The following is a 72089-nucleotide window of genomic DNA, read 5'->3' as shown; positions in this document are numbered from 1 at the left end:
TATTGGAACAGTTCATAGATAAGAAGTCTGAATGTTTTATTGTCCTCTGATTGGGGTCTGGCTCTGTGTTGTGTGATGCCCCCAGAATGTCTGAAGAGCAAATTCTTTAATTGATGTATGAACTGTTCCAATATTTATGTTCATCCCTCTCCCATAATGACAATTCTGCTTCACGTCACTTGTCTTATCTATTGCGTTATTTCTGTGCTGTTTTGTGTATAAATATGTGACTCTTCAGATGTTGTATTAGCCTTTGCCTGATGAAGAGACCTGAGTAGTCTCGAAAACTTGCAATGTGTTACCATCTTTTCAGTTAGCCATTAAAAGGTATCAGCCACTGAGGACTCTCAAATCTAAATATTTTTCATGCATTTAATTAGCATTTAGTACCATTGCCCTAAACTGAATGACTTGGGTCAAAGTTTGGGATATCCTTTCATAAGCGTCTAACAATAGTTGGTCAGAATTTGGGCCCATTCCTCCTGATAAAACTGGTGTAACTAAAACTTATCCAGGTTTGCAGGCCGGCTTTCTCGCACCTGCCTTTTCAGCTTTGCCCATAAATTTTCAATAGGATTGAGATTAGGGCTTTATGATGGCCACTCTAAATCATTGACTTTGTTATCCTTAAGCCCCTTTGTTACCATTTTAGCAGTATGCTTCGGGTCATTGTTCATTTGGAAGACCCATTTCCGCCAAAGCTTTAAGTTCCTGGCTGATGTCTTGTGATGTTGCTTCAGTAATACCACATAACCTTTTTTTCATGATGCCATATATTTTGTGAAGTGCACCAGTTCCTCCTGCAGCAAAACAACCCGACAACATGATGCTGCCACCACCGTGTTTCACAGTTGGGATGGTGTTCTTAGGCTTCCATGCTTCTCCTTTTTTTCCTCCAAACATAACTATGGTCATTTTGCCAAAAAAGTTGAATTTTAGTTTCATCAGACCACAGGACATGTCTCCAAAAATTAAGGTCTTTGTTCCTGTGTATTTTTGCTAAAATTAATCTGGATTTTTTAATTTCTTTTGGAGTAATGGTTTCTTCCTGGCAGAGTGGCCTTTCAGCCCATGTTGATACAGCACTCTGTTGAGAGCTCATTTTCGGGGTTGCCTCTGGCTTCTGGTGAGGGTTATGGAGCTGGCTGTGCTGACAGAGGAGTAGTGAGTTCTCTATCTGGACTCCCTCTGTTGGTGAAGGGAGGTAATGAAGCTGATCTAAATGGCAGAGACCGGCCACCTGAGGAAGAGGACTGCGATTGGACATCAGGAGTTTCTGATTGGATTTAAGGCAGCCGACTCCCTAGTTTCTTGCTGGTGATTTTTCCTGACTGTTGCTCCTGGTTTCCAGTTTGGTTCCTGCCTTCCTAAAGCTAAGCTTTCTCTGCTATTGTTCATATGAGTTTTTGTCTGGTTTACTTAGCTTTTGTGTTCAGCCAGCCCTGGCTGGGACTGGGCTGAATCCTCATTTTGTCTCTGATCAGTTGATCTCTTTTGCTCTGTCTTCAGACTATACCTGAGTGCTGATATAGTGATTTGAAGTCTAGCGACTTCAGGGCCTTTTTCTATCAGACGTGTTGGACATTCTTTTTGGCAGGGTTTTTTGCGTGATTGCAGACAGCAGCTTTTCTTTCCTGTCCTTTCTAGTTAGCGAGGGCCCCATCGTTTGCTCAGCCTATCTTTCTACCGGTGTCTGTGTTTTCATCTTGTTTCACCGACAATATATGTTGGGGGCTGTCTATTGCTTTGGGGTCTGCTCTGGGGCAGTTTAGATTTTCCCTTTCTTTCTTTAGGCTTATTTAGTTCTCCGACCATGACGAGGCGTCTCGGACCACCGTAGGCACGCTCCACGGCTACTGCTAGTTGTTGTGGATAGGATCAGGGGTCTGCAATCCGCTAGTTACCAACCTCTCCGGTTTTCTGGGCTTAGCTTGCTTTTTGTTTTTTCCTCCTCGGTGACTCATTCATAACAGCACTCATTTCACTGTGGATATTGACACAATCTTACCAGCTTCCGCCATCATCTTCACAAGGTCTTTTGCTTTTGTTCTTAGGTTGATATGCACTTGTCGGACCAAAGCAGGTTCATCTCTGGGACACAGAAACCATCTCCTTCCGGAGTGTTATGATGGCTGGACATTCCATCTTGTTTGTACTTGCGTATAATTGTTTGTACAGATTAACAAGGCACTTTCAGGTATCTTGAAATTGTACCCAAGGATGAGCCAGACTTGTGCAAGTCCACAATTCTCTTCCTGATATCTTGGCTGATTTCTTGAGACTTTCTCATGATGCTGCACAAAGAAGCAGTGTGTTTCTGGTGTGCATTAAAATACATCCATAGGTGTGTCTCTAATTAACTCAGATGTTGCCAAAAAATCTATCAGAAGCTTTCAAACACATGCCATCATTATATTGGCAGTCCAGAAGAATTGTTTAAAGGCATAGTAATCTTAGTGTATGAGAACTTTTCACTTTTCAGTAAGTAATAAAAATGCCTTTAAACATTCTTTCTCTCTCATTATTCTGGCATTCAGTAAATAATAATTATGCTATTTCTAATTGACCAAAAAAGGAGAAGGGTTAATTCTGATTTCATATCAGATATTGAGAAAAACATGCACATGTGTCTTTTTATACAGTGTATGCAAACTTCTAGCTACAATTGTAAATACACACATGCACACAAATATACAGTTGTGGCCAAAAGTATTGACACCCCTGCAATTCTGTCAGATAATACTCAGTTTCTTCCTGAAAATGATTGCAAACACCAATTCTTTGGTATTATTATCTTCATTTAATTTGTCTTAAATGAAAAAACACAAAAAGAATTGTCCTAAAGCCAAATTGGATATAATTCCACACCAAACATAATAAAGAGGGTGGACAAAAGTATTGGCACTGTTCGAAAAATCATGTGATGCTTCTCTAATTTGTGTAATTAACAGCACCTGTAACTTACCTGTGGCACCTAACAGGTGTTGGCAATAACTAAATCACACTTGCAGCCAGTTGACATGTATTAAAGTTGACTCAACCTCTGTCCTGTGCCCTTGTGTGTACCACATTGAGCATGGAGAAAAGAAAGAAGACCAAAGAACTGTCTGAGGACTTGAGAAACCAAATTGTGAGGAAGCATGAGCAATCTCAAGGCTACAAGTCCATCTCCAAAGACCTGAATGTTCCTGTGTCTACCGTGCGCAGTGTCATCAAGAAGTTTAAAGCCCATGGCACTGTGGCTAACCTCCCTAGATGTGGACGGAAAAGAAAAATTGACAAGAGATTTCAACGCAAGATTGTGCGGATGTTGGATAAAGAACCTCGACTAACATCCAAACAAGTTCAAGCTGCCCTGCAGTCCGAGGGTACAACAGTGTCAACCTGTACTATCCATCGGCGTCTGAAAGAAAAGGGACTGTATGGTAGGAGACCCAGGAAGACCCCACTTCTTACCCCGAGACATAAAAAAGCCAGGCTGGAGTTTGCCAAAACTTACCTGAAAAAGCCTAAAACGTTTTAGAAGAATGTTTTCTGCTCAGATGAGACAAAAGTAGAGCTTTTTGGGCAAAGGCATCAACATAGAGTTTACAGGAGAAAAAAAGAGGCATTCAAAGAAAAGAACACGGTCCCTACAGTCAAACATGGCGGAGGTTCCCTGATGTTTTGGGGTTGCTTTGCTGCCTCTGGCACTGGACTACTTGACCGTGTGCATGGCATTATGAAGTCTGAAGACTACCAACAAATTTTGCAGCATAATGTAGGGCCCAGTGTGAGAAAGCTGGGTCTCCCTCAGAGGTCATGGGTCTTCCAGCAGGACAATGACCCAAAACACACTTCAAAAAGCACTAGAAAATGGTTTGAGAGAAAGCACTGGAGATTTCTAAGGTGGCCAGCAATGAGTCCAGACCTGAATCCCATAGAACACCTGTGGAGAGATCTAAAAATGGCAGTTTGGAGAAGGCACCCTTCAAATATCAGGGACCTGGAGCAGTTTGCCAAAGAAGAATGGTCTAAAATTCCAGCAGAGCATTGTAAGAAACTCATTGATGGTAACGGAAGCGGTTGGTCACAGTTATTTTGGCTAAAGGTTGTGCAACCAAGTATTAGGCTGAGGTGCCAATACTTTTGTCTGGCCCATTTTTGGAGTTTTGTGTGAAATGATCAATGTTTTGCTTTTTGCTTCATTCTCTTTTGTGTTTTTTCATTTAAGACACATTAAATGAAGATAATAATACGAAAGAATTTGTGTTTGCAATCATTTTCCGGAAGAAACTGAGTATTATCCCCTCCAGGGATGGTGATGTCAGGCTTGGAAGCAATGAAGGGTCTCTCTAGCAGGTAACCATAACATGCAACACAGTTCCCACTCCGAGCCAGCAGAGGGAGCTTTGAACCAGAATTGGGGGAGGAGTGCTCTCTGAGGGCCAGCAAGGGAAATTAGTCAGTTCTGTGAGGAGGGCGAAGTGTGTAGACGTGGAGAGAGAAGCTGGGGGACTGAGCAGAGTTGAGAACTCGTTCCAAGCTGGAGCGCATGATCTGGAGCCAGGTCTCCACGGTTGTATGGATACTAATGGTCCTGCAACAGAAACCAGAGGAATAGGAAGCTGTAAATGCTCTATTTCCATCTAAGACTCGGAGGCACAACAGCAACGGGTGAGCCAAGAGAAGAGATAGAAGGCTACAGCTGTCTGCCATACGAGGTAGATCTGAAAGGAAACAAGAAGAAGGAACTTCAGTGTAACACAGTACTGGATGTACCTCAAGTAAGCGCTAGGAAGGAGACTACACAACCTATCTGCATAGAGAGATTCATGAGTTGCTTCCAGGCTAATCAGCTCCATTCCGCTGTGTCCTTGACTTCTTTCTGCAACTTCTCCAGCACTGCTACATCTCCGTGCCAGACGCTGCACCCTCTTCCCCAACACCGATCTACACTGCCCTGGGACTACAGCCCTGCCTGTGGAGGGTTACACCATCATTGCTGCACCACACCATCTGTCCCAGAGGATCTGTCTGCAGCGTCGGCTTAGCATCTTCATTGCCGAATACCACAGGTGGCGTCACGAATCACTCATAAACTTTATTCCACCACTCTCCCTCTTTTTACATGGGTGCCCAGGGCCACGAACCGGGTCACCGCTGCTGTGACATTCCCCTCTGAGAGACCGGCCCAGTACAGAGTACCCCGCAGCCCTGGGAGGGTGACCCATTTTGGCGTCACGAACAGGATTTACGGAGCCCGGTGTCCCCGGGTCCTGTGTGCCAGAGACTGTTTTGTGTGCATTAGACTGTTTGTATCATTGCCACCATTATCCCGCTGCTTGGCGCGCGTGGGAACCCAAAGAGGCGGGCCGTCGTGGGCGCAGCCAGCCGAAGAGCGTGAGCAAGTGAAGTGCCGCGCGGGAAGAGGCCAGCGCGCGAGAGGTGGGAGAAGCAGAGGCCTGCAGCCCCGATCATCCAGCCTGCAAAGCTGCAGCCGGTAAGCCTGCTAACGTTAACTGGGGGGGGAGAGAATGTCGGAGGCACACGCCGATGCAGCGGCGGACGCCCCCGCCAACCCCTCAGCGCCGCAAGATGCAGTGCCCAACGCGGCTGCAGCTCCAATAGCACCCACCGCAGCGGTCCCCATAATGCCGCTGTCTATGCCTTACATACCGGGAGCAGCATGGCTTCCGCAGTATTCAGGGGAGTCACATACCCTAAGTGACTTCAAAGAGAGCCTGCAGTTTTTTTAAGTGTATCCTCTGTCTGAAAGCCAGAAGGTGAACATCCTTATTGGGCAGCTAACAGGTGCAGCACATTGAGAAGTAAAAGCCTGGCAGGACACTGATAAAGAGACTGTTAAAAGGATCCTGGCTAAGCTAAGAAGCACCTTTGACACCCGCACTGCAGCTGAAATCAAGATGAGATTCTTTGGGTGTAAGCAGAAAGCGCAGGACAGTATACGGGACTATGCTCTTAACTTGCAAAAGGCGCTGCGAGCCGTCAAGCAGATTGACCCCGACAATGTGAAAGATGGAGACGGACTGTTAAAGGAGCAATTCATTGAGGGACTCCTATCCAGTACCCACAGAGCACAGCTGCGTATCATAGCCCTACAAAACCCTGACCTAGACTTTGCTGATTTCAAAGACAGGGCTATCCGGGTGCTGCATGAACCAAATGTCAGCCGTCCAGTGCCCCCTAGGCGCCCAGCGATTACATACCACCAGGAAGCAACATCTTTCCCTTCCATCCCTGTGGAGGCTGATGCACAGACTCTGGACAAAGATCCATCTGCAGAACTGCGTCTTCAGGTCCAGGAGTTGACCAAGGGTATGGCTGCACTTGCTAAGACCGTGCAGTCCCTGCAGGTATCCTCCAAGGAGAAGATTCAGCTCGCTTCCAGTCCAGAGGATGTCCCGTGGCTAAAGAAGAAGAGGATCCCGCCACTCCGAGGGAGAACCAACGATCGCTATGACCAGAACAGACGTCCCATCTGTCGTCACTGCCAAGGCAGGCCACATCGCAAGATTCTGTCATTTAAACGAGCAACCCTTGGGGCAGAGGGCCAACCCCCAGGAGTAGGACCACAAGGCCCAAAGAACTGGCGAGCAAAGTATGTTGGAGGGAGACCGTTCCTCCCAGTGGTGATTGACGGTATCCCCATGAACGCTTTGCTGGACACTGGCTCCCAGGTGACAACTGTGCCATATATCCTTTACAAGCGGTATTGGGCTGATTCTAAACTTACTCGCGGCCCAAGTGATGAACTCACAGTAGTTGGCAGTAATGGTCAGTCCTTACCGCAAGTGGGATGTAAAGAAATTACTGTTAAAGTGGGTCAAGTAGAGTTAAATTCTCAAGGTCTGATAGTTGTGGATATTGATCGACGAGAATGTAACCCAATGATGACTCTTGGTACCAATGTGATTGAAAATTGTCTTTCCAAGGTTATTGTCTTGTTGCAACAGGTGGCTGAGACTGCTGGTTCCAGTGAACAAAGAGTCCTGCAGAAGGAGATCAGGGCCCTGATGCAAAGACAGCAGGTAGAACTCTCTGGCGGAGAAATTGGCAGCGTCAGAGTGAGTGATTCTTTCCCAATTGCAATACCCCCCAGATGTGATATGTTGATTTGGTGTCGGGCAGCCATAGGCCTCAGAGGAAAAGATTACCAGGCAATGGTAGAAGCAGTGTACTCTGATAGCAGGCCCACTCTCCTGACAGCCAGAGGGGTAGTTGATGTCCGTAAAGGGAGAGTACCTGTACGCCTCTTGAAATGTGGGGAGGAGGAGGCCACAATACCTCGGTATGCCACAGTTGCTAGGCTGCTTACTGTCAGTAAGAATGCAATGCAGGCAGCAGAGCCCTTGGTCTCATCCAACCATGTGGAGGACAACGGCTCTGTAAAGCAGCTGGAGGAATGGTGCTAGCAACTGCAGGTGGGAACTGATTCCACCCCTTCATACCAAAAGAATGGGGTTTACCGGGTGACTCAGAAGTATGAGCGGGTATTCAGTAAACACCCTCTAGATTTTGGGAAGGCAAAAGGGGTACAGCACCATATCTCCACTGTAGACCATCCACCCATAAAAGAAAGGTATCGGCCTATACCCCCAACACAATATCAGTGTGCCAAAGGTATGTTGCGGGAAATGAAGGAGGCTGGGGTGATCAGAGACAGTTGTAGCCCGTGGGCAGCCCCAATAGTCTTTGTGAAAAAGAAGGATGGTACCATGAGAATGTGTGTTGACTACAGAAAAATTAACAGCATTACACATAAAGATGCCTACCCATTACCCAGAATTTAAGAGTCATTAGCTGCACTTAAAACTGCTAACTATTTTTCCACCTTAGATCTCACTATTGGCAGGTTCCCGTGGCAGAGGCAGACAAGGAGAAAACAGCATTTACCACACCAATGGGTCTCTGTGAGTTCAACTACATGCCATTCGGGCTCTGCACCGATCCAGGGACATTCCAACGGCTAATGGAATGCTGTCTTGGGCACAAGAACTTCGAGACAGTCCTGTTGTACCTTGATGATGTCATTGTTTTCTCCAAGACTTATGAAGACCATCTGAAGCACCTGGCTGAGGTGTTTGAAGCCTTGTCCAACTTTGGCCTGAAGGTGAAGCCTTCCAAATGCCACCTCCTGAAGCCCAAGGTTCAGTACCTAGGTCATGTAGTGAGTGCAGAAGGTGTGGCACCGGATCCTGACAAAGTCACTGTCATCCAGGACTGGCAGAAGCCCAGCAACCTCCATGAAGTACGTCAATTCCTGGGGCTGGTAGGCTACTACCGGAGGTTCATCAGAGGCTTCACTGAGAGAGCCACTCCTATGCAAAATCTTCTGGTGGGTCAGCCCAAGAAGGCCAGATGTAGAGTCCTACATTCGAATGGAATGAGGAGCTGGAGAGGTCCTTCTCTCGACTGAAGATGGTTCTCACAGGAGATGAAGTTCTGACCTACCCAGATTATGACCAACCAGTTGTGTTGTATACTGATGCCAGCAATGTGGAACTGAGAGCAGTACTGTCACAGGTACAGAATGGCAAAGAAAGAGTGATCTCCTACGCCAGCAGAAAGATTCGTCCCACTGAAAGGAACCCTGACAACTACAGTTCCTTCAAACTGGAGTTCCTCGCCATAGTCTGGGCTGTGACTGAACGATTCAAGCATTACCTGCAATATATCCAAATGGTAATCAACTGAGCCATCCTGCATGTATTTACTCCATTCACTGCCAGCAAGCAGCCTGAATGGTACATCTTCCCACCTCTGGTGCCTCTATTTTCTGCTGCAATATATCCAAATGGTACAACTCCGTACTTCTGCTGCTCTACCATTTTGCTGTATATTTTAATGTGCTTGCTAAAGCTTTGGTAAAATACATTTGTTGCACTGTATGTAATACTTACTGCTTTAGATCTGTGACTGGGGCCTCTCTTATCAGGTGGAAGGCTCTATAGCATATTGACACAGCCTGGTCTAGTGCCTTTGATCATCTAACCATCCCCTGGTGTGCTGGCCCCAGCTGCCAAATTATACCCAACCAGCTCCCACAATCCCTCTCTCCTGACCCTGTAGTGTGGGCTATATATGTAGTGGTTCCTAAGGGGAAGCACGCAGTGTGGGGTGCAGACACAGTGTGGGGTGCAGCACGCAAGCATCCCATAAGCAAAGCATCACAGAAGCTAAGCATCAGGAAAATGGCAGTTATACATGGCAGGTAGTCAGGGCAGGAGTCAGGTAACCTACACTTTGCTGTATTTTTAGCCATGTGCTTTATTTTTATCCTCCTGTGTTCCCTTGCCATCCACATTCACCACCCTATCCCCCTCTATCACAACTCATTCACATCAGCCCCTCTATACTTCCCTCTCCCATGTACAGCTCCCATGCACTCCTCACCTTCCTGAGAAACCTCAGCCCATCTTGCCCAAACACATCGCAGAAAAAACCTACTTACAATTCCAACAAATATTTACTCTTTATCTTCCTACTCCTACTGATTTCAGGGGACATCTCCCCCAACCCTGGTCCACCATCCCCCAATCTCAACCCCTACCTTACCTCATATCGAAACCATAATAATCTTATTAATATTACTTGCACTCCCTCATCTCCATCTTTTAATTGTGCCCTCTGGAATCCACGGTCTGCTTGTAACAAGCTTCCTTTCCTACACAACTACTTTCTGAACAACTCTCTTAATCTGTTGGCCCTCACTGAAACCTGGATTCAGGATTCTGACACTGTCTCTCCTGCTGCCATTTCCTATGGTGGCTTACAATTCTCTCACTCCCCAAGACCCACAAACAGACATGTTGGTGGAGTCGGCATACTCCTGTCCCCAAAATGCACTTTCCAGGTCATCCCCCCAGTTCCATCAGTCTAATTCCCTTCTTTTGAGGGCCACACCATCAGGCTCTTCCGCCCCCTCTCCCTCAGAGTAGTGGTCATATACCAGCCCCCAGGCTCACCCACCCACTTCCTTGACCACTTTTCAGCCTGGCTGCCGCACTTCATGTCCTCAGAACTACCAATCTTTATCCTGGGTGACTTCAACATCCCCATTAACAGCCCTACTTCCACATCTGCATCCCAGCTTCTATCACTAACCACCTCTCTAGGCCTCTCACAGCTTTCAACCTCTGAGACACACAAGGACGGTAACACCCTTGATCTGGTCTTCGGCCGGCTTTGTTCAATCTCCTACCTAAATAACTCACCGCTTCCACTCTCTGACCACAACATTCTCTCCTTCACGCTCACAAATCCTCACCCACCCCAGCTCACTCCTACCTACCACACAGTCAGAAATCTACAAGCCATTAACCCTCAGACACTTTCAGACTCCCTACACTCATCACTGTCCCCAATCTCCTCTTTTTCCTGTCCTTATCTGGCTGTTCATCACTCCAATGACACTCTTAGAAGCACCCTTGACCAAGTAGCTCCCCTCACCCTCAGAACCTCCAAGTACAGAGTAAGACAGCCCTGGCTCACATCGCAAACTCAACTTCTCCAGCGATGCTCTAGGAGTGCTGAACACCTATGGAGAAAAACCCGCACACCAGAAGACTTCAACCACTTCAAATTTATGTTAAGAACCTATAACGCTGCCATTCACCTCTCCAAACAGACCTACTTCACCACCCTGATCTCCTTACTAGCCAACAACCCCAAGAAACATTTTGACACTTTTCACTCCCTCCTCAGGCCAAAAGCACAAGCCCCTATCACAGACATTTGTGCTGATGACCTGGCCTCCCACTTTACAGAAAAAATAGATAATATCCATCAGGAAATCAGCTCCCAACCACCAAGTGCTGTGGCTCACATCCCTTCCTGCATCTCCCCTGGCTCACTTTCCACATTTGATCCTATCACAGAAGACGAAGTCTCCAGACTCCTCTATTCTTCTCGTCCGACTACATGCACTACCGACCCCATTCCCTCACATCTCCTCCAGTCTCTCTCTCCAGTCGTCACAACCCACCTAACTACAATCTTTAATCTCTCCCTCTCCTCAGGCATTTTCCCATCCTCCTTCAAACACGCCATCGTTACTCAATTACTACAGAAACCCGCTCTCGACCCATCCTGCACAAACAACTACAGACCAGTCTCCAATCTCCCCTTCATCTCTAAACGTTTGGAGCACCTAGTTTACTCCCGCCTTACCCGTTACCTCTCCACTCACTCCCTTCTAGACCCTTCACAGTCCGGCCCTCCGCCCCCTACATTCGAGTGAAACTGCACTCATCAAAGTGACCAATGGCCTTCTGACAGAAAAATGTAACTGTGACCACTCTCTGCTCCTTCTTCTTGACCTATCTGCAGCTTTCGATACTGTTGACCACCATCTCCTACTCTCTAGGCTCCAGTCACTAGGCATTAAGGACACTGCTCTCTCCTGGTTCTCTTCCTACCTCTCTGACCGCTCCTTCAGTGTTTTGTTCTCTCGCTCCACTTCATCTCCTCTTCCTCTTGCTGTCGGGGTACCTCAGGGCTCAGTCCTTGGCCCCCTCCTCTTCTCTCTCTACACAGCCCCAATTGGACAGACCATCAGCAGATTTGGCTTTCGGTACCATCTTTATGCTGATGACACACAACTATATACGTCTTCCCCCGACCTTACCCCCTCTGTACTACAGAACGCCAGTGACTGTCTGTCCGCAGTCTCCAATATCATGTCCACTCTCTATCTGAAACTCAACCTCTCCAAAACTGAACTTCTTCTGCTCCCGCCGTCTACTAACCTCCCTAAATCTGACATTTCCCTCTCCGTGGGTGGTACCACAATAACACCCCGGCAGCAGGCGCGCTGTCTGGGTGTTATGTTTGACACCAATCTCTCCTTCACATCCCATATACAATCTCTTGCCCGCTCTTGCCGCTTACACCTAAAGAACATCTCTATAATCCGCCCTTTTCTCACCATGGAAACAACAAAAACCCTCACTGTAGCATTGATCCCCTTCCGCCTGGATTACTGCAACGCTCTATTAATTGGCCTCCCTGTCACTTGACTATCCCCTCTCCAGTCCATACTTAATGCAGAGGCCAGGGTCGTCCATCTGGCTAATCGGTGCTCGGACGTGTCCGCTCTTCATCAGTCATTACACTGGCTGCCCATTCATTATAGGATCCAATTCAAAGTACTTGTTCTCACCCACAAAGCTCTCCACGGTGCGGCACCCCCTACATCTCCTCCCTCATTTCTGTCTATCGGCCTAGCCGATCACTGCGCTCTGCAAACGACTTTCGACTAGCCTCTGCACTAATCCGTACCTCCTACTCCCGACTCCAAGACTTCTCCCGTGCTGCTCCTATCCTCTGGAATGCTCTATCCCAAGAAATTAGGACTAACCACAATTTGCATAGTTTTAGGCGCTCCCTCAAAACACATTTGTTCATAGCGGCTTATCACGTTCACTAATCAAAGTAATTCTATGTGTAAATGTGCGTCTGTAGCCCATTCACTATCTCCATCCATCCTTCACTCCCTCAAGATGGCTGGACCTTCATTGTAAATACATCATTGTAAATACACACATGTACTTTGCATCTCCCTCACCTCATTGTAGAATGTAAGCTCTCACGAGCAGGGTCATCTTATTTTGTCTTATCTTGTTTTAATTATTGTATTGTTAACGTTGTTACTTATGACTTGTGTTTTGAAACTGTTAAACTGTAAAGCGCTGCGGAATATGTTGGCGCTATATAAAGATTATTATTATTATTATTATTATTATTACCTAGCTTCAGCCAAGTTTACCATCTTCACGGATAACAACCCGTTGACTCACTTGGAAACTGCCAAACTAGGTGCACTGGAGCAGCGATGGATGGCTTGGCTGTGTAACTATGAATTTACCATCAAGTACCGAGCAGGTCACAAGAATGCCAAGGCTGATGCACTGTCCAGAATGCCTAATCTTCCAGATGCAGGAGAAGACCCTGAGGCACTTGAAGAAATCGAGTTACCTGCTTTCCACCGGCCAATTGCGTCCCAACGTGCTCAAGGAGTGAGAAACAGACGGTCTGTCTTGAAAGAGGCCACCCTAAACCCATTGCCTCATCGTGACTGGGCAGAAACCCAGGATAGCGACCCCGCAGTCGGCCTGGTGAAGAAGCTACTGTCACAAGCTGACTCACGCCCAGAGTCGGATGCTCCTGAAGAAACCCAGCAGTTGTGGAAGGAAAGAGGCCGGCTGTTCATCTATGAAGGAAAGCTGTGTCGGAGGAGTATCAATGCCCGCACTCATGAGCTGGTCTGGCAGGTGGTAGTCCCAAAGAGGGAAGCATCAATGGTCTTGGAAGCTTACCACAATGGAGCTGGACACTTCAGATGGAAGAAGTTGGAGGCCTTGCTCCGAGAGAGATTCTACTGGGCTGGTATGAGGAAAGCCATTGAAAATTGGTGCCAGGAGTGTGGATAATGTAACCTGCGCAGAAAGGACCGCAACAGCCAGCGAGCTCCTTTGCAGACAATAATAACCAAACAACCACTTGAGTTGGTCGCCTTGGACCATGTAAAGCTGGTCCCAAGCCATTCAGGCTACATTTATGCTCTTACCATTGTTGACCACTACTCAAGATTCCTAGTAGTCATGCCTGTCAAGGATCAAACAGCCAGAACAGCAGCCAGAGCCTTCCAACAGCACTTTTGCCAACCACACGGATATCCAGAGCGAGTGCTTACAGATCAAGGTCCAGCTTTTGAGGCGGAAGTGTTCCAGGAATTCTGTAACTTGTACGGTTGCAAGAAGATCAGGACAACACTGTACCATCCACAGAACAATGGCATGTGTGAAAAGATGAATCAAGTGGTGATCGATCTACTGAAGACCTTGCCTTTGGAAGAGAGGAATCTGTGGCCAGAGAAGTTGCCAGATCTGGTAGACCTCTACAATCACATTCCTGTGAATTCTACCAACTGCACTCCAGCCTACCTAATGAGAGCGAGGCCTGGTAAGCTGCCTATTGATTTGGATATGGGAGTCCTTACACCTGAGGTAACATCACTAGATGCTGACTGGGATACAGAATGGCAGCAACAGCATCGAAGAGTACAAGAGTGTGTAGAAAAGAGTCTAGCTCAGGCAAGACAAAAACAGGAGAAGACCTACAATCAACATGCACCTGCAGTTCCCTTGTCACCAGGAGAACTAGTCCTAAAAAGGAAGAGGAGGATGCATAAATTAGATGACCAATGGGAAGCTGAACCCAACACCATCTTACCATCAAACTTCGATAACACCAAGGTGTGCTTTATCAGTGAGGATGGAGGAGAAACCTCAGCAGCAGTATCAAGGGATCATTTGAAATTGTGCCCTGACCAGTTAAAAGAAAGAATGGAAAAGCAAAACAATATCCAACCCATAGAGGAAGAAGAAAAGGTCAGCACTGACTTGGATAATTCCCTGCAAATTGGACTCGAGCAAATAATGCCATAGTGGTGCCAGGTTTGACCTTTCCCCAACTGGCAGTACAAGAAGAAGTGACTCAAAAGAACTCAGAAAATCAGGAAGTTCAGGTAGCAGATGCCACACCAGCAGAGGAGCCAGAGAATCCTAGCCTTGCCAGTGGTGAATCTGTCATACCCATGGTGAGCCTAAGAGTCCGTAGATGGCTACTACCCAGTTTACCCACACCAGAGCTATGTAGGTCTGTCCGTAGAACCCAAGGCATACCACCCCTCAGGTTTTGCATCTAAATAAGTTATGCAAATAATGTAAATGTTAACCTGTACATGTAAATATGTAACGTTTAAGTTTTGTGCCTACAGAGACTCTGTAAGAACCCCTTGTATATAGTTCACCATTTACCCAGGAATAGACCATGGACATTGACACATGGACTAATCGTCACAGGACTATTTTTGGAGCTTTTGGTTTTTGTATTTTTCATTTTTTTAAAATCTTGTACATTTATAAGTGTTAATGTGTTAATATGTTCATATATTTTTTTTATCAGTCCAGGAGTACTGAATTGCACTAGGGGGAATGTGGCACCCCCAGGAGTATGGTTGCCACAGTGGCATTGCCTTCCTCCAGGGAGGGTGATGTCAGGCTTGGATAATGAAGGGTCTCTCTAGCAGTTAACCATAACATGCAACAGTTTCCACTCCGAGCCAGCAGAGGGAGCTCTGAAAAAGAGTTGGTGGAGGAATGCTCTCTGAGGGCCAGGAAGAGAAATTAGTAAGTTCTGTGAGAAGGGCGAAGTGTGTAGACGTGGAGAGAAAAGCTGGGGGACTGAGCAGAGTTGAGAGCTCTGTTGTGAGCTCATTTTCTGGTTCACCTTTGGTGTCTGATGAACTCCCTCTGCTGGTGAAAGGAGGTGGTGAAGCTGATTTGGATGGGAGAGACCTGCCACCTGAACAGATGGATTGTGATTGAACATCAGGAATCTCTGAGTGGATGTAAGGCAGCTGATGCCCTGTAGGGTTGCTGGTGGTTTTCTCCTGCTCTGAGGTCTGGCCTCCAGTTCAGTTCCTGTCTTCTAAAGCTAAGTTTTGCTCTGCTATTGTTCCATGAGATTTTGTCTGATTTACTTAGTTTTGTGTTCAGCCAGCCCCGGCTGGGGCTGTGCTGAATTTCCATTTTTGTCCCTGATCGGTTTAATCTCTTTTGCTCTGTCCTCAGAATATATCGGAGTGCTGATATAGGGATTTTGAAGTCTAGTGAATTCAGGGCCGTTTTTCCTATCAGACGTGTTGGGACATTTTTGGTAGAGTTTTTGCGGATTGCAGCCAGCATCTTTTCTGTCCAGTCCTATCTAATTAGTTGGGCCCCATCATTTACTCTGCCTGTCTTTCTGTCTGTGTTTGTGTTTTCATCTTTTTTCACCGACAATACATGTTGGGGGCTGTCCATTGCTTTGGGGTCTGTTCTGGGGCAGTTAAGATTTCCCCTTTCTTTCTTTAGGCTTATTTAGCTCTCCGGCTGTGACGAGGCGTCTAGGATCATCGTAGGAACGCTCCACGGCTACTGTTAGTTGTTGTGAATAGGATCAGGGGTCTGCAATCCGCTAGTTACCAACCTCTCCGGTTTTCTGACTTAGCTTGCCTTTTTGTTTTTTCCTCCTCTGGTGACTCATTCATAACAGAGCTCATTCCCAGCTGGAGCGCATGATCTGGAGCCTGGTGTCCACGGTTTTAGGGATACTAATGGTCCTGCAACAGAAACCAGAGGAATAGGAAGCTGTAAATGCTCTATTCCCATCTAAGACTCGGAGGCACAACAGCAACAGGTGAGCCAAGAGAAAAGATAGAAGGCTACAGCTGTCTGCCATACGAGGTAGATCTGAGAGGAAGCAAGAAGGAGGAACTTCAGTGTAACACAGTACTGGATGTACCTCAAGTAAGCGCTAGGAAGGAGACTACACAACCTATCTGCATAGAGAGATTCCTGAGTTGCTTCCAGGCTAACCAGCTCCTGTGCCATCTGTAATCTAGACCCTGGACTGCACTTACAAAGTAAAGGTAAAGAAACTACATTCTGCTGTGTCCTTGCCTTCTTTCTGCAACTTCTCCAGCACTGCTACATCTCCGTGCCAGACACTGCACCCTCTTCCCCAACACCGATCTACACTGCCCTGGGACTACAGACCTGCCTGTGGAGGGTTACACCATCATTGCTGCACCACACCATCTGTCCCAGAGGATCTGTCTGCAGCGTCGGCTTAGCATCTTCATTGCCGAATACCGCAGGTGGCGTCACGAATCACTCATAAACTTTATTCCACCACTCTACCCCCTTTTACATGGGCGCCCAGGGCCACGGACCGGGTCACCGCTGCTGTGACATTCCCCTCTGAGAGACCGGCCCAGTACCGAGTACCCCACAGCTCTGGGAGGGCGACCCATATGCAGACAGGTGGTTAGCCTGATCGAGCAGTATGCGGCCACTCAGGACTTCATACGGGACTTACTACAGTTATCACACCAGGCCATGCCAGCCCAGGAAAAACCCGAAAACTAGATCTCAAGTATGTATAACTACCAATAGCATTGAATAAATCAATAGTCGGTTCTATATTGGATACAATATAGACAAAGTAGAAATATACCACAATTAAGAGAGGATTATTAACAATAACAAATTTTATTACACATATAAATTCAGACAAAAACTACACAGGTATCACAATGAGGTAGATGGAACATAGCAGCTAAAAGATATTGGCATAATAAGAAGATAGTAAATATAGTGCCAGACAGAAAAAAGCGTCTCAGGGTCAAAGTCTGCACAGAGCCAGGGAAATAATAATAGAGACCATGAGCCTAATACAGAAATAAACCAACTATCAAGTAAAGAAGCCAGGAAATGCAAGGGCAAAGGATGAAAGAGTTATAACTAGTCCTAATGGGTAGTCAGGAAAATTGCCCTGATAGTATCTTAATGATGCCCTAAAGCAGAACCTGTAGTTAAAGCCCCCGTCACACATAGCGATCTCGCTAGCGAGATCGCTGCTGAGTCACAAGTTTTGTGACGTAACAGCGATCTCACCAGCGAGATCGCTGTGTGTGACAGCGATCAGCGACCGCCCCCCCTGCTGGGATCACTGTAGGAAAGCCCTGGACATTTTTTTGGTCTCTGGTCTCCCGCTGGCCAGCATGCATCGCTGCGTGTGACAGGCGGGAGACCAGCGATCAGCTGGTAACTAAGGTAAACGCAGGGTTTCTAAGCACTGCGCTGTGCTTAGAAACCCTCTGTGTACCTTAGTTACCAGAGCACTGATGCAGGGAGCTTGTAACTAAGGTACACATCGGGTTTCTAAGTGACGCACGTCCCTTAGAAACCAGATGTGTACTTTAGTTACCAGCTCCCTGCATCAGCGCACTGGTAACTAAAGTACACAGCGACGCTGAGCGCTCGGCGTCGCTGGTCCTGATCGCTGGTGAAGCTGTCTGTTTGACAGCTCACCAGTGATCATGTAGCGACTCACTAGCGATCCTGACACGTTGATATCGTTGTCGGGATCGCTGGTGAGTCGCTATGTGTGACGGGACCCTAAGATAAAGTTATGGGGTATTGGATTACAGCTGACTAATGGTTACATTGGTCAGTAACAGGCATATAGTTATAGCATCAGACGCCAAATATGTGAATAAATACCTTGTGACATGATCCTGGATGTGTGCTGGGACGCCCGTGAGACACGTTGAAGCCCGACGCACGTTTCACCATCCTCGGTTTTGTCAGGAGGTGTGGTTAAAATGTGAAGGGCATGGGGTTTAAGTGAAGGGGAGTATGGATCCATCAACGAATCAGAGCGCTTCCTGACGTGATGTCCCGTCCCATGACAGAGCAAGCAGGCGCGGGCCATGCATGATGGGAGGGAGGACGTGCGTCATCGCCCAGCGTCACCATGGTGACATGTCCACGCTCACAGCGCCATGGATCAGGTATAGCGCACGTGCAGAGCGCGTCTGCGTGACAGAATGCAGAGTCTCTGGCAGACTTAGTCCAAGTGGGAATTGGAGATACAAAATAATAAAATTAAAAAATACTTACGTGATTTTGAAGACTACCAACAAAAGCAAGTTTATCGCTGGCGTAAGAAGCAAATTAGACATCAATCTGTCAATCTAGATCACAATCAATTTCCAGTATCTCCACCACATCTGAAGGGGCAAGTGGCTACCATTTTTTAGACAAAAGAAATGGATCAATTACACTGGGGAACAATTTGAAAAAAAATTTCTGTTGAGTTAGGTTTTTGAGCTGATTTATACTAAAATTGGCATGCTGATTCCAAAAATGTAGTCAGTTTTTTTCTATCACGTCAAGTTTTTCCTCCTCAACTTACCTGCCATATAAGCACAATTGCACTGATTTCTGTAATAAGACTTGTTATCTGAGTACAATTCGACTCATATAGAGCTACGTGGCAACTTGTAAGAGTAATCACAAATGAGACAGTGTGGTGAGAGGTGTGTACAGCTCCCAATACGTCATAATTATCAATATCTTTACACAAAAAATGTATCATAGTAGGAATAAATAGGATTTGTGATAGCTTTTCTCTTTACATTGGGCGCTTAGTTGTAATTTATATATCTTTTATGATTTTTTTCTTTGTTAGTTTTCAAAGCTTGTAACTTTCCATCTCAGTGTTTTATTTACTTATGTACATATTTCCTTTGTTTCAGATCATGTCTGCTCCTTCTTCCTCTCGTCGTAAATGCCTAAACAATCCTGACTCCTGCTGTATTTGTGGTGTTTTCACCATTCCAGTTCAAAGGGCAAACATCAGTGCATTTGTCAAACAAGCATATTTTGCATATTTTAAAGTAAAACTCGGTGATCAAGATAAGCCATGGGCCCCTCACATAGTGTGCAAGCAGTATGTCGAGAGTTTACGGATGTGGACCAAAGGAACACGTGAAAAGTTGGCATTTGGTATCCCCATGGTGTGGAGAGAGCAAAAAAGTCATTCCACAGACTGTTACTTCTGTTTAGTGAAAAATCAGGATTTAACAGGAAAAATAAAAGTAAAATAGAATATCCAAATCTACCGTCAGCTATCAGACCAATGCCTCATTCAGCTGAAATTCCAGTGCCAGTTTTCGAACAGCTACCATCTCTAGAAGTTCTGAGTGATGTTGACGAACACAGTGACAGCAATGATGCAGAATTTGAAAGTCACAAGGATTCAGTTCGTAAGGGATTTGATCAGCACGAGTTAAATGATTTAGCACGTGAATTGGGCTTATCAAAAAAAGCTTCAGAATTACTAGCATCAAGGCTGAATGAGAAACAGTTACTTGAACAAGGAGCGAAGGTATCATACTTTCGTACTAGAGAAAGTACATTTTTGCAGTACTTTCGGTGTGACAGCGGTTTTGTGTTTTGCCATAATATTCCTGGTTTACTACAAGAATTAGGGCTTTCAATGTACAATCCAAATGAATGGCGACTGTTTATTGATAGCTCAAAGCGGAGTCTTAAGTGTGTCATTCTACACAATGGCAATTTATTTGGTGCAGTCCCTATTGGGCATTCTGTCTCTCTTCGTGAAGAACATGGAGATGTAAAGAGAGTTATTGAGTTATTGAAATATGACACACACAATTGGATCATCTGTGTTGACCTTAAAATGGTTTGCTTCCTTCTTGGTCAGCAACGTGGGTACACAAAGTATCCCTGCTTTCTCTGTATGTGGGATAGCAGAGCTCGAGAAAAGCATTGGGTTGAGTCGAATTGGCCTCCAAGATCTGATCTTAAACCTGGAGATCCTAACATTCTACATCAGCCACTTGTTGACAGGAAGAATATACTATTCCCACCTCTGCACATAAAACTAGGTCTCATGAAGCAATTTGTAAAAGCATTGCCAACTGACGGCGACTGTTTTAAGTACATCATGTTGGCACTTCCTGGACTGTCCATTGAAAAAATCAAGGCTGGTGTGTTTGATGGTCCACAAATTCGACAGCTCATCAAAGATGAACATTTCACCGGGACTATGTCAGATCTTGAGAAGAATGCTTGGTTATCATTCAAAGACGTCGTCAAGAACTTTCTTGGAAATACACGTGCAAGTAATTACAAAGAAATTATTCAGAAACTATTGGAGAGCTACAAAGCGCTTGGTTGCAACATGAGTATTAAACTACATTTTCTGCATTGCCATCTTGCCAACTTTCCAGAAAATCTTGGTGCTGTTAGCGATGAGCAAGGTGAACGATTTCACCAAGATTTGAAGGTTATGGAAGACCGTTACCAGGGTAGATGGGATGTACATATGATGGCTGACTATTGCTGGAGCATCAAACGTGATTGTCCTCAAGTTAAACACTCCAGAAAAAGCTATAAATGTACATTTTTACCGTAAATACTTGCATATATATATATATATCCTTTGTAAAAAACATGATAGTGTTAAAAAACATATTTGTCATGCCTATTTCTTATATATTTCATTTTTTGTTCATATTTGTACTATTTAAAAAAAAAAAAACTTTTTAGGTACAGTAGTTTACATATTTTTGAGAAGACAAAAATCCTATAGTTCAAAAACTTGAAGTGATAGAGAAAAACTGAGATCATTTCTGGATTCAGCATCCAAAAATTAATTAAGAACAGTTGTCTGACCTAACTCCTAAAAAATTGCGTTCCCCAGTGTTATTGCAGGTGGTCTGACAGGCAACTACCTTCAGCTCCCCCATACACCAGCTATAAAAAAGAAAAAGCATACATACAATATGAGGGACAAGAAAAGCAAGAGATCTTGAAGGTAATTAATGTATCGCAGCACCCTTTATCGCCATCACAGACTGAGGTGCTATCTAGAGGCCTTTCATTTTCACCGGTGGAGGGTTCTATCCGTTTCACACTTATCAAAGATCTTGAGCTTTTTGCTTGCAAATTGATTCTTAAAAAATATTTTTAGTTCAAAGATAGCTCTATAATGCATGTGACTGAATCACAGGCCTTGAGCAATCTTGAATCACTTGCGGTAGAAAGCTCTTCATCTGGAGTTTCCCCGCCTCAGTGCATCACCACCAATGTTCACGAGTTTTCCCCCCTTGTCAGCTTGCCCCCAAGTAGAAATTTTTGTCAAGCTTGTTACGGAAGACCGTGATAGGCTTGACCCACACATCACTCATGACAATCTATCTAACTCTCATAGAAAAGCTATTCAAACACTCAAAAGCATGAAGGATGTAGTTATTAAGCGTGTTGACAAGGGGGGTAATTTAGTCATCTGGCTTGTGGAGATGTATGAGGCGGAGGCATTCAGACAACTCCACAACAAAACATGTTACCAACGTTTGGACTCTCTGTCTCTTTCTAAATTTAAATTGAAACTTACCCATCTTCTAGATAATGGAGTAGAAAACAACGCTATCTCTCAAAAAACGCGAGAAGCACTTTTTTCCTGAATTTCCTGTTGTCCCCACTTTTTATTTATTGCCCAAAGTTCACAAAGACCCCCAATGCCCATCTGGCAGGCCCATTGTCTTGGGCTTTTGAGGTCTTTGTGAACCCACCTGTAGATTTATCGATTTTTATTTGCAGGGATGTGTCGAACCACTCCCGTCATTTGTTAAAGACACCACTGACGTCTTAAAAAGACTTGATGGTTTGACTCTCGAGGAGGATATGCAGCTTGTCACCTGTGACGTGGAGTCCCTCTATATGTTGATCGATCATAGCCACGGGTTGCGAGCTGCACAATTTTTTCTTAATATGACAAATCTTGATTCTGTATTAATTCAATTTATTTTGGATTTACTTAATTTTATTTTAACACACAATTTTTTTGTATTCAAGGACCGCCCCTTCCTACAGCTCCAGGGAACAGCAATGGGGGCGTCTTGTGCGCTCTATTATGCTAATTTGTTCCTGGAGCTGTGGGAGAGGAATACGGTCCTTGATACACCCGGTCACAGCTCTGTCATCTCGTGGCTACAATTTATCGATGACGTATTTTTCATCTGGCAGGGCTCCACGTCACAGCTCAACTCATTCCTCTGCCACTTAAATGATAATACCTCCAATATTAAATTGACCTGGAAGTACAGCTAGGCCTCAATTGATTTTCTGGATCTTGAAGTCTTTAAATCTAATGATGGTTCTATTTGTACGGACATTTTTCGGAAGGCTACTGCGACAAATGCACTTTTGCACTTTACATCTTCCCACCCACCTAAACTTAAAAGCTCAATCCCCATCGGAAAGTTTCTATGGGCACGCCGTATTTGTTCTAATGACTCAATGTTTCATAGACAAGCCAGAGAGCTACACCACAGGTTTAAAAACAAATGATACCCAAATAGAGACATTATCCGGGGCTATTCCCGTGCTCTTAACACCAATAGAATTAGACTTCTGTACCTTAGAAACCTGCATGCTGGCAGCTCCCGGTGCGAGCACGCAGGCTTCTAAGGTACACATTGGGTAACTAAGTGACACGCGCCGCTTAGTAACCCGATATTTACCTTAGAGACCAGCGTCCTCGCTGGTGCTGATCGCTGGTGAAGCTGCCTGTTTGGCAGCTCACCAGCGATCATGTAGCGATCCTGACAAGGTTGTATCGTTGTTGGGATCGCTAGTGCATCTGTATGTGTGACGGGGCCTTTACAGAAACAACTGACCCCCTATTCTTCTATAACATGGCGTAAGTCGCAAACATTAGGAGACATGCTAGTAGGAGCCACTATGTACCCCCCAAAAACACCTTTTTCTCTAATAACTTAAAGGGTCCTCCCTGGGAATGTTTGCCGTGTGGCGAATACTCAGCTTGCCGCCATATCATCAGAAAAAAGGAATTTTCTAACTCGAAAAGTGATAAAAACTACAAAATTGTACATCACATAACATGCAATACAGAGGCATTGGTTTACCACGCCAGTTGTCCTTGTGGCTTGATATATGTGGGTATGACCACGAGACCTTTCAAAGTCCGAGTGCAAGAGCACATCAGGGATATCAAGAATTCGGCTGATTGTTTGGATCCACAATCTTTAAAGACCATCCCCAAGCACTTTTTCGAGGTACATAATTGTAACCCCAGGGGCTTTACTGTCCGGGGTATTGACCATGTTTACATGGGTATACGCGGCGGTAATACTAAACAAAAACTCCTGCAAAAAGAAACGCGATTGATGGTTACACTAGATACCTTAGTCTCTAATGGCCTCGACGAGGCCATTAGTGTCAAGTCCTTTTTATAATTTATGTTTTGTATAAGGGCATGTTTCCTGTTTGTTGTTTGTATATTGTATATTCACATTTATTATTTTATTGTAGGCTCTGTTATATCTCTGTGTTGGCTGACACTGTCTTTTTCCTGGATCCATCAGCTGTGACTTCCACAAATAAATCCATTCATACCTATGGAAAGACCCATGGATTTATATTATTCTTTTCTTTGTGTTTGGTGATCCGTGACAGACTTTATATAATGCATGGATTAATCATTGTGACCTGCCAATTATGTCTTCTATATGTAGTGGGGATTTGTATTATAGTATGCTATATCGAAATATTGGATTTGTGCACTTCTTTTATTTATCGGGCTTTTGATAAGATTATGGCTGCTATAACATCTATGTATGCATTATATTATATCCATAAAATTATCAATACACCCTAATAACTCATATAAAAATATATAGTAGCATCAATACTTTATATAACTACTATGATATATGCTAAAATGCTAATAGTTATCATTAATTAATGAATGTCTTTAAGGTCACGATATCAGGAAATGAGCCATGACCTTGCGTGTGAACGCGCCAAAACATTCCAGGCCTGCATCAAAGCTGGAAGTCCTAGCCAAGCTTGAAGAGGATTCAGAGCTCATTGTGGTGGTAAGAAGGTGAGACGAGGATCGAACAGGTGACAGTGATGAACAAAGGAGCCACAGAGGTGAGCAGTAAGGTGAGTATAAGTGCTTTTTAACCTTTTGATGGCCCTTTACAGCTCTTAACATGGCAGCCAAAGGTCACCATTTTGCCAAATCCATGCAAAATCGAATTACAAAAAAATCTTAGCAGTATTTGATTAGAATTCAATTGCACCTAAATATATTCACTCAACTCTAATACTGACACATCTTGCATGAATGTGTATCAAAAGGATACACTTTTATTACTGTTTATGTTTGAGTTGTGAAAGTCCAAGGAATTCTAGACATGGAACCTACCCTAACATGCATTGGATGACATAAAAATGTGATTTAGTATATGTCGTATGCCCTGAGAATATGCCAATATATTCAGTGAACTTTAGTCGTGATTGTTAAGAATTGTATATATTAATAGTACTTACAACATTGAGGATTAGTATATTTATAGAGGGAGAAAGCTTCAATAGGGTCAGTTTAGTCTTGCAATAGCTCCTGGTTCCTCTCTTGCTCTCTCCCTCTTTTTTGTGTATTTGACACACTAACCTTGGCATTCTGCCAGTGTGACAATCACTGCTTGAACAGTCTCCTGTGTCTGAGATTGCTTCTCAGGTTTCTTTGTTTTATGGTTGGGTGGGGGAGAAAGTTGGCTCATTCTTAACTGAAACAGGATGTCCTGCTGGTGTCTCTGGTTGTGAGAAGCTCCATTTCATCAGATCTGCAAGCCACGCAGGATGGCTTAGTCTAATCCAGTAAGACTGGGCCCTTGTTTTTTTTATATATTGTGAAGACTTTTAGAACTTGTGAGTAATGCTGCCTTTACATTGGTTCAATAATGTAGTGAAAATTATTTAATAAAAAAACATATATAACATATAAATATATCGTAGTGTTTAGGTCATTTAGCAGAATGCAAGTGACTTTAACCATGAGGAATAAATGTATGAAAGCAAAAAATGAGTGGCTGAACCACATTCTGAATACATAAAGTTTTGAAACGGAAAACCCCTTTGTTGGAATAATGCTTATTACTGTATATATTGCAACAACTACTATTTAATAGTGCATGAGCTTCTGTCTCCAACAATATTGCTATTTTGCCAGTATTATTATTATTATTATTATTATTATTATTATTTATTGTTATAGCGCCATTTATTCCATGGCGCTTTACATGTAAGGAGGGGTATACATAATAAAAACAAGTACAATAATGTTAAACAATACAAGTCATAACTGGTACAGGAGAAGAGAGGACCCTGCCCACGAAGGCTCACAATCTACAAGGGATGGGAGAGAATACAGTAGGCGAGGGTAGAGCTGGTCATGCAGCGGTTTGGTCGATCGGTGGTTACAGTAATATATTGTTTTAAAAAAAAAAACTCACTGTGTGCTAAGCTGGAGCTCATTTTTACTTTCACTTTGCAAGCTGACAGACAAGATGCTGAGATTCTAAGCTATAAGAAATACCAGTTGTAAGCTGTGTTATCTTTGTTACTAAAAAAATATATATTCACTGTTGAACAGCTGGACAGTACAGAGATTAATCGGCTGCCAACACACTTTAATCTACTTACATCTGAAAATTATTATTTATTTAATAGGATGCATTTATTGACAAAGTACTATACCCATTTAAATACATATAATAATTTAAATAAATTCAATTTTACTTGCAGGGAGTTGAATGTGCATTTTGCAATTAATTTAGGTGGCATGTCTCAGTATGATCAACCCTCATAAGCCATCTATTTGGTCATGTAAGATGTAAAAAGTTGAATAAAATGACACCTGGATCTCTAGTTCAATGTCTTATTTCCAAGAAACCCATGTTTCTCTTTCTATGAACAGTGGCATGTAAAATGAAAATGGGTTGATGCAAAAGTTTGTATGCACAAGGAGGGAAGGAGGAAAAGTCAGCTCAACAGCATCCAGGTGCACCTTGTGGGGTTGCAGTCAACTCGTAGTCGTCACAGTCTTGGACGCAGTCAATAGATGAAGAGGAAATCTCCAGCAACAAAGCATCCAAAAAATAATGTGTATTATGTTATGGATATAAAATAGCCTTTATTGTACCAACATTAAAAATAAATGAGCTTGTCACCTAGAGAAATGATGAGTAGAGACCAACGCATTTCATCAAAGAGCCTTAATCATAGTCTCTACGATTGCCATTTCTTTAGGTAGCCAGCTCATTTATTTTCAATGTTGGGCATTCCATAGAGATGTGTGTTTCAAACCTTAATTTGTCTGTTAGGGGTATGGCTTGTTCATAATCATTGTTAGGAAAGACCAGGTGATTCAAATTTCCCAGCTTAATAAAAATTCAGCCTCTTCTAACCTTTTGCCAAAAAACAGCAGCCATGAGATCTTCTAAGCAGCTGCTTAGCACCCTGAAAATAAAAATGGTGGAGGTCAACAAAGCAGTAGAAGGCTCTAAGAAGTTAACAAAGCATCTTCAAGCTGCCCTTTGCTCAGTTCAAAATGTAATTAAGAAATGACAGTTAACAGGAACAGTGGAGGTCAAGATAGGATCTGGAAGACCAAGCAAAATTTCATGAGAGCTGCTCATAGGATTGCTAGAGAGGCAAATCAAAACCCATGCTTGACTGCAAAGACCTTCAAAAAGATTTAGCAGACTCTGGAGTTGGGGTACATTCTTCTACTGTTCAGAGACACTTGCACAAATTTGGCCTTCATGAAAGAGTCATCAGAAGAAAATGCTTTGCTGAAGTTAAGATATACTATATCTACCGCATTTCTCTGATCCACCCAGTCAGTGATTCCATCATAGAAGGAAATTTGATTAGTGTGGCATGACTTGTTTGCTATGAACCCATGTTGTCTCTGGTTAATTACTGTATTATCCAAGTACTTGCATACATGCTGTTTAATAAATTGTTCAAATATCTTTCCTGGTATAGAAGTAAGACTCACTGGCCTGTAATTTCTGGACTCCGTCTTCTTTCCTTTTTTAAAGATAGGGACAACTTTTGCCCTTCTCCAATATTTTGGGGCTTCTCCTGTTTTCCAGGATTTTTCAAAGATTCTGGCTAGTGGTTCTGCAATTTTCTCTGCTAACTCTTTCCGTACCCTAGGATATAATTCATCTGGACCAGGAGATTTATATTCATTTAAATTAGCTAAGTGTTCCCCCACCATCTCTCTGTTTATGGATACAGTGGATTCTTATATTCCTTCTTTGGCACCATGAATATCAGTTGATGTTACATTTGCTTTCTTAGAGAACACAGATGCAAAATACAGAGGCGTATCTAGGCTTTCTAGCACCCGGGGCAAGAATTTGGTTTGGCACCCCCCCCCCCCAAGTACATATGCGACTTGCACAGTTAGTCATGTACCCACGAGCTGCTCTCACTAATCCTCTCAGTGTTCAGTAAAAAACTGAAAGCAGGAAGAGAAGCTCGTTGTCACAGGACCATAACTATGAAAATCGCATATGAGTGAAGTGTCTATGTGATGATTACTGGAACCTGCAGAGCTGAATCCTGACATTGCAGGCTTCTGAATTCTCACAACTAATGCACTGCACACTTTTAGGATTCTCCCTTGCCGATATACAGTCATGTCAGCACAAGTATGTGATTTGTATACTTCTGGCCATATTCCAACTAGATGTGCCAGGCCTCGCTCTGTTCATTTTCATTGAGTGAGGCCACACATGTCTAGTCAGCATGTGACCGCATGTATGTAAATTACCGACACGAGAGAATCCTGACAGAGTTCAGTGAGCACTGTGAGAATTCAGAAGTCTGCAGTCACAGAATGACTGCAGACTCAGCACAAACCTGGACAACCCCTTTAATGTTCCTAACAAATAAAAACATGAGAATTAGTCAGTATCACAAATAATATTTACATCCAGGTACCTTATAGATGACGTCGTCTCTGCATTCGGTTTCCTTTTCTTCTTCTTGTCCAGACCCCATGATGAGTTTTCTCATCCACAGCTGTCTTTGTAGACGTCCATCTTCTCCGGTCTTCTGCAGCAAATCTCCACACGATCCCCTTAAAGATAGAAGTGTCATTATAATGCTCCTAAATAAAAATGTCTGCAATATACTGTCACCTCACACTATTCCCCTCCCTCCTCATACTGTCTCCTCTAACATCCCCTCCGTTCACCATACTGTCTCCTCATATATTTACCCCCTCACTCTCTATACTGTCTGCTCACACATACCCCCGACTCCCCATACTGTGTCTGCACACATCCCATCACCCTCACTCCCCATACTGTGTCCACATACATTAACCCGCTCGCTCCCCATACTGTCTGCACCAATCCCCCATACTGTTTCCTCATACATACTCTTCATTTTGTGTCCTCAAATCTCCCCACACACACTCTTCAGCAAAGCATTTGACAAAGTATCTCATACAATCCTTATTGAAAAAATGACTAAGTATGGAATGGACAAGGCAACTGTTAGGTGGATTCATAACTGGCTTAGTGATCGGACCCAAAGAGTCTTCGTAAATGGCTGCACATCCAGTTGGAAGAATGTCTCAAGTGGGGTACCACAGGGCTCTGTCCTGGGCCCTGCATTGTTCAACATCTTTATCAATGATTTAGATGAAGGAATTGCGGGTAAACTGATTAAATTTGCTGATGACACAAAGCTAGGAGGGATAGCTAATACTAGAGAAGAGAGAGAGGATTCAAAAAGATATAAATAAACTGGAGAAGTGGGCAGCAACTAACAGAATGGTTTTTAACAGGGAAAAATGCAAAGTACTACATCTGGGCAATAAAAATGAAAAAAGCATATACAGAATGGGAGGAATAGGGCTAAGCGACAGCACATGTGAAAAAGACTTGGGTATACTAATAGATCACAGACTGAATATGAGTCAACAGTGTGATGCAGCAGCAAAAAAGGCAAATGCAATTCTAGGATGTATTAACAGAAGCATACAGTCTAGATCACGTGAAGTCATTATTTCCCTCTACTCCTCTTTGGTCAGACCTCATCTGGAATATTGTGTCCAGTTTTGGGCACCACATTTTAAAAAAGACATCAACAAACTGGAGCAAGTTCAGCAAAGAGCAACCAGAATGGTGACCGGTCTGCAAACCCTGTCTTATGAGGAAAGGTTGCAGGATTTGGGAATGTTTAGTTTGCAAAAGAGAAGACTGAGAGGAGACTTAATAGCTGTCTACAAATATCTCAAGGGCTGTCACATTGTAGAAGGATCAACTTTATTCTCATTTGCACAAGGAAAGACTAGAAGCAATGGGATGAAACTGAATGGGAGGAGACACAGATTAGATATTAGAAAAAACTTTTTGACAGTTAGAGTGATCAATGAGTGGAACAAGCTGCCACGAGAAGTGGTGAGTTCTCCTTCAATGGAAGTCTTCAAACAGAGGCTGGACAGACATCTGACTGGGATGATTTAGCGAATCCTGCTTTGAGCAGGGGGTTGGACCAGATGGCCCAGGAGGTCCCTTCCAACTCTACGATTCTATGATTCTATGATTCATTAAATCCCTCATCCCTCACACACATTAAATAACCCCCATCCCCACTCCAAATCCCCACACACACATTAAATCCCCCATCCCCACTCCAAATCCCTCACACATATTAAATAACCCCCCATCCCCACTCCAAATCCCCCCACACATTAAATAACCCCCATCCCCACTCCAAATCCCCCCACACATTAAATAACCCCCATCCCCACTCCAAATCCCCCCACACATTAAATAACTCCCCATCCCCACTCCAAATCCCTCACACATTAAATAACCCCCCATCCCCACTCCAAATCCCCCCACACATTAAATAACCCCCCATCCCCACTCCAAATCCCCCACACATTAAATAACCCCTCAACCCCACTCCAAATCCACCCACACATTAAATAACCCCCCATCCCCACTCAATAACCCCCATCCCTACTCCCAAATCCCCCCACACATTATGTACCCCCCACTCCAAATCCCCCCACACATTAACCCTATCCCCACTCCAAATCCCCACACACATTAAGTATCCCCATCCCCACTCATTAACCCCCCACACATTAACCCTCATCCCCACTCATTAACCCCCACACATTAAACCCCATCCCCACTCATTAACCCCCATACACATTAACCCCCACACATTAACCCCCATCCCCACTCATTAACCCCCCACACATTAACCCCCATCCCCACTTATTAACCTCCCACACATTAACCCTCATCCCCACATTAAACCCCATCCCCACTCATTAACCCCCCATACACATTAACCCCCATCCCCACTTATTAACCCCTACACATTAACCCCCATCCCCACTCATTAACCCCCCGCACATTAAACCCCATCCCCACTCATTAAACCCCCACACACATTAACCCCCATCCCCACTCATTAACCCCCACACATTAACCCCCATCCCCACTCATCAACCCCCATCCCCACTCATTAACCCCCACACATTAACCCCCATCCCCACTCATTAACCCCACACACACACATTAACCCCATCCCCACTCATTAACCCCATCCCCACTCATTAACCCCCCCACACATTAACCCCCATCCCCACTCATTAACCCCCCACACACATTAACCCCCATCCCCACTCATTAACCCCCCACACACATTAACCCCCATCCCCACTCATTAACCCCCCCACACACATTAACCCCCTCACACACATTAACCCCCCACAAATTAACCCCATCCCCTCATTAACCCCCCACACATTAACCCCATCCTCACTCATTAACCCCCACACACATTAACCCCCATCCCCACTCATTAATCCCACACACATTAACCCCCTCAAACACATTAACCCCCCACAAATTAACCCCCATCCCCTCATTAACCCCCCCCACATTAACCCCCATCCTCACTCATTAACCCCCCATCCCCACTCATTAACCCCACACACATTAACCCCCATCCCCACTCATTAACCCCCACACACATTAACCCCCATCCCCACATTAACACCCCCCATCTTCGGTGTCTTCAGCTCCACAGTGGAGCACTTACCACCAGCGTTCACTCTGGGCGCCGGGGAGTGACGTCAGCAGCGTGATCACATGGCCTGATCACGCTGCTGACGTCGCTCTGGCCCGGCGGTCAAAGCTTCAATTGTCTGTATAGACGCCAGTACAATTGTTCTCTGGGAGCCGGCACGCGCACCTTCTCTGCGCCAGCTGTCAGCTTGACAGCTGACACAGAGAACCGCCGACTCTCAGGCTGGGGGGCAGCAGAACGCAGCCACCAGGAAGGACACTGTGGACCGCTGCATTAGGCGGCCCGACTGCGCCCCCTGCCGGCTGCCCCCCCTAGATACGCCCCTGGCAAAATAGGAATCTAAAAGTTCGGCCTTCTTAACATCATTTTTGATCACTTCACCCTTTTCATCGAGTAAAAATCCTATAGCATCTTTGACTTTCTCTTGCTTTTGGTATACCCCGAAAATCCTGTTTTGCTGCTTTTAGTCTCCCTTGCAAGACTTACTTCATTACTGGCCTTAGCTCTTCTAACCCTTGCCCTGCATTCCCTGCAAACAGCATTATATTCTTCTTTAGATATACAGGCAGGTGCAATTATTAAGCTGTGTTCACACACAGCGTTTTTTAGCGTTTTTTACCGCGGTTTTCACTATAAAACCGCTATAAAACCGCTAAAAATAAGCTGCACAGTAATTTCTATGCATTTTGCACTTTTTGTGCACATTGATGCGTTTTTTACCACGAAAAAAACGCATTGCAGTAAAAAACGCAGCATGCACATTAATTTTGCGGATTTTTCCGCGGTTTAGGCTTCTTCCATACTTTTAGAAACCGCTGCAGAAAAAACGCATTAAAAACGCATCAAAACCGCGCAAAAAACGCCGCGGAAAAATAGGTGCGGTTTCTGGGAAGGGATTCAGGTTTTTGAGCAGAAATTTTCTGCAACGTGTGCACTTAGCCTTACAGGTAATGAGTGCAGAGTAGGAGGACCTCTAAAAGAAAAATTAACAGGTCTGTGAGAGCCAGAATTCTTGATGGTTGGCAGGTGATAAATCCTTATTTATGCAATAAAATGCAATTGAATTATTTAGAAATCACACAATGTGATTTCCTGGTTTTTATTTTTAGATTCTGTCTATCACTGTTGACGTGTACCTATGATAAAAATTACAGACCTCTCCATTCTTTGTAGGTGGGAAAACTCACAAAATTGGCATTGTGTGAAATACTTTAGTGATGGACAAACCTGTGGATGTTCGGGTCCAGCGGGTTAGGCAAAACATCTAAAAGAAGTTTGGTTCGGGTACCAGAAAAGTACCCGAACCCGGACCCCATGTAGATGAATGGGGAGCTTGAACAGTCATTATTTGCCACGCTCTCATCTGCATGACAGCTCAGCAAACGTGGACTCTGATCAGTAGTAAGATCATTACCGCTGGTCAGAGAGCTGTGGTTCCTATGCTGTCAGACGACAGCATGAGCCAGCAGCTGTGACCGGCGGTAAAAAGGTTGCCGCCAGTCGCAGGCATTGGCTGATGAGAGAGTACTACTCTTTTCAGGATATGCCTTCTGTCGCTGATATCGAGATCAGGCGCCGCTGATGGGAGTAGTCATCAGCCAGTGCCTGAGCTATAAACAAATAATAATAAAAAATGACGTTGGGTCTCTTCTATTTTTGATAATCAGCTCAGGTGAAACTGACAGTTGCGGGCTGCAACTCTCAGCTGTCAGCTTTATCATGGCTAGTTATAAAGAATAGAGAGTTTCAAAGACTTTAATTTTTTTTTTTAAATAATTTTAAAAAATGGCATTTGGTACACCCCATTTTTGACAACCAGCCTTGCTAAAGTAGATAGCTGGGGGCTGGTATTCTCAGACTGGTAAGGAGCTGTAGATATTGCCCCCGGCCTAAAAATAGCAGGTCTCTGCCACCCCACAAAAGGTGCATATATCAAATGCACCAATTCTGGTGCTTTGCCCAGTTCTTCTCACTTGCCCTGGTGTGGTGGCAAGTGGGGTAATAGTCGTGTGGTTAATGTCAGTTGTTTTATGACCGCTGACATCAAGCCCAGAGGTTAGTAATGGAGAGGTGTTTATAAGACGCCACCATTACTAACCCAATTGTTAGATTGTAAAAAAAAACACAGCCAGAATAAATTAATTTAATTGAAATAATGACACAGACTCAAGCCACATAAGTGACACAGGACTAAGCTTGTGTGGGTACTAGCCTCTTTTGTGCTGATGAATTTCCTGATTTTGTACATCTTAGAGCTGTCAAAGTTCGTAAAGCTTTCACGCAATTCGAGCATGCCTTACATTGGCCTCAAGGGAAGAAACCAGGCATCCTTATATCAATCTCTAGTATTTTGCATTTAGGGTCATAGTGACTTTGTACTAGTATATCCCAGAGGTTCCTCAATCTCCTTGCTACAATAGAAGGAGTGGGTGGCAGTAGTAGCTTCAGAACATTGTCCGTGTGCAATCTTGGCCAATGCTTGTTAATGATTTCTCGGAATTGGTGATATTTATGCCAGTACTCAAGCCTGACATAAGGGGCAAGCGCAGCTGCACAGGTGAAGGCTGATCCTCCTCATGACAAGAAGCCGGTGAAACAGCTCGCGAAGAGCTGACTGGTCCATCCGGGGGTCAGAAGCCAGGACACTGGTGGGCCAGCGCAGAGATGGCGGAGGTAAGCCCTGGGCCTCCGCAGCGCTTGTAAGACTGCAGCGGCTATATGTATCCAGGAGATCCTCAGGGACAGCCAAGACTTCCGGTAATTCACCAAGGCGCTGGGAGGATACATCACCAGCGCTAGCCGATGACGTGGGCTGGCTTGAACTTTGCTCCCACCGGAGATCTTGTCTGGGCCACATCAGAACCTCTGATCTCGCTTCTGGCCGGTGCTGGAGGAGGGGAGTAAGCGACTTGGGCCAGGCGGCTTCTCCCGGAGCCGCGACTTTGCCTTGGCCGAGCAGGATGCTGATGAGGAACACCAGGAGACAACAGATGGCATGGAGCAGGCACCACTAAAACCTGTCACAAAGGTAGGTTCAATAGCTAAGCAGCACTGCATCCATTCAATGCTGTAACCATCCTGAGCCCATTGAATCAGCTGCTGAAGTAATGGCTCCATCATGCGTGTCTTCAGGCTTCTTTCTTCCTGACAGGAGTGGCTGTGTCCGTTATAACAGCTGATATCTATAGATGACATTCCTTCCCGCATTTTTTTTCAACAGCCAATCAAATATTCAAAAAAAGGGTGGTAAGCCATCTGGGAAAAAACAGTGTGAACCTGCTCATGCACAGCTTACATAAGAACTTTATTAACCCTGTTCTGTGTCCCCGCCCCCCCTCGCAGCTTCTAATCTGTGGAAACACATTCCAATGCATGAAATGGTTTATTTTAACAAAACTTTATAATGACTGGAATTGCACAACCATCTGTGTACAAGTGTCTTATTTTCCTTGGTCTTTCTCCCACTGGTGAGCTCTACATTTGACATGGTGTCCTCTGCCTACGTGACCACTAAAGACAACCATCCCTACCTGAAGTCTGTATGTGGCGTTGCAGAGAAAAGTGTGAGGAGTATCACTTCTGTGGCCATCACCGGTGCCATGCCAATCCTGCAGAAACTCGAGCCTCAAAGTAGGTTTAGCTTCCTGTACACTTTTTCCACAGTAAAATGTGATGGCTAACTCTCTATCAGTCTACAAGTAAAGGCATTGGTCCTTAAGTTAAAAAAAACTGACAAATCTGAATGTCCTTCTCACATGCAGACAAAAAATCTAACACACTGATCTAAGTCTTTTCTTACACATGGGGAATCAAACACCTGAATTGGGTTTCTTTAGACTCGTGCTATGTGTCTGACTCCATTGTTGAAAAGAGAATCAATTCTGAGGACTATGGTTTAGCGCATGGGGCTTGGAAATTGCAATGTCTGCAGTCACTGTCACATTCTGACTAGAGCCTCAGCTGCCACTTTTTGTAACACCCTGATAGTAGACGAGTTTCTAGTCTCCATTTACAGTAACTACAACTATTGCATTAGTCTGCATTCTTTTGCCTTGTAACAGCTACTCCTGGCTACCTCAGTGTTAACCAGGAGAAATGGCCTGCGGCCAGCTCCTGCTCATAAGTATGAATGACACTTGGCCAGTATTGCTCATAAGAACTCATCTGGATATAGAAGCCAGCAGACTACTGCATCAGATGTCCCTTTCTTCCCCTCACAGTTGCTCTGGCAAACAATATGGTCTGTGTTGGACTGGAGAAGATTGAGGAGAAGCTGCCTATTCTGTATCAGCCTCCTGAAAAGGTAAGCTGCTAAAATGATGCTGAACCTTACATTTCACTTCAGCTTAGATTACACAAGTGCCATCTTGTATATATCTTAGGTTGTGGCTAATGCCTCAGAAGCTGTTGTTGGTGCCAGAGATGCTGTAATCCATAGTATCACAAGAGTAGTGGATAAAACAAAGGGCGCTGTGCAGGGTGGTGTGGCAATGACTAGGGCTGTTGTAAATGGCAGCATTAACACTGTTCTGGGAAGCCATGAAGTGAAGATGATGAGCAACCGTGTGGATTCTGCAGTAACAAGGTCTGAATCTTTTCTGGAACACTACCTGCCACCAACAGTTGAGGAGTTGGGTAAGCCAAAACCTAGCATACTAATGGAAAGCTGTCAACCAGGTGCAATGGGGAGATACTGAGGCAGCCCAAATGGTAGCCTGACTACTTACCTGTAAAAGGTTATGGCTATCTTTATAAATTGGTGTTAATGGATAGTGCTTGTAAGAAGGGAGAATTACTGGGCTTATTGCCTTGGAGACTACCACTCCAGTTAGATGGCAGAACGCACGCAGTGCTTCTATGAAACTTTTAAGCTCTGCTGCTATGTGTGGTGCCCCCAGGAGTATGGTCGCCACAGTGGCTTTGCCTTCCTCCAGAGAGGGTAATGCCAGGCTTGGAAGCAATGATGGGTCTCTCTCGCAGTTAATCTTACATGCAACACAGTTCCAGGCCAGCAGAGGGAGCTCTGAACCAGAATTCAGGGGAGGAGTGCCCTCTGGGGGCCAAAAGGAAGGAGTGGTTAGTTAGTCTGCGGAGGCTGAAGTGCGGAAGGAGCGCTGAGAGGAAGAGCTCACCTCCCGTAAGACCGCATGAACTGGAGCCTGGTCTCCACGGCTGTATGGACACTGATGGTTCTACAGCAGACACCAGAGGAGTAGAAGGCTGTAAATGTAATACTCCCATCTAAGACTTGAGGGCACAACAGCAACACTGATAGTGAGCCGGGACTTAGAAGTGAGGAGTCCCTGGAACAGGCTACAGCTGTTTGTCGTACGAGTAGAGTTCTTGGGAATATCTGACAGGAGGAACTTCAGTGTAACTCAGTACTGGAGATCCCTCAAATAAGCGCTAAGGAGACTGCACAGCCCATCTGCTGAGAGAGAATCCCCGAGTTGCTTCCAGGCTAGCCTGCTCCGGTACCATCTGTAATCAGGACCCTGGACTGCATTTACCAAGTAAAGGTACAGAAACTGCACCCTGCTGTGTCTTGTCTGCTTCCTACCTTTCCGGCACCGCTACATCCCTGTGCCAACCACATCTACACTGCCCTGGGACTACAGCTTCACCTGTGGGGAGCTTTTACATCTTTGCTGCACCATACCATCAGTCCCAGCGGATCTGCATGCAGCGTCGGCTTAACACCTCCCTTGCCGAGCACCACAGGTGGCGCCACAAACTATTCATCTAACTACATTCCACCATTCACATTTTCCTATTACTTGGGTGCCCAGGGCCCCAGTCCGGGTCACTGCTGCTGTGACACATCCCACTGATACCGGCCCGGTACCGAGTATCCCACAGCCCTGGGAGGGCGACCCATAAGGAAGTTAAGTGTTCACAAGCCCTCCCCCAAGCAAGCTCAAGCTTTTGGTCATAAAGGCACAGTGGACACTCCTTAAATCCTAATTATACATCAAGTGGCAGCTCCAACTACTCCCTCGCACTGACAGCTAGCTCCACAGTGCATCAGTAGATCCCTGGCTGTTGGTCATTGCTGGGGTGGTTATAGCCACCATTCACTGTGTACTGAGCAGTGACTGAAACCATGGTTCTTGGCAGCTGAGCTCTGTGGTGGCTGGATGGCTGTAGAGCACTAACCTAATGAATAAATGTCACAAATGGTTTAACTTTGTGTAAATTGCTGCATGCCCAATGATGCCAAAATAAGTGTGCAGCCTGCTAAGCTGTTGAATATAAAGGGCATAACTAACTTCTTTATCATACCTATAAAAGGAAATAAGACAGAAGGCTTTGCGGTGTCCCAAGCTGAGCCTGGTTACTACATGCGCATGAGATCCCTCTCTACTAAGGCCTGCAAGCGTTCTTATCAACAGGCTTTGACCCGGATCAAGGATGCAAAATGCAGAAGTAAAGAAGCAATTGCCCAGCTCCAGAAAATTGACCTGGTTAGTACACAGAATTCAAATCAACACTTTTGTATGCAGATCACTACTATACAGCAGTCAAAGCTGTATAGAATAAAATGAAGGTACTTGAAACTCAAATTAGCCATTTCTGGCTGCTGGTGTTGCTTGAACAAGAGAACCTTTCACTAGTAGGACCATAGACCCAGTAGTTTATAAAACTTGTCTCCCAGACTTAACCTACAAATTTAATAGTGGTGTCCTGCAAAGAATATTAATGGATCTTGGGAAGTTCCACAAGTGTCTTACAAGATTGTCACAAGAAATTTTTAATGTGTCCCTGTAATGTACTGGTGCAATGTAATTCTCCATGTTCATAATTTGCACATGCCACATTCTTTAACAAAACCGCACACACAGTAAATGTGAGGACAAGAAGCAAACAAATAAAAGAACCTAAGAACAAGGAAGCATATGCCAGATAAAATTGACAATTGTTGAGAAAATTGTATATAAATGATGAGATACAATGACAAACGTCTGCCTGCGTAGGAGGTAGAACAATGTCAAAGTAGAGGAAATAATTCTGAGCCTATTTAAATCATGCATAATTAAGTAGGTGTTCACTTGAGGGTAATAAGGGGGGGAATCCTAGGTGCAAGCGGTGTCCATGGAGGCTCACAGATGCTATGGTAGTTTCCTTAAACATACATACAGGCTAGGGTATGTTAGTGTGGGCCAAGTAGCTTTTTAAGCCCCCATCACACATGTTGACACACCAGCGATCCTGACAACAATATGATCAGGTCAGGATGGCTGGTGTGTCGCTACATGATCACTGGTGAGCTGCCAAACAGGCAATCTCACCAGATATCAGGACCAGCGACGGCGTGGGTAACAAGCGCGCGTTGCTTAGTTATCCACTGTGTACCTTGGATACCAGCATGCTTGCGCTGGGAGCTGGTATCCAAGGTAAACAGCAGGTAACTAAGCGCACGGCACTTAGTTACCCGTGGTTTACCTTGGCTACCAGCTCTCTGATCGATGGTCTCCCGCTGCCACACGCAGCAATGCGTGCTGGCCAGCGGGAGACCAACAATCAAAAAAATGTCCAGGGCATTCGAGCATGATCAGTGATACCCGGCGGGGGGGGCCAGTTGCTGATCATGTCACACACGGCGATATCGCTGTTGCGTCACAAAACTTGTGACTCGGCAGCAATCTCACTGTGTGTGACGGGGGCTTTATACTTCTAGCAGCATATGATTCCACACTGACACTTTTTCTGAAAGTTAAATTGCAGAACAAAGGCAAGCACACGAGGAGTGTCAACTTGTCTGCTTCCTGGCGGTGCTATTGATGGATTACAACTTGATGTACAAGTAAGGAGCTAGATGAGACAAATAGGATAATTAAAGTGTCCCAAGGGACTATGCAACAGTAGAATATAAACACATATATGCAATAGGAGGCACAATGGCCAGTAGTTTAATTATGAAACATGTTACATTTAAAGGCTGACACCTCACATGCAAAAGCATAAATGCGATGAGTGGCTCAAGCTGGAGTCACACATAGCGACTTACCAGCGATACCGATATCAAGGTGTCAGGATCGCTGGTAAGTCGCTATAGGATCGCTGGTAAGTCGCTATGTGATCGCTGGTGAGCTGTCACACAGACAGCTTCACAAGCGATCAGCACAGCGATGCCGAGCGCCCGGCATCGCTTGCCATCCCTGTAAAAAATAGAATTTAAATAAAAAATATTATTATTCTCACCTTCCGACGTTCCGCGCAGCCATCCTGCCTCTCTCCACGCTCCGTTCCCAGTAATCCTTGGCGAGAATGACCACGAGACGTCACGGGAGCGCGAAGTCTCGTGGTCACTCGTGCAAAGGATCCCTGGGACCGGAGCGTGGAGAGAGGAATGCTGCGCGGGACGTCGGAAGGTGAGAATAACAATTTTTTTTTAATTTTAATTCTATTTTTTACAGCTGGTCTCCCACCTGTCACACGCAGCGATGCGTGCTGGCCAGTGGGAGACCAGCGACCAAAAAAAATGTCCAGAGGTTTCTATCAGCGATACCGGCAGGGGGGCTAATCGCTGTCACACACAGTGATCTCGCTGGTGAGATCGCTGTTACGTCAGAAAAGTTGTGACTCAGCAGCGATCTCGCTAGCGAGATTGCTATGTGTGACTCCAGCTTCACAGCTGTAGCTTTCTGAAATAACACACTTGCCTACTTGTATCACAAATTGGTTTCTGGTGATCAAGCAATATTGTGAGATTGTAATGTCAATTGCATACCAAGATCATGGCGTTTTGATAATTGAATATGCAAGAAAAGGCATAAATAATGCTAATCAGAAAATCTATGATGCTCAGGAGAACATGTACAACAAGTGGGTGGAGTGGACTAAAAGCACAGGAGAAGCAGCTTGTGGGGACACTGCAGAGGTAACAACATTACTTCATAGACTTGTGCTAGACCTCATCGGTACACTGGAATGATAATGTCAATTTCTCATTACAGAAAATTGAATCCCGCACACTGGCTATTGCCCAAAATCTCGCTCAAAACCTTCAGACTACATGCTTGTCTCTGGTCTACAGCGTTCAAGGTCTTCCACAAAATATTAGAAACAAGGCTCATGGTGTTGGTGCCATGGCTGGAGACGTCTACCAAAACTTTCACTCTGCCTCTTCCTTCAAGGAAATGTCTGACAGCCTTCTGACCACAACAAAGGGCAAGATCATCAAAATAAAGGCCAATATGGATGATCTAATGGACTACATCATAAACAATACTACACTAAATTGGCTGGTAGGTGCTTTTCATTACACACCGGCTGGTAGCAACCATGGGGAGCAAGACATTGATGGGCAAGACTTGGTCAAAAAAGAGAAAAATGAAAAGCACTTGGTTGCCTAAATAAGTAAACACTACTGAAGAACTTGCCTTAATCTGAGGGTTAGTAACTGACAATAGACCATGTCACAGATAAGAAAGGAATTGTCTATAACACTACTCTTGTCTTACTTGTAGACAGTTTTGCTAATCTTTTCATCTGGTATCACTAATGTGTAAATCCCACTATGTAAAATGTCACCTGTTTGTGCACTCTTGTATGTATTAATAAAATGTTGCATTGATGTCTGTTTCAAATGTGTATTTCTGAACTGAATGCAACACTTTTACTTACACTTCTTGGCATTTCCTAAAATGGTTCCGGGCTTACATATAACATTGGCTATGCCTACAGCTTGTTAGTGACTAGATGAAGGGGAGGGGTTTATTAGAAGCAATGGCAGCAAATCATAAATGAGGTTGGAGGCTTCAAACGGGCTTTAAAAGGGTTGTCCACAACACTAATTCCTCCCCACCATCAATTTTACCCTTGTATAGAGGGATTTTTGCAAAATCTCTTGTCTAGAGATGGGCAGACCCCTGGATGTTCATGTACCAGAACAAGACCCAGACCCTACTCACTTGATACAGGTAGGGGAAAAGCCTGAGCATGCAGTGTTTGCCATCCTGTCGTGTGCATGACGGTGCAGCAGAGGCTGCTTCTGATCAGCAGTAAAACCATTACAGCATGAGCCTGCAGCTATGATCATACATAAGTTTAACATTTACCTCTGGTCACTTGGCAGTAGTCCCGACAGCTAACCCATCAGCCAAGGCCTCTTTGTAATATCAGCGAGAGCAGCTGTTAATTTATCAGCCTGCACTCTAAATAATGATAAAGAACATGGGTTCCCATGTAGTGTTGATAACCAGCCAAGCAAAACTCGCAGCTGAGGGCTGCAACCCTCATCTGTCAGCTTTCTCAAGGCCTGTTGACAGCTGGGGGTTGCAGCCCCAAGTTGTGAGTTTCCTAACTGGTTCAGAAATACCAGGGAACCCATGCTGGTTTTGTTATAAAGCACTGGCTGAGGGGAGTAGTACCATCAGCCAACTCCAGTGATCAGAGGTAAACTTTAAATGCAGAAGGAATCTGGAGTCCAAAAATTTAAAGTTGACACCAGGAAGTGTGGCACCAACAGTAGAAATGTGGTGCCACAGCAGTTAACCATGGGCCATGCATGAGGTATTGGGGTCTGGGACCAAATTTACAGCTTTGATTTAATGTTTCAATTAAGAGGTAGATGAGGGACTGGTGTAAGCTTGCTGTGCTAGGAGCCCTGATTCCTCAAGCAACAGCTCAAATTGCTTTTCTCCTCAACCACACTATTGTTAATATTTATGGATGGTAAACAGGTAGTTGGCTGAAAGGAAGTTCTGGTCTGGGAACCACCCTGTTACAGGTAACACACACGCAAGAGACCTAACTTAGTCTCAACAAAAAAGCAGCATTTCCCCCAGAGTAGAAAAAGGATAATGGGGCTGACACCTCTTCCAATACAGGCAACCCACCAGCTGGAGACCCAACTTGGGAGTTTCCACACTTCAAAAAATTGCTTGACCTCAGAAGCCACAACAAAGGGTTCAGGCTGCAATAACACAAGATCAATAGAACACTAAAAACTACATTGCCCAGTTTGGGAAAAGTCATCAGTGATCCATGTCTTTCATTTTAATGAAAGTTTTGGCTGTCCACAATTTTCAGGGGACATCCGGATGAGCTGCTCACTGATGACACATTGTGAGAATGCTGGGCGTGAGCTCAGGCCACGCCCCGTGTTTTTTTTTTTTTTTCCCTTATTGTTCTAACCCCCTCCCCACCCTATGGCATTGATTTAGAGTTTGACACTCCTCTCCCATCCTCTTCAGCCATAAACAAGATGTCAGACTTCTGGTCTGCTTTATGCTAAAACAAAGTGTGAAGTGACTGCTTATGCCACTTGCACTGCTGCTAATGTTTTGCAATGATGCCTTGACTCTCCTGGGGTTGGAGATTTAGAACTGCAATGCACACTACTCCTCACTGCTGTCTTGGGGTATACCGCTCTTAAGATTGTCTACCAGCGTATTTTGATACTCCAGCGTGCAAGTGTCCCTTTCCAAGGGCAAAATTTTCTCTTGTACTATGGATTTAATGTGGTGGCCACCTAGTAGTCAGCACAACTTCTATCCCTAATACATGCATCGTGTTGATGGTGAAGCAAGAAGGCCCTCTAGTCAGGTGCTTCAATGAGGTCCAAGTCCATGGTGTTTGTGGTGGGAAACACTCAAGGTTGCTGCCTCCATCACCTTCCACTAACCATGGATAACAAAGGGAATCATTATCCTCTAAATCTCACTGTTGCACGTCCATCACCTCATCCATTTGTTTCTCAGCTCCTGTACCTTAACAGTTTTCCTGGTACTATGACCCCCCCCCCTTCCGATCGCTGTAATCCACTCTCCCTTGGCACCTGCCTGTGCAACAACAGTCCTTGACTTTGAGATACTTATCCCTTCAGTATCCTCCTGCTTCCTTCACCTCCTCAAACTATTCAAAGCATGCTCCTGTGTGTAGATGACCGGAACAATGATGCGGATAATGGCATAGTCGGCGCTAACCATCTTGGCAATTTCAAAAGTGTGCAGAGTTCCACCTTCGGTGCCCCCATCACATCAATACTGTGTTGGCCCAGGCTTTGCAAAAGGACATACTGCACCAGTTCTCGTTGCTGCTGCCACAGTCACTGCAACATGTGCAGAGTGTCGGAACATTGCAAATCAAATGGTTAACTGGTAGGTCAAAAGACACCTATAGCGATGCAAGTCGATGACCTGCGGGGTGCGATCGGCGGAAGTGAGCACACATCGACTGTTTTCTGCAGCAGCGCATCCAGGCTGGGATACTGGCAGAGGAATTGCTGTACCTCAAGGTTGAGGATATGAGCCATGCAAGGCATGTGTGAAGTTGCCCCATTATCGCACACGGCCTTCCCTGCTCCATTTTCAGTAGAGACAGCCACTGGTCTAACTTGGCCTTAATAGCTGTCCACAATTCTTGAGCTGTGTGACTGCGATCTCCAAAGCATGTTAATTTGAACAGTAATGGCAAATGGTACTGAGGTACAGCGGCAGCCATCAATTTTCTGAAACCGTCTGTATCCACCAGGTGGAAAGGCAGCATTTCCATGCTCAACAGATTGGAGATGGTGGAGATCAAGCTCTTGGTTTTGACATGTGTAGGAGGAAACAATATTTTATGTGACTGTAGGGTTGAGCAGGTTCGCAGGATGCAGTGACGAGACACTAGACGAATGGTGGTTTACGAAATTACTTTTATCTAACTTAAGCCGCTGGGCTTGGCTGAACAAAACAAAAATTAAGAATAAAACAAACAGTCCACGCAGGGACTCAACAATCTTAACCAAATATAATGCCACTTAGCTTTCCAGGGACTGCTGGTTTCTTGAGCGTGGCGGCGTAGAGGTCGCTGAGGCGGCTGTCCTGAAGTCTCGCTACCCAGGGTAGGAATGGGGCTCAACAGGCCCTGAAGAAAGCGATGACGGTGGGGCGCAACAGGCCCTGAAGACAGCGATGCCGGTGGGGCGCAACAGGCCCTGAAGAAAGCGATGCCGTTGGGGTGCAACAGGCCCTGAAGAAAGCGATGCCATTGGGGCGCAACAGGCCCTGAAGAAAGCGATGCCATTGGAGCGCAACAGGCCCTGAAGAAAGCGATGCAGTTGGGGCGCAACAGGCCCTGAAGAAAGCGATGCCGTTGGGGCGCAACAGGCCCTGAAGAAAGCGATGCCGTTGGGGTGCAACAGGCCCTGAAGAAAGCGATGCCGTTGGGGCGCAACAGGCCCTGAAGAAAGCGATGAAGGTGGCGCGCGGTGATGACGCAGTTCTCCAGATGACCTGTAGCCGTCCTTTATCAAGGAGTCTCTCCCAAAGCCAGGGTAGCGGGCCTTTTATCTCGCCTGTGACAAGGTGGCGTTTCTTCAGGCCGGTGACGGCCGGGTCGGCGTGATGGGAGAAGGCTGGGGGGAAGTGCCCAGGCCTCTGTGGCCGGGTAACAGGTAGTCACAGCCACAACCTGAGGTAAAGTTCCTCTCTCACCAAGGCGGGGGGCAGCAGGGATGATTCTCTCAGAACGGGGGCAGGGAGCAGTCTCTCGGAACAGTCTCTCACGTCTCTCTCGTCGGTAAATCAACAGCTTTCTCCTCACAGGCTCCTCTCGGTGCCCCTGCAAGTCACCCTGCATCCTGCCTTCACTCTCACTCTCTCCCAACTGCCACTGCCGCGCGTCCCCTGCTCCTTTTACCCTAGCCCCGCCCCCTGTCGCCCTGACAACTTCAGTCGCATGTCTCTCTTTGTAATCCTCCTGATGTGATTCCTTCAATAACCCTGATGGTGGTCCCCCTGGTTCCGGCCCGAACACTCCTTCCCACATTCCCCCACCCTGTAAGCTCGCCAGTACTCGGGCATCATTCTATTCAGAGTGGCCTGTAAGGGTGTCGATATTCGTTGCCATACAAACTGGTCTTGTTCATACCGTTCGGGGGGTTTGCCGGCTGTTGACCGCTCGGAGCGTCTAAGTTCTACTGGGGTGAAATCTTCTGGGGTGGTGGACATTGGGGGGCTGCAGGATGCAGGCGGGTTAATTGGGTCAACTGGTTCATTATTGAGTGGAGGGCCTTTGGGGTTTGGAGGGACATCCTCGTCGTCCGAGTCCCAGCATCTGGATTCCGGTTCGGATGTCAACGGGATGGGTTCCAGTTGTTTCGGGTCAGTGGAAATACATGGGCGTAACATATTACGATGCACAATACGGGTGGGCAGTGTTTCATCCTGCTCCGGCCGTATTTCGTACACAGGTCCTTCTGGGTGGATACGGCGTAATACCTGATAAGGACTATCTTTCCAACATGGCTCCAGTTTGTTCTGGGGGCGTTGATCCAGTACCAGCACACGGTCTCCGCTTTGGAGATGAGGAGGGGAAGTTGTATTCTTTCCTGGGTGTTCCCAGTCTTGGAGTTTGGTATGTACAATTCGGTGAAGAGTTTGCAGCCTGTGGCGATGATTTCGGACCCAGGACAACACTCCGGTCCAGGACTGAGGCTCTTTGGGGTCCAACTCTACCTCCGTGATTCCTTTACCCTCTCGTCCAAACAGCAGGGAATAAGGCGTATAGCCCGTAACTCAATGTACCCGGTTATTATAAACCCATACTAGTACAGAAACATATTCAGGCCAACGAGCTTTCTTGTCACTCTCCAGAGTACGCAGCATTTGAATCAATGTCCGATTAAATCGTTCACAAGCCCCATTTCCTTGCGGGTGATACGGTGTGGTCAGGGATTTGTCAATCCCATAGAAATGATGTAGTTCCTCCATAACTTTCCCCAAAAAACATGCTCCCTAGTCGGAATGTATACGTTGAGGACAGCCGTACACTTGTATAAAGTTTCTGCAAATTGCGGAGGCGGCCGATTCCGCGGTCTGGTCTCGAGTAGGGGTGACCACAGCGAACTTGGTGAAATGATCCACCATAACGAGGCAGTGTTCGTATCCCTGGAATGCGTGACCCATGGTCAGATAATCCACCATCAGAAGCTCAAGGGGTGCTGAAGTCACAATAGTCTGTGTTGCGGCTCTCTGAGCGGGCGGTTTGGCCAATTCACATAAGCGGCAGGTACGGCAAATTTCATCCACAACAGCCGACAACCGTGAGTGATAAACTTTCTGTTGTAGCCATTGCAAAGTCTTTTTAACTCCAAAGTGGGCCCCTTTTTCGTGAGCCTCTCGAGCCAGTTCGTGTAGTTGAGCTCCAGGCGTAACCACCTGCCACACAGTCTCTGAGGTTGTTTGCGACGTGAATTTACAGTACAGTAGTTCCTTTCGGATAATCAGTCTCTCCCATTGTCGCAGCATCAGCGACAGGTCTTGGGTCAAAGTTTGCCGTTGAGTACCAGTGGGTAATTGACCAGCAGCGACCCATGTCCGGAGAAGTCCAATTTCTTCATCTTCTTGTTGTTGTTGTATCCACTTATCCCGAGATTGTTCCAGGATGCCCCTGTGGGCCTCTGGGGAAGATACTTTTGAATCAACATTGGTGAGCACAGCAGCGGTGAGAGCGAACGGTATTTCTTCTTCTAATTCTTCGTCTCGATTCTGTCCGGGAGTTGTATGTCGAATCCTGAAGAGGGCATCTGCATGGACATTCTCGGCCCCTCTTTTGTAGATAATCTTATAATTGTACTTCGCCATCCGGGCCACCCATCGCTGCTCCAAAGCCCCCAACTTGGCATTTTCCAGATGTGCCAGTGGGTTGTTGTCAGTTCGCACTACCACTTCGGAGCCCGCTAGGTACTCTGCGAATCTCTCCATCATAGCCCACACCACTGCGAGGAGCTCGAGCTTAAAAGAGCTGTAATTGTCAGGGTTACGCTCGGAGTCATGGAGTGAGCGACTTCCATATGCGATCACTCTCTCCTGGCCATCCTGAACCTGTGACAACACAGCCCCCAGCCCGTGAAGACTCCCGTCAGTGTGCAGGATGAACGGCTGAGAGAAATCCGCATAAGCCAACACTGGGGCATCCGAAAGTGCAGCCTTGAGGTCTCGGATGGCCTCTTCTTGAGGGTGTTTCCACTGGACTTTTTGCCCATTGGCCCCAGCGGGAGCCCCCTTCAGCAGGTCATGCAGGGCTCGAGCTCGACAAGCAAAATTCGTTACGAAGCGACGGTAATATCCAGCTAACCCCAGAAAAGCCCGCACGTCTTTCACCGTCTCGGGGGTAGGCCATTCCTGGATCGCAGCAATCTTCTCCCGGGATGGCCTCACACCCTCTGCTGAAACGACATGACCCAGATACTCAATCTGAGAGCGAAATAGGTGGCATTTCTGAGGCTTCACCTTCAACCCGTACTTTTGCAGCCGGCTGAGTACCTGTCCCAACCGCTTCAGGTCGTCCTCGAAGGAGGTGGCATAGACAATGATGTCGTCCAGATAGATCAACGTGGCCTCAAAATTAAGATCCCCTAGACATCGCTCCATCAATCGCTGAAAGGTCCCGGGGGCATTGGCCAGCCCGAATGGCATCGGATTAAACTCAAACAGTCCCATGGGCATTATGAACGCCGTCTTAGCTCTGTCCTCTTCTGACATGGGCGCCTGCCAGTACCCACTGGCCAAGTCCAGGGTCGAAAAATATGTTGCCTTGCCCAATGCAGACAGAGATTCTTCTATGCGGGGCAATGGGTATGAGTCTTTAATAGTGCAAGCATTCAGTTTACGATAATCCACACAGAATCGTAGTGTACCATCTTTCTTCCGGACCAACACGATGTGGGCCGCCCATGGGCTTTGACTTTCCCGTATCACCCCTTTTTGCAGCATTTGAGCCAGCAAAGTTTTCACCTCTTGATAGAGTTGTGGCGGAATCTGTCGATATCGTTCTCGGATAGGGGCTGCTCCTGCTGTGGGGATCTCATGAGTGATGGCGGTGGTACACCAAAAGTCGTCCTCATGGCTAGCAAATACTTCATGGTACTGTCCCAGCAATGCTTTTACTTGTGAAAGTTGGGCTGCAGTTAGTCCAGAAAGCTCGGCCTGCATCTGCTCCAAGATATTTCGGCCCTTCTCTTGTGTCGAGACTTCGTGGGCCTGTAAGGTTCGTATTGTTAACTCCCAAGGATCCTCGGGGTGTACTCGTAATTGAACCACAGGAGCGGGCAGCACTTCTTCTAAAGGCTTTACTAGTTTAGCCAGTACAGTCCGTGCTTTCAGAATGGTATCTCAGTCTTCAAGGTTAATGCAGCGTACCAAGACGGTTCCTTTTTGCACCGTAGCGAGGGAACGGGCCACCAGTATGCCAGGAGGCAAGTGCTCTGAGCGACACGGCTCCACCTGCACCTCCACACCCTCCAAAGGTATCGGGGCCCGAATTGGCAGGGCCACCACTGCCTGTCCAGGAGGCAGCACAAGCAGGGGTGCCGCTGACGCGACGACCCAGCCCAGAGGCTCACCCTCCTGGCAGTCCCGATGCACCCGCGCACCTCGCACCAGCTGCTGGAATACCTGTCCCTGAGCTGTGCGAGAACCCCACTGCTTCAGTGTCCTTTGTGTGGGATCATTAAGCAACAGGTTACCAAACTCTTTTAAAATATTCATGCCTAGGGTGACGGGGTGTCATCGATCAGCTTCTCCTTGAGTTAGCACCACCCCTCTGCGGCCAAGGGGTTTACTGCACAACGTCACCTGCACCCACACCACCCCGGCAACCGGGACCGGCAGTTGGTTGGCGGCTACTAGTCTAATCATGGGCCCCCACTGAGGCCTTGCTGCCTCCGGAAAGTTTCGTTGAAAGTACGCTGCGGACATAGTGGTTACTTGGGACCCCGTGTCCACCAGACACCGGACGGCCCGGCCCTCTACTTCTGCCCAAACTACCGGACACTTTGCTACCAAATCTTCGGGACTTCCACCACCCCTAGTTGTGGTTTTCGGCTCCGAGCGGCGTCCCCCCAGCCCGGAGCCCTTTAGTTTAATAGCCGCCGGGGTGGGTATCTCCCACGCCGCGTACACTCTCGGGCGAAGTGGCCTGGTTCTCCACACTCATAACACCGGGCAGGTATAGACTGACCACCCCACGGAGAACGTGACCCCCAGGGACCGGGATTAACGCTAGGTCGTCCAGTCTCCGGTTCGGTTCTTCTCTTTACTTCTGCCAACTCGCTCTTAATGTTTTTCAATTCTCGCTTCATCTCCTCCACCCACTGAGGTTCCTCAACTGTGTTCGAGGAGGCCTCCACACCTCGGACCTTCCCCACGGGGACCGCCATCCCTTGCTCTTGCTCCCGTACCCGTGCCTGACTTCCCACTTCTGAAAAGTCTATTTGGGGATTCATTCTGATCTGTTCCCGTAATGCCTGCTTTATCAGTGGATCTCGCAGTCCAGTCACCAGTAGGTCACGTAGGGTAATGTCAACAGGTCCTACCCCTACTCCGACTTTTCTTTCAATAGCCGTATGCAAATCTTGGAGTACATTCATATACTGAGTAATCGTCTCCCCCTCTGCGTGCATCCGACTAAACAGACGGGTCCTTAACTCTCCCACATTAGTGGGATCCCCGTGGGTCTGTTCCACTATCTGCAACACCTTTTCAAAAGTGTTGCGGTGCCCCGGATGTTTCAACATCACTGACCTCCGCACCTCCACGTCTAGAGCCAGAGAGTGCCACTTCAGCTTCCAGGTCAGGGGTCATTGGGTGCATCCGAAAGAGCCCCCGCATTCGCTCTGTCCAGCTCCATAGCATAGTATTGGAGCCGGAGAATCTAGGCAGGTTGTTCAGCATGGCCCCCAATGAAATGCTAGTACGGGGGCCCTCATTATCTATGGAGTTTACAGTTTCCCTCTGACCTGGGCCACCACCGTCCACGCTCGGAGACTGCATCCTGCCGACTACGCCAAGTGTAGGGTTGAGCAGGTTCGCAGGATGCAGTGACGAGACACTAGACGAATGGTGGTTTACGAAATTACTTTTATCTAACTTTAGCCGCTGGGCTTGACTGAACAAAACAAAAATTAAGAACAAAACAAACAGTCCACGCAGGGGCTCAACAATCTTAACCAAATATAATGCCACTTAACAGGCCCTGAAGAAAGCGATGCCGTTGGGGCGCAACAGGCCCTGAAGAAAGCGATGAAGGTGGCACGTGGTGATGACGCAGTTCTCCAGATGACCTGTAGCCGTCCTTTATCAAGGAGTCTCTCCCAAAGCTGGGGTAGCCGGCCTTTTATCTCGCCTGTGACGAGGTGGCGTTTCTTCAGGCCGGTGACGGCCGCGTCGGCGTGATGGGGGAAGGCTGGGGGGAAGTGCCCAGGCCTCTGTGGCCGGGTAACGGGTAGTCACAGCCACAACCTGAGGTAAAGTTCCTCTCTCACCAAGGCGGGGGGCAGCAGGGATGATTCTCTCAGAACGGGGGCAGGGAGCAGTCTCTTGGAACAGTCTCTCACGTCTCTCTCGTCGGTAAATCAACAGCTTTCTCCTCACAGGCTCCTCTCGGTGCCCTTGCAAGTCACCCTGCGTCCTGCCTTCACTCTCACTCTCTCCCAACTGCCACTGCGGCGCGTCCCCTGCTCCTTTTACCCTAGCCCCGCCCCCTGTCGCCCTGACAACTTCAGTCGCAAGTCTCTCTTTGTAATCCTTCTGATGTGATTCCTTCAATAACCCTGATGGCGGTCCCCTGGTTCCGGCCCGAACACTATATGGGGGTCCTCCTTCCCACATGACCATAATTGTGGCATTGAGGGCTGGCTGCTATGCTGAGAGAGGGTGGAGTACGGAGTACAAGACAAACTGCTGGACTGAGAGTGGAGATGTTATGGTGGATTGAAAAATGTGTTGTACTAGGCGACACAAAAACAGCCGTTATGTGCACTTCTGTAACAGCTGATGGGCTCTTTCTCACCCCACCTGGAGGGGGTAAACAAGTGGATTTTTTGAAGCCAGAGTCCTGTGAGAACATTTGGCACAGTGACAGGGGAAAAAGCAGATGTGGTTGATGAGACGACCAGTGGTTGTTGAGGCCCGCTAGTTGTTCATTTTAGGGCCGTGAGATTCCCAAACTAATTTATGTTGATAGTGCATGTGGTGTTTCATGCATGTAGTTGTGACATTATTGCAATTTTTGCCTTTTACTGAGGTGTTTTTTTTTTTGTTTTTTTTGCAAACAAGGGTGATTGGGGTACCACCTCTGAGGATTGTTCTGTGTGTGATAAGGTGAGCGGCCACTTGATGCAGCACTTGCCATCCACAGGAGCCCATGCACTTTCTGAGCCTCATCTATAAGGCGGACCGCTGTGTAGCTGCCAAAGAAAGGGAGACAAGTAGCCTGTCCATTAACAGATGTTTGGAGAGAACGAGACAGTGTACACTTGAGCATTAACACATAACTTATGTACACGGCGAACACCAAGCCAATTCCCTCTTCAACCACAACCTCACTTTTTCACACTCATCTTTTATGTACCATTTCTCTCTTTTAACCAGCTGTTTCACAACCAGACCTGTCAGTTACCTGCAACTAAATTAGTAATCAGTATTTATTGGCTGATCTAGTGTGGCTAGACCTCAGAATTACCACAAAAGATTTAAATTACATAATGAGGTCTGGTGCCTGCACCACATAATTATCCCAAACTATTTGGATTATGAAACGAGGTTTGGTGCCTGCACCAGACTGTAACATCAAAGATTTGGATTATGAAATGAGCTCTGATACCTGCACCAGACTATTATCCCAAATGATTTGGATTATGAAATGAGATCTGGCGCCTGCACTAGAGTATTAGTCCAAACACTTTTGATTAGGAAATGTGGCCTCACTGCAACACAGTTTTATCCCAAAGTATTTGGATTAGCAAATTGTACCTCGTGGCTGCACCCCAATATTAGGCCTAATGATTTTTAAGTGGAAATCTGGCCTTCTGATTGATCACAGAAACACAGTTTGATCACAAACGAATTGGATTACTGTATATACTCGTGTATAAACCGAGTTTTTCAGCTGATTTTTTTGTGCTGAAAACGCCCCGCTCGGCATATACAGGAGTCAATTGTCTCAAAGACAGAGGGGGAGCAGCGGGTCACAGAGACAGGAACCGGCAGCTGTGGCTAAAGCCTGTGCTGCTGCTAAAGAGAAATGAATGTTCATTTCTCTGTAATAGCGCACAGTGACAGCCGCAGCCGCCGGCTTCCAGCACACATCCTACTTATCTTCCCTACGCACCCACGCTGCATCTCGTTTGTTTTGGCGCCAGCAGCCCTTCTGGCCGAGCAATCACATGGCCCCGCTTATTAAGGTAATTAATATTCACGCCTCTCCACTCCTATAGGTCTGGAGTGAATATTCATTACCTAAATGAGCGGGGGCCTCTTGATCGCTCGGCAGGAAAAGCTGCTGGTGCCGGAACGAGATGCAGCGCAGACATGGTAAGTAGGATGTTTTTTTTGTTTGTTTTTTTTATAGAAACTGTGCACACAAGGATAGGGGAAAAGGAGCCATGCATAGAAGGACGGGACGGGAGAGCCATGCATACAGGGACGAGGGAGCCATGCATACCAGGGTAGGGATGAGGGGACAATGCATATTTGGCTTTTACTCGAGTCAATACGTTTTCCCAGTTTTTAGTGGCAAAATTAGGTGCCTCAGCTTATACTCGGGTCGACTTATACTCGAGTATATGCGGTAGGTAATTGGGCCTCGTGGCTGCACTCCATTACTAGGCCTAACAATTTTTAAGTGGAAATCTGGCCTTCTGATTTGCCACTGAAACACAGTTTTATCACAAACTATTTGGAGTAGCTAATTGGGCCTCCTAGCTGCACCCCAATATTAGGCCTAACAAGTTTTAAGTGGAAATCTGGCCTTCTGATTTGTCACTGAAACACAGTTTTAGCGCAAACGATTTGGAGTAGCCAATTGGGCCTCTGGAAACTGCCACACAGTTTTTGCACAATCTAGTTAGATACTGGAAGATGGATTTTCACACAGGAGAGGATCCTATCTTGCTAACTGACAAGTTCACTTGGAGCATTATCAGGAGCAGCTTCTCTGCACTCTGAGACTGAGCAAATGGTACCAGCAAAACAAAATGTCCTATTTTTATATGGCCAGGGACATGTGATTTCGGCAGCCAATCAATGAAGACCTTGTGTCATGACCTTGTGGATGGTTTCTGTGCCCTGATTGGCTGCCGGAATCAACACGCATAAAGTGAAAGGGGAAAAAAAAGAGCATGCTGCTTCTGTGATCTCTCCACACCCCATCCCCTCATCAAACATGTCACACTGCTCATCATACAGCACCACTATCCTAGCCTAAGTAATAATGAAAGCATTAGTGGAAACCCAATGATTTACCAAACTATGAACGAATTTTGCCGACTTTGAGTAAAAATGCACGAATACAGTTGTGGCCAAAAGTATTGACACCCCTGCAATTCTGTCAGATAATACTCAGTTTCTTCCTGAAAATGATTGCAAACACAAATTCTTTGTTATTATTATCTTAAATGAAAACACACAGAATTGTCCTAAAGCCAAATTGGATATAATTCTACACCAAACATAAAAAAGAGGGTGGACAAAAGTATTGGCACTGTTCGAAAAATCATGTGATGCTTCTCTAATTTGTGTAATTAACAGCACCTGTAACTTACCTGTGGCACCTAACAGGTGTTGGCAATAACTAAATCACACTTGCAGCCAGTTGACATGGATTAAAGTTGACTCAACCTCTGTCCTGTGTCCTTGTGTGTACCACATTGATCATGGAGAAAAGAAAGAAGACCAAAGAACTGTCTGAGGACTTGAGAAACCAAATTGTGAGGAAGCATGAGCAATCTCAAGGCTACAAGTCCATCTCCAAAGACCTGAATTTTCCTGTGTCTACCGTGCGCAGTGTCATCAAGACGTTTAAAGCCCATGGCACTGTGGCTAACCTCCCTAGATGTGGACGGAAAAGAAACATTGACAAGAGATTTCAACGCAAGATTGTGCGGATGTTGGATAAAGAACCTCGACTAACATCCAAACAAGTTCAAGCTGCCCTGCAGTCCGAGGGTACAACAGTGTCAACCCGTACTATCCGTCGGCGTCTGAATGAAAAGGGACTGTATGGTAGGAGACCCAGGAAGACCCCACTTCTTACCCCGAGACATAAAAAAGCCAGGCTGGAGTTTGCCAAAACTTGCCTAAAACATTTTGGAAGAATGTTCTCTGGTCAGATGAGACAAAAGTAGAGTTTTTGGGCAAAGGCATCAACATAGAGTTTACAGGAGAAAAAAGGCATTCAAAGAAGAAAATACGGTCCCTACAGTCAAACATGGCGGAGGTTCCCTGATGTTTTGGGGTTGCTTTGCTGCCTCTGGCACTGGACTGCTAGACCGTGTGCATGGCATTATGAAGTCAGAAGACTACCAACAAATTTTGCAGCATAATGTAGGGCCCAGTGTGAGAAAGCTGGGTCTCCCTCAGAGGTCATGGGTCTTCCAGCATGACAATGACCCAAAACACACTTCAAAAAGCACTAGAAAATGGTTTGAGAGAAAGCACTGGAGACTTCTAAGGTGGCCAGCAATGAGTCCAGACCTGAATCCCATAGAACACCTGTGGAGAGATCTAAAAATGGCAGTTTGGAGAAGGCACCCTTCAAATATCAGGGACCTGAAGCAGTTTGCCAAAGAAGAATGGTTTAAAATTCCAGCAGAGCATTGTAAGAAACTCATTGATGGTTACCGGAAGCGGTTGGTCGCAGTTATTTTGGCTAAAGGTTGTGCAACCAAGTATTAGGCTGAGGGTGCCAATACTTTTGTCTGGCCCATTTTTGGAGTTTTGTGTGAAATGATCAATGTTTTGCTTTTTGCTTCATTCAATTTTGTGTTTTTTCATTTAAGACAAATTAAATGAAGATAATAATACCAAAGAATTTGTGATTGCAATCATTTTCAGGAAGAAACTGAGTATTGTCTGACAGAATTGCAGGGGTGTCAGTACTTTTGGCCACAACTGTTTGAATGTGCTACATTTGTGGCGAACTTGAAATTGGTCGAACTTTTTCTGAACACGTTCTTTCATCTCTATTAAAGAGACCATGTTTTCTGTGTGCAGCCGAGTGAGTCGATCCTTCACAGTTGGTGTTAGAAGGCGGTGGACAAACTGTATGTGGGTCGCCCTCCCAGGGCTGTGGGGTACTCGGTACCGGGCCTGTGTCAGCGGGATGTGTCACAGCAGCGGTGACCCGGTCCGTGGCCCTGGGCGCCCAAGTAATGGGGGAATTAAATGGTGGAATGTAGTTAATGGAATAGTTCTTGACGCCACCCGTGGTGTTCGGCAAGTGAGATGTTAAGCCGACGCTGCATGCAGATCCACTGGGACTGATAGTATGGTGCAGCCAAGATGTGAAAGCTCCCCACAGGTGAAGCTGTAGTCCCAGGGCAGTGTAGATGTGGTTGGCACGGGGATGTAGCAGTGCCGGAAGGGTAGGAAGCAGACAAAGACACAGCGGGGTGCAATTTCTGTACCTTTACTTGATAAATGCCGTCCAGGGTCCTGGTTACAGATGGTACTGGAGCAGGCTAGCCTAGAAGCAACTCAGGGATTCTCTCAGCAGATGGGCTGTGCAGTCTCCTTCTTAGCGCATATTTGAGTGAAGTACTCCTAGTACTGAGTTACACTGAAGTTCCTCCTAATTCTCTTCTACTAGCACTTCTCGTATGGCAGACAGCTGTAGCCGCTATTCCTCTCTTGGCTCACTCCGTGCTCTTATGCCTCCGAGTCTTAAATGGGGCTAGGACATGTACAGCCTCCTACTCATCTGGTGTCTGTTGCAGGACCGTTAGTATCCGTACAACCGTGGAGACCAGGCTCCAGTTCATGCGCTCTCACTGTGAGGGAGCTCTCCTCCAGCTCAACCTCCAGCTTCTCTCCACACGTCTGCACACGTGGACCTCCTCACACTAACTGACCACTCCTTACTCTTGGCCCTCAGAGAGCACTCCTTCCCTCAATTCTGGTTCAGAGTCCCCCCTGCTGGCCTGGAGTGGAACTGTGTTGCATGTATAGGTTAACTGCGAGAGAGACCCTTCACTGCTTCCAAGCCTGGCATTACCTTCCCTGGAGGAAGGCAAAGCCACTGTGGCGGCCATACTCCGGGGGCACCACATTCCCCCTAGTGCAAGTCAGCACCCCTGGGCTGAACAAAATACGAAAACATAAACATATAACAAACATAGTTGTACAAGATTTTGGAAAAAAATGAAAAATGTACAAAAACCACAAGCTCCAAAAATAGTCCTATGATAAGTCCAAGCGTCAATGTCCATGGTCCATTCCTGGGCAAATGGGGAACTATATACAAGTTGGTGACCACACAAGTCCTGTGGTACAATGTCCATAAAACAAAACTGGCAAATTCAAAGGAAACTCTTACAGGTTACCAGTAGGCACAAAACTTGAAAAACAGTTACATATATACACAATTTCAACATTTACATTTACTTAGCTATATACGATATCTGATGGGTGGTATACCTTGTGTAGTACGGGTAGACCAGCGTAATACTGGTGTAGTGTGTAACGTACTGGATACACTACTGGTGGTTCTGCATGGCACAGGGATACTAGACTGTCTGTGGACTCTTAGACTCACCATGGGCACAACAGGTTCACCACTGGCAGGGCGAGGGTTCTCTGGCTACATTGCTGGTGTGGCATCTGTTGCCTGATTTTCCTGATCTTCAGGATTTTCTTGAGTCACTTCTTCCTGTGCTACCAGTTGGGGAAATGTCAACAGGGGCACCACAATTGCATCATTTACTTTAGTCCAATTGGCAGGAAATTCTCCAAGTATGGTGCTGACCTTTTCTTCCTCTATGGGTGGGATGTTATCTTGTTCTTCCATTCTTTCTCTTAACTGGTCAGGGCATAATTTCAAATGATCCCTTGATACGGCTGCTGAGGTTTCTCCTCCATCTTTACTAATAAGGCACACCTTGGTATTGTCAAAGTTTGAGGGTAGAATGGTGTAGGGTTCAGCTTCCCATTGATCATCCAGCTTATGCAATCTTCTTTTCCTCTTGAGAACTTGTTCTCCTGGTGACAAGGGAACTACAGGTGCATTCTGATTGTAGTGCCTTTCTTGCTTTTGTCTTGCCTGAGCTAGACTCTTTTCCACGCATTCTTGTACTCTTCTGTACTGTTGCTGCCTCTCTGTGTCCCAGTCAGCATCTGGTGACGTTACTTCAGGTGTCAGGACTCCCATGTCCAAATCAATAGGCAGTTTACCAGGCCTCGCTCTCATTAGGTAGGATGGAGAGCAGTTGGTGAAATTCACAGGGATGTGGTTGTAGAGGTCTACCAGATCCGGCAACTTTTCTGGCCACAGATTCCTCTCCTCCAAAGGCAAGGTCTTCAGCAGATCTATCACCACCTGGTTCATCTTCTCACACATGCCATTGGTCTGTGTCTGTAGGTGATACGGTGTTGTCTGGATTTTCTTACAACCATACAAGTTAAAGAATTCCTGGAACACTTCTGCCTCAAAGGCGGGACCTTGATCTGTAAGCACTTGCTCAGGATATCCATGTGGTCTACAGAAGTGCTGTTGGAATGCTCTGGCTGCTGTCCTGGCTGTTTGATCTTTGACAGGCACAACTACCAGGAAACTTGAGTAGTGGTCCACAATGGTAAGAGCATAGATGTAGCCTGACCGGCTTGGAACCAGCTTCACATGGTCCAGGGCTACCATCTCAAGTGGCTGTTTGGTGATGATTGGCTGTAGAGGAGCTCTCTGGCTATCTCGATCCTTTCTGCGCAGGATACATTGTCCACACTCTCAGCACCACCTCTCAATGGCTTTCCTCATACCAGTCCAGTAGAACCTCTCCCGAAGCAAGGCTTCCAACTTCTTACATCCGAAGTGTCCAGCTCCATTGTGGTATGCTTCCAGGACCATTGATGCCTCTCTCTTTGGGACCACCACCTGCCAAACCAGCTCATGAGTGCGGGCATTGATACTCTTCCGACACAGCTTTCCTTCATAAATGAACAGCCGACCTCTTTCCTTCCACAACTGCTTGTGACAGTAGCTCCTTCACCAGGCGGACTGCGGGGTCATTATCCTGAGTTTCTGCCCAGTCATGATGGGGCAATGGGTTTAGGGTGACCTCTTTCAAGCCAGACCGTCTGTTTCTCACTCCTTGAGCACGCTGGGCCGCAAGTGGCCGGTGGAAGGGAGGTAACTCTTTCTTCAAGAGCCTCAGGGTCTTCTCCTGCATCTGGCAGATTAGGCATCTTGGACAGTGCATCAGCATTGGCATTCTTGTGCCCTGCCCCGTACTTGATGGTAAACTCATAGTTAGACAGCCGAGCCATCCATCGCTGTTCCAGTGCACCTAGTTTTGCAGTGTTCAAGTGAGTCAACGGGTTGTTGTCTGTGAAGATGGTAAACTTGGCTGAAGCTAGGTAATGCTTGAATCTTTCAGTCACAGCCCAGACTATGGCGAGGAACTCCAGCTTGAAGGAACTGTAGTTGTCAGGGTTCCTTTAAGTGGGACGAAGATTCCTGCTGACGTAGAAGATCACTCTTTCTTTGCCATTTTGTACCTGTGACAGTACTGCTCCTAGGGTTTGTCATCATCTGGGTAGGCCAGAACTTCATCTCCCGTGAGAGCCATCTTCAGTCTGGTGAAGGACCTCTCCAACTCCTCTGTCCATTCAAATGTGGAACTTTTCTGTTTGGCTTTCTTGGACTGCCCCACCAGGAGATTTTGCATAGGAGTGGCTATTTCAGTGAAGCCTTTGACGAACCTTTGGTAGTAGCCTACCAACCCGAGGAATTGGCGTACTTCATGGAGGTTGCTGGACTTTGGCCAGTCCCGGATGACTGTGACTTTGTCAGGATCTGGTGCCACACCTTCTGCACTCACTACATGACCGAGGTAATGTACCTTGGGCTTCAGGAGGTGACATTTGGAAGGCTTCACCTTTTGGCCAAAATTGGACAAGGCTTCAAACACTTCAGCCAGGTGCTCCAGATGATCCTCATAAGTCTTGGAGAAAACAATATCATCAAGGTACAACAGGACTGTCTCAAAGTTCATGTGTCCCAGGCAGCACTCCATCAACCGTTGAAATGTTGCTGGGGCAGTGCAGAGCCTGAATGGCATATAGTTGAACTCACAGAGACCCATTGGAGTGGTAAATGCTGTTTTCTCCTTGTCTGCCTCTGCCATGGGAACCTGCCAATACCCACTGGTGAGGTCCAAGGTGGAAAAGTAGTTAGCAGTTTTAAGTGCAGCCAATGACTCTTCAATTCTGGGTAATGGGTAGACATCTTTATGTGTAATGCTGTTAATTTTCCTGTAATCAACACACATTCTCATGGTATCTTCCTTTTTCTTTACAAAAACTATTGGGGCTGCCCAGGGGCTACAACTGTCTCTGATGACCCCTGCCTCCTTCATCTCCCTCAACATACCTTTAGCACATTGGTATTGTGTTGGGGGTATAGGCCGGTACCTTTCTTTTATGGGTGGATGATCTCCAGTGGGGATATGATGCTGAACCCCTTTTGCCTGCCCAAAATCTATTGCCGGCTATATGTATGGTCAAAGAACTCCTTGGTGAAGCAGATTCATCTCCAGCTCCTGATGCGCCTGCAGATGTCCAACAGTTGAGGAAAGAAAGAAGCTGTTCCTTTTTGAAGACAAGTTGATCCGAAGAGCTAATAACCCACGTACGCATGAACTGGTCTGGCAGATCGTGGTCCCCAGAAAAGACATGCCCATGGTCTTGGAAGCTTACCACAATCAAGCGGGACACGTTGGTTGGATAAAGCTGGAAGTAGTCATCCGCGATCGCTTCTTCTGGACAGGTATGAGACGGTCTATTGAATAGTTGTGTAGGGAATGCGGCGGCCCATGTAGTCTCAGAAGAAAGAATTCTGCAACTCAAAGGGTCCCCTTGCAGCCCATCATCACTAAATAACCTTTGGAACTGGTGGCCTTAGACCACGTGCAACTAAGCCCAAGTCGATCAGGGTATACCTATGCCTTAATAATAGTGTATCACTATTCCCGTTTCCTAGTGGTCGTTCCGGTGAAATACCAAACAGCAAGAACAACTGCAAAGGCATTCCAAGAATATTTCTGCAGACCCCATGGCTACCCAGATCAAGTGCTGAGAGACAGAGGTCCAGTCTTCGAAGCAGAAGTCTTTCAAGAATTTTGCTCCCTCTACGGATGCAAAAAGATCAGAACTACACCATACCATCCACAAGGCAATGGTCTTTGCGAAAAACTGAACCATCTGGTAATCAATTTATTGCAGATCTTACCGCTAGAAGAAAGGAACTAATGGCCTGAGAGATTGCCAGATTTGATCAAAATGTACAATAGGATAAGATAAGATAATCCTTTAATCGTCCCACCACGGGGAAATTCAGAGCATTACAGCAGCAAGGCAGGAACAAGCACAGATACAGATGCATAAAGGCATTACATTGACAGTAGGTAGGTACATATACGAAAAAAAAAAAAAAAGATATAACTGGACTATCACAACTTTGGATCTATCAGTTCACTGTTTGGGTCGTTCTCCGTTTTGGACAGTGCTGGTTATACAGCCTAACTGCAGCAGGAATGAAGGACTTTCGATAGCGCTCCCTCTTACAATTAGGATGAAGTAGCCGGTCACTGAAAGTACTGCACATCTTTGTCACTGTCTCATGCATGGGATGGGAATCATTCTGCACCAAGTAGCTCACATTGGCCAGTATCTTCCTGTCGCCTACTTCCTGAACTGGATCAAGGAGGCATCCCAGGACAGAGCTGGCCCTTCTAATCAGTTTGTCCAGCCTATTCCTGTCCCTGGTTGATATGCCACTACCCCAGCACGCCACACCAAAGAAGATGACTGATGCCACAACAGAGTTGAAGAAGGATGCAACGAGTGCCCTCCTAACGCCGAAGGCTCTTAGCCTTCTGAGCAGATAAAGCGTACTGTGGCCCTTCCTGTACACTGCATCCAAGTGATGGGCCCAGTCAAGCTTATTACTGAGGATCACACCAAGGTACTTATAGGTGTCGACTATCTCAATGTCATTTCCCTGAATGTTCACCACTACTGGTGGATTTTTTCCCTTGCGAAAGTCCACCACCAATTCCTTGGTCTTCCCAGAATTAACCCTAAGGTGGTTCCTCTGACACCACTCCACGAAAGCTTGGTTAGTATCTCTGTACTCTCTTTCATCTCCTCCTGTGATGAGGCCTACTATTGCAGAGTCATCAGAATACTTCTGCAAGTAGCAGCTAGATGAGTTGCACTTAAAATCTGCAGTGTACAGTGTGAAGAGAAAAGGGGCAAGAACTGTACCTTGAGGTGCCCCTGTATTGCAGATCACCATGTCTGACACACTGTCCCGAACCTTTACAAACTGAGGTCGGTTCGTGAGGTAGTTAAGGATCCAGGTGGAGAATTGGAGGTCCACGCCAACAAGGCCCAGCTTGTCTCTCAGTAGACCTGGCTGTATGGTATTAAAAGCACTAGAGAAATCGAAGAACATTATTCTCACAGTGTTCCCAGGTTTCTCCAGGTGAGAGAGAGTCCTATCTAGAAGGTGGATAATGGCATCATCCCCACCAATGCCCGGCCTGTAGGCAAACTGGAGAGGGTCCATATCCGAGCTCACTAGAGGATGGAGACGTGTGAGAACCAATCTCTCTAGTACCATCATATAAATCATATACAATCATATACTAACCAGCGCAACAGGATATGCCCCAGCTTACTGGATGCGTGCACAGCCAGGTAAACTCCCCATCGACCTGGAAATGGGAGTCCTAACTCCTGAAACCATATCCAGCCAATTGGACACGGATTGGAATACAGAAAGACAACTGCAGTATCAAAAAGTTCAGCAATGTGTAGAGGAAAGTCTTGCTCAAGCTAGGCAAAAACAGGAAAGGAACTTAAATAGACATGCTGTGGCAACCCCCTTACCAACAGGTGAACAAGTGCTGAAGAAAAGAGAAGAAACCACAAGTTAGATGACCAATAGGAGGCTCATCCTTACACTATTCAACCATCTAGCAATGACAACAGCAAAGTGTGTACTATCTCCAAAGACAGCGGAAAAACGTGTACCACCGTATCCAGAGACAATCTGAAAGTATGTCCAGCACAATTGCGTGAACGAGTTGAGAATAAGGAAGACTCTCAGCTAAAAGAAAGACTGATACAAAGATTTGCACTGTTCTAGGTGAATTCCCTAGTTCTTGGCTACAAGTTAACAACGCAGTGGTAGTTCTTTACCAGAGACACCAAATTGTTCTGGAAGCGACGAGTCGCTAATGCCAACCACTAACACTTTGCAGGTGGAAGAATCAGAAAACGTGCCCATAGTCAGCAGTGAACCTATTGTACCCATTGTTAGGTTTAAAGAGTCGTAGGAAGTCGTCTAGTATTCCTATCTTGGCCAGATCACAGCAAAGCACATAGGGCCAAACCCCTTCTCCCTATACAAATTATTTGTAAAATAGTCTAAGATTAATAATTAAATTTTGAGTTGTACTTACATTGAACTTTGCCTTATTGTAACGTTACTAAAAATGTTAAAGAAATTGTGCCCACATGGACTAATGTGAGATTTCAGTAGTTATATATTTTCTACTACAAGAACTCTTGTAAAGACTCTTAAACTTGAGAAGAAAAATCTATTCATCATGCCTTGGCAGGAAGCCATCTAAAACAGCCAGTGCAGTGAATTTTCTATTATGGTCTGTATGCCCTGCAGCTGCACTCAGGGATGATCCAACCAATCGGAAGTGGTTTGAGGCTGTAATCCATGTCTCAACTCAGTTACTGGGACTGTTCACCCATACCCAGGTTAAATGTTATGTCATTTTGTTGTATGCTTATGTTCCGTGTGTAGTCCGAGGACAGCCAGTCAGTTTATAAATCACATCTACACAGCCCATCAGTTTATTCCCCCATCTGCACAGCTCCTCACCTCATTTTATTCCCCCCATTAGCACAGCTCCTCACCTCATTTTATTCTCCCTCATTAGCACAGCCCCTCACCTAATTTTATTCCCTCTATCACCACAGCCCCTACACTGATTTTATTCCCCCCATTTGCACAGACCCTCATTTCATTTTATTCCCCCATCTACACAGACCCTCAACTTATTTTATTCCCTCATCAGCACAGCTTTCATATCATTTTACCACCCACCATCAACACAGCCCCTCCACTCATTCCTCCCCCCTCTTCACAGCACCTCCCTCAATTTTATGTCCTTCTTAACAGTAATATAAGAATTACAAAAAAGCTCACACTCACCGAATCCAGGCTCCTGGTCTACCATCTTCTCCGTGCATCAATGAACGCTGGATCTTGCGATGACACTGCACAGCGTCAACCAACGTCCTCTGCGTGTGCATATTCTCCAACAAAGCGCAGTCCAAATGTGGCCTGTGTATTGCTGGAGATCCCGGCGGAGCAGGGGAGATGACAGTTCCTCTGCTCGTGTCCCATGCAGCACACACAGCACATGAATGGGGTGATGGTCGATACGCGGGACAGAGAGAGGGGTGGAGTGGTGACAGTGGCAGACATTGCTCACCTCCATGCCTGCGCACCCCTTGGGTAGGCAGGAGGAAGTGCTCTAGGCAGGTGGTTACCCTGCCTACCCCTCATCCTAGCCAAGTGTGGGTTATATCATGCTCTACCTGCCCTCTGTGTGGAGTCTGTCACTCCCTACCTGCCCTCCATGTGTAATGCAGGGGTCTGTCACTGTCTACATGCCCTGCATCTGTAGTGCACAGGTCTGTCACTCTCTACCTGCCTTCCATGTGTAGTGCAGGATCTGTAACTATTTACCTTTCCTCCATGTGTAGTTCATGGTCTGACACTCTCTATCTGCCCTCCATGTGTAGTGCAGGGTCTGTCACTCCCTACCAAACATCCATGTGTAGTGCAGGGGTCTGTCACTGTCTACCTGCCCTCTATGTGTAGTGCAGGGTTCTGTCATTCTCAACCTGCCTCTGTGTAGTGCAGGTGTCTGTCACTTTCTACCTGCCTCTGTGTAGTGCGGGGTCTGTCACGCCCTACCTGCCCTCCATGTGTAGTGCAGCAGGCTGTCACTCCCTACCTGCTCTCCATGTGTAGTGTGGTGTCTGTCACTGCCTACCTGCCCACCATTTGTATTGCAGGGTTCTTTCACTCTCTACCTGCCTCTGTGTAGTGCGGGGTCTGTCACGCCCTGCCTACCCTCCATGTGTAGTGCAGCAGGCTGTCACTCACTGGACCTGCTCTCCATGTGTAATTTGGGGTCTGTCACTCTCTACCTGCCCTCTATGTGTTCTGTGGGGTTCTGTCACTATCTACCTGCCCTCCTTGTATAGTGCAGTGGTCTGTCACTCTCTACCTGCCCACTATGTGTGGGTCACCCTCCCAGGGCTGTGGGGTACTCGGTACAGGGCCGGTGTCGGCGGGATGTGTCACAGCACCGGGGACCCGGTCCGTGGCCCTGGGTGCCCAATTAATAGGGGGAGTTTGAATGGTAGAATGTAGTAAATGGAATAGTTCGTGACGCCACCTGTGGTGTTCGGCAAGTGAAATGTTAAGCCGACACTGCTTGCAGATCCTCAGGGGCTGGTGGTGTGTTGCAGCCAAGATGGTGAAGCTATAGCCCCAGGGCAGTGTAGATGTGGAGTTAGAGGAGAGACACAAGCAGTGCCGAAGCTGGTACCCAGATGTTGCAGTGCTGGGTGTGTTGACGCAAGAATCAATGGAGGACACCAGGGCTTGTAGTTCCAAAGCTTTACTCACAGTCTGTATTACACACAGGTGCCTGCCTCCGTACTGTGTTCTCCGGGTCAGAGGCTCAATCAACCTCCAGGTCAGATAGAATGCTCCCTTCCAGCGCTCCGCCAACATGTACCTTTCTGAACGTCTCCTCTTATAGCGCCTTTAAGTGTGAAGATCTCCTAGTACTGAGTTACACTGGAGTTCCTCCTGACAGATGTTCCCAAGAACTCTACTTGTATGGCAGACAGCTGTAGCCTGCTTCGGGGACTCCTCACTCCTGAGTCCCGGCTCACTATCCAAGTTGCTGTTGTGCCCAAGTCTTAAAAGGGAGTAGTGCATTTACAGCCCACTACTCCACCGGTGTCTGCTGCAGAACCATTAGTGTCCATGCAACCTCAGGGACCGGGCCCCGACCTTGCGCTTAGAACTTCTAGGCAGGGTTCTTTCTCTAACCCACGTCCTCTGTTCCCTTTTACTCCTTCGTTACATACTAATCTCTCTCTCTTATGGAAGATCAGGTTTCTGTTCAATGTCTTTCTCCTTCTTTCCTTTCCCGTGCCAGCAGACCCAGGTCACTGTGGTCTGCTGCAGCACCTCCTTCCTCCATCCCTTTCTCAGGGATCTTCTTTCCTCATTCCTCTCTGAGTGGCTTCCTCTCCCAGACTGACCTGTAACCCTAAACATTCCCGCTCTTTTATGTATTCTCAACTCCACCCGCCTCCCAGCACGTTTCATGTTCCAAGCAGGGAGCCACCAAAGGTGCTCTGCTAAACTCCAAAGAGGGAGTCACATTGTGGCTTTGCTGAAATACTGTGTTGTGTGGGGTGTGAGTGTTGAAGCGTGGTCAGGAGCCCCCAACTTACCTGGATGGTGGGGCACCACACCTCAGGAGGAGGTGCAGTATCTCTGTGGCGACTGAGCCTCAGGGGCGCCACATGTGTTGTGTGGGGTCTGTCACTATCTACCTGCCCTCCTTGTGTAGTGCAGTGGTCTGTCACTCTCTACCTGCCCACAATGTGTAGTGCGGCGGCCTGTTATTTCCAACCTGCCCTCCATGTGTAGTGCGGTGGTGGATCACTCCCTACCTGCCCTCCATGTGTGGTGTGTGGTTTGTCAATCCCTTCCTCCCCTCCATGTGTAATGCGGTGGTCTGTCACTCCCTACCTGCCCTTGTATTGCCAAGTTTTTAACACTAAGGTTTGGATACGGCTTTAAAGAAGGCTACTGCTTGCGATAATTTTATTACACGGTACAAAATTAAAGGAATGGTATGAATAGACAGTATGATTGCGTACACTTTTGTAGAATTTAAGACAGAAAGGTTAAGTACAGATAAAGATTGAATACATATGATTAGGTATATATATATAAAGATTAACTATATACAATATACTCACATCATCAATCACCAAGAGGCTTTTAAACATCATCCGTCTGGAATATCAGAGAAGCAACACCAAGACAGAGTCCCCTGGAAGATTCACAACATTGCACGGGCGTCCCCACTTATGCAGGTATCAACACTGTACACATGCATGTATCCAGTCATGTTTCTCTGGCCTTATATAATAAATTACACTAATGTGTAACTAGCTTCACCCAGCCCATCCAGTGGCCGACCTTCAAGGTTGGATGAAACAGACAACATGGCATCATCAGACAATGGGTCATAAACCCAAACAATACAAGCCACATGGGTTTAGATAAAATCAACACAGGCGGAGGTTAAATAAACCTCAATGTTTTACAATGACAAACAGCAAACATAGATTCTCAAGATTGTCAATATAACCATTATCTTGTCTGTAACTGTTTGACTAGAAAGGCAGCTCTGTCATATACACAATTCATTCTATATATTTCAATATGGACTCAAAATAGCCATTTTTATATTCGCACTACAGCCCTCCAAGTGTAGGTTGGGGTCTGTCACTCCCTACCTGACCTCCAAGTGTAGGTTGGGGTCTTTCACTCCCTACCTGCCGTCTATGTGTATTGTTGGGTCTGTCACTACCTTTCTGCCTTCCATATGTAGTACAGGGGTCTGTCACTATCTACCTCCCCTCCATGTGTAGTGTGGGGTCTGTCAGTCCCTACCTGACCATCCATGTGTACTGGGGGGTTCTGTCACTCCCTACATGACCTCCATGTGTACTGCAGGGTTCTTTCACTCTCTGAAACACAAACAAAAAGCACAAAATGACAAATGTGCAGAAATACCTTGCAGTAAGACATATGACAGTAGTCAGCAAGTGCTGATAAAAGGTAACAACAAATACAGGGTATTTAGTCGATACGTTTTTTTGCAAAAAAATGTATGCCAACCTGCTCCAACACGTCAAGGTAACCCGTATTGAAGCAGTCCCTATCTAATGTATTTAAAACCTGAACATATGAACAGTGTCTAAATAAACAGGATTAAGACAGGCGCTTTCTAGTATGGGCACGTGGTGTAAGAGCTCCTTATGTGCATGTCACACAAGAGAGGGGTGGGGTCTCTCAAATCATGCATAAGCACATTTTTAATCCAGTTCTTTCACTCTCTATCTGCCCTCTGTGAAGTGCGGGGTCTGTCTCTCACTCTCTACCTGCCCTCCATGTGAAATGTTCCCTCACTATCTACCTATACTTCCAGCAAGTATCGGACTGGAGCACTCTGGGCCATCGTAGAGTTGGAAGGAACCTCCTGGGCCATCTGGTTCAACCCCCTGCTCAAAGCAGGATTCGCTAAATCATCCCAGTCAGATGTCTGTCCAGCCTCTGTTTGAAGACTTCCATTGAAGGAGAATTCACCACTTCTCATGGCAGCCTGTTCCACTCATTGATCACTCTGTCAAAAAGTTTTTTCTAATATCTAATCTGTGTCTCCTCCCATTCAGTTTCATCCCATTGCTTCTAGTCTTTCCTTGTGCAAATGAGAGTAAAGATGATCCTTCTACAATGTGACAGCCCTTGAGATATTTGTAGACAGCTATTAAGTCTCCTCTCAGTCTTCTCTTTTGCAAGCTAAACATTCCCAAATCCTGCAACCTTTCCTCATAAGACAGGGTTTGCAGACCGGTCACCATTCTGGTCCCTCTTTTCTGAACTTGCTTCAGTTTGTTGATGTCTTTTTAAAATGTGGTGCCCAAAGCTGGACACAATATTCCAGATGAGGTCTGACCAAAGAGGAGTAGAGGGCAATAATGACTTCACGTGATCTAGACTGTATACTTCTGTTAATACATCCTAGAATTGCATTTGACTTTTTTGCTGCTGCATCACACTGTTGACTCATATTCAGTCTGAGATCTATTAGTATACCCAAGTCTTTTTCACATGTGCTGTTGCTTAGCCCTATTCCTCCCATTCTGTATATGCTTTTTTCATTTTTATTGCCCAGATGTAGTACTTTGCATTTTTCCCTGTTAAAAACCATTCTGTTAGTTGCTGCCCACTGCTCCAGTTTATGTATACCTTTTTGAATCCTCTCTCTCTCTTCTCTAGTATTAGCTATCCTTCCTAGCTTTGTGTCATCAGCAAATTTAATCAGTTTACCCTCAATTCCTTCATCTAAATCATTGATAAAGATGTTGAACAATACAGGGCCAAGGACAGAGCCCTGTGGTACCCCACTTGAGACATTCTTCGAACTGGATGTGCAGCCATTTACGACCACTCTTTGGGTCCGATCACTAAGCCAGTTATGAATCCACCTAACAGTTGCCTTGTCCATTCCATACTTAGTCATTTTTTCAATAAGGATTGTATGAGATACTTTGTCAAATGCTTTGCTGAAGTCAAGATATACTATATCTACAGCATTTCCTTGATCCACTCAATCAGTGATTCCATCATAGAAGGAAATTAAGTTAGTCTAACATGACTTATTAGTTACAAACCCATGCTGACTCTGTTTAATCACTTCATTCTTATCCAGGTACTGACATACATGGGGCCCACTTTGTAGCTACAAAGAAATAAATACAATACCACCAATTGTATGGTTGTACACACTAATGTCAGGGTATAATATAAGGTAGTACACTTCTTAATAATATGCTAAGGATTGGCACCCATATTGTGGTACAAACTCAATGATGTCCTGGTGCTTATTAATCATATAGAGTCTGCCTATGGGGAGTGCATTATACAATATAGAGTCTGCGTACGGGGGTGCATTATACAGTATAGAATCTGCCTTTGGGGTGTGCATTATACACTATAAAGTCGGTCTATGGGGAGTGCAGTATACAATAAAGAGTATGCCATAGAGGCCTATGGGGAGTGCATCATAGTATATATTCCTATAGGGGGTGCATTATACAATATAGAGTCTGCTTATGGGTGGTGCATTATACAATATGGTATCTGGCTATGTGGGGTGCATTATACTATTTAGAGTCTGCCTACAGGGGTTCATTACATAGTATAGAGTCTGCCTATGGGGGTGCATTATTCCATACAGAGTCTGCCTATGGGGGGTGCATTATACTACAGTTGAAATTACATAAATAAAATGCCTTAAAACATTCTCTCTCTCATTATTCTGGCATTTGGCAAATATTAATAATTATGGTAATCCTAATTGACCTAAAACGGAAAAGATTTATTCTGATTTCTTGTCAGATATTGAGAAAAACATGCATATGTGTTTTTATATAGTGTATGTAAACTTCTGGTTTCATACATACAGCATTGAAATAACCTGTTCACAATATCAAAGTATGTCATAGGGTGGGCAGGGGTTAAACAGTCAGCTTTGATGACATCACAAAGCACATAAACATCACAGACATCATATGACATCACAATTGGCATAGAATGAGGAAAGTGCAACACATGAGTCATCTTGTTTCATTAGAGCCTGACAGCTTGAAGGAAACAAGTCCAGGTAGGGAACTCTTCACTTATGACGCCACTCACAAATTGTTTAGATGGGGGATTAAAAGTGGGATTCAGAGCTGCATCATTCATCTGAAAATCTTATCAAAAAGTGCTATAGCCTGTGAAATTTATAATGATTCTAAGATTTAAAAAAATGCTATTGATCAGCTTCTAAGGAAATTCTGCACATTTGGGTTCTTTCTAAGCGAGTGTGAGCCCAGCCAAACAGGAGTTACCACTCTGGACCACCTCTTCCCTAAATGAGGACTTGCTGGCGATCAACTGATCATTGTCACCGGTCTTGAAGACCCTCAGCAATCGGCTGGTTTTGCCCTCTATGACACCCTTGTGCTCTAATAAAAGCATATAGGAAGGGGTGGGGCAGTGAGACAACTCCACTTGGTTCCATTTTTGGGTAGCTTTGCCATTAATGCTGTGAAAATGGTATCAGAACATAAATTTAAATGAAGACTGCTACAGTTCTCCATTGTCAGCTCTCTTGGTCCTGTTGCATCAGGGGTGACCAGGAACTGACGGTTTATCGTGGTCAGGAATTGCAGTATGGGGTCCTGTGTTTTCCTTTAGTGCGTAGAAAAGCAGGTGATACAGATTAGAAAAATTGGGGGCAAATGCTTAGGTTTTAATATGCGTCATGACTCAGTAAAAAATGAGGCTGGTGGTTATTTGCGGCCTGTGATTTTGCTTTATTAATTCTACTCTTGATGTTGGAAACTTGATACACAACACACCAATGGCAGTTATTACGACAGGACACATGACATCACAGGGCACATGACATCATAGAGATCACAGGACACATCACATCATACATATCACAATTGGTACAGAATGTATAAAGTTATTATCCTGAACCACCTTTTGTCCCCAGCGGAGGCATTTTGAGGAAGACAAGTCCAAGTAGGCAGCTGCTCAATTAACACTAAGGCCCCATTCACACATTGTGTAGCTGTGAGGTGTTTGTTGTGAAGTTTAGAACTGCACTATTTACCCCTAAAAAATCTCAGCAAACATCTCGCTCTTTTGTGCATTAGAATGATTCCTTAAATAGAACTTACCATTTAATCCTCTTTTTTGTACTGATAGGTGTTATGTCTCATCTAGTTCAAATGATCTGCTGTAATGAAGAACGGACACATGACGGTGGTGCAGCAGGAAGGCTGAGCAGAAACGACGGAGAACGTAGTAGCATGATGGAAGCAGGAGGACCAGAACTGGAACCACAGGATATCATGAGCAGAACTGATTTAACGGCAACTGCCGTAAGAGTTGCAGACTCCGATCAGGCACAGATCAGAATTGCATCAGTTTTTCTCGGGCGTGGAGAGGGAGAAAAAAAGGTTTCTCCACCTTCTGAATTATGTCAGTCTGTGAAAATCAGACACACTTAGATGTCATCCAAGTGGAGTCCAATTTTTTCATGGGCCCAAAGACTTGCATTGCCGATTTTGTTCTGACACTGGGATTAAAATCGGATTTGTCTCCGATTTTTTCCATGGAGCACTGGGTCCAAGCAAAAAATCTGACATTTGCACAGGCCCATAGAATATCATAGGTATGAGTGCTATCCGTCAAAACCGTGGACAGCAAACATATATATTTATTTATTTTATTCGTTTACATAGAGCCATTAATTCCACAGCGCTATGTATACATACTATATATAGAAATGAAATAAATATTTAGAAATAAATATAAATATATTTATAGATATTCACTCATATATATGCTCTTCAATTTTCACAGGCTGACAAAATGGAGAAACTTTTTCCCCCCTCTCCACCTCCAAGAAAAACTGATGCCACTCTGATCACACTCTAATCAAAGCCTGATCGGAGTTTGCAACTCTATTATGTATGTGGGTATGTGTATGTGTGTGTATAGTACAGTATATGTATTGCATAGTATATGTATTGTATAGTATATGTATTGTTTAGTAAATGTATAAATGTATTGCATATGTAATGTATAGTATATGTATTTTATAGTATATGTAAAGTATATGTATAGTATAGTATACGTATAGTATAGTGTAGTAAATGTATAGTATATGTGTATGTCTATTGTATAGCATACCAGTATTTCTATTGCATAGCATACATCTATGTCTGTTGCATGGCATATGTCTATGTCTGTTGCATGGCATACGTT

At 45.8% G+C, this 72089-nt stretch overlaps 1 protein-coding gene across 1 annotated transcript; it reads left to right on the top strand.

Annotated features, from left to right (window-relative positions):
* Nucleotides 1–24226: 24226 nt before the first annotated feature.
* LOC141047590 (perilipin-2-like) lies at nt 24227–40723 on the top strand. The gene is made up of 7 exons (XM_073542737.1): nt 24227–24330; nt 34804–34997; nt 35588–35670; nt 35750–36002; nt 37659–37835; nt 40103–40248; nt 40325–40723. Exons 1-7 carry the CDS (start codon nt 24227–24229, stop codon nt 40721–40723), a joined length of 1356 nt encoding a protein of 451 aa, XP_073398838.1.
* The last annotated feature ends 31366 nt before the right edge of the window (nt 40724–72089 follow it).

This window comes from Dendrobates tinctorius, unplaced genomic scaffold, assembly GCF_039654945.1.
Source record: "Dendrobates tinctorius isolate UK_male_01 unplaced genomic scaffold, ASM3965494v1 ptg000128l, whole genome shotgun sequence".
Classification (NCBI taxonomy): domain Eukaryota; kingdom Metazoa; phylum Chordata; class Amphibia; order Anura; family Dendrobatidae; genus Dendrobates; species Dendrobates tinctorius.
The sequence above is the reverse complement of the archived record's forward strand: the minus strand, read 5'-3'. Positions and strand labels throughout refer to the sequence as shown.

Coding starts and splice junctions, on each gene's coding strand:
- LOC141047590 (XM_073542737.1), top strand. CDS start 24,227: ATGACCTTGCGTGTGAACGCGCCAAAACATTCCAGGCCTGCATCAAAG. Junction 34,998..35,587: donor GCAGAAACTCGAGCCTCAAA/GTAGGTTTAGCT, acceptor TTCCCCTCACAG/TTGCTCTGGCAAACAATATG. Junction 37,836..40,102: donor CCAGAAAATTGACCTGGTTA/GTACACAGAATT, acceptor TTGCATACCAAG/ATCATGGCGTTTTGATAATT.